The sequence below is a fragment of the Tetrao urogallus genome (genome assembly GCF_951394365.1).
Source record: "Tetrao urogallus genome assembly, chromosome: 25".
Taxonomy (NCBI): Eukaryota; Metazoa; Chordata; class Aves; order Galliformes; family Phasianidae; genus Tetrao; species Tetrao urogallus.
The window spans coordinates 2,075,907-2,146,260 of record NC_136838.1 but is presented as its reverse complement, the minus strand read 5'-3'; the positions used below and the strand labels follow the sequence as shown (position 1 = coordinate 2,146,260).

The 70,354-nt window shown below is 48.4% G+C and overlaps 3 protein-coding genes across 3 annotated transcripts in view; 2 read left to right on the top strand and 1 right to left on the bottom strand.

Annotated features, from left to right (window-relative positions):
- ACER1 (alkaline ceramidase 1) overlaps positions 1-5,047 on the top strand; it is a gene marked incomplete at both ends in the record, with an annotated part of 8,406 nt that extends 3,359 nt beyond the window's left edge. Inside the window, 5 exons of the mRNA XM_079546935.1 lie at positions 1,686-1,800; positions 2,117-2,255; positions 3,481-3,618; positions 3,978-4,115; positions 4,879-5,047. Coding sequence (XP_079403061.1) covers positions 1,686-1,800; positions 2,117-2,255; positions 3,481-3,618; positions 3,978-4,115; positions 4,879-5,047 — 699 coding nt within the window. The remainder of the gene's footprint in view (positions 1-1,685; positions 1,801-2,116; positions 2,256-3,480; positions 3,619-3,977; positions 4,116-4,878) is intronic.
- Positions 5,048-18,474: 13,427 nt separating this feature from the next.
- MLLT1 (MLLT1 super elongation complex subunit) lies at positions 18,475-44,048 on the top strand (the record flags this gene model as incomplete). Its single annotated transcript, XM_079546748.1, has 12 exons — positions 18,475-18,486; positions 21,311-21,491; positions 24,268-24,350; positions 32,428-32,571; positions 33,967-34,092; positions 36,222-36,767; positions 39,848-39,935; positions 40,348-40,459; positions 41,430-41,529; positions 41,719-41,790; positions 43,382-43,453; positions 43,920-44,048. The coding sequence occupies 12 exons, from the start codon at positions 18,475-18,477 to the stop codon at positions 44,046-44,048; spliced, it is 1,665 nt and encodes a 554-aa protein (XP_079402874.1).
- A 5,723-nt stretch (positions 44,049-49,771) lies between these two features.
- ACSBG2 (acyl-CoA synthetase bubblegum family member 2) lies at positions 49,772-61,479 on the bottom strand (the record flags this gene model as incomplete). The annotated part of the gene is made up of 15 exons (XM_079546631.1): positions 61,411-61,479; positions 60,946-61,075; positions 58,424-58,503; positions 57,853-58,094; positions 56,766-56,854; positions 56,127-56,247; positions 55,603-55,683; positions 55,005-55,154; positions 54,653-54,829; positions 53,811-53,992; positions 53,302-53,535; positions 52,399-52,616; positions 51,421-51,560; positions 50,269-50,515; positions 49,772-49,887 (listed from the first exon to the last, which is right to left on the bottom strand). The coding sequence occupies exons 1-15, from the start codon at positions 61,439-61,441 to the stop codon at positions 49,772-49,774; spliced, it is 2,238 nt and encodes a 745-aa protein (XP_079402757.1). The 5' UTR covers positions 61,442-61,479.
- Between the last annotated feature and the right edge of the window lie 8,875 nt (positions 61,480-70,354).

Here is a 70,354-nt window from a genome sequence, read left to right as displayed (position 1 = left end):
CGGTTCTCCTGATCATCCCTCCCTGCTGATATCTGATCTTGCACTTCTCAGGCTGAATTAATGAAGTGATAATGTTGCTATCATGTAATTAATGGTGCTGTTGCAATGCCCACTGCAGCAGGGATCCGGACCTCCCTGTGTGCAATCTCAGACTCCGGCGTTTCCTCACTTGGACACACATGCTGGCACTTGCATACTGCTGTGTCTTCTGCAAGCATTTGCTCTCCTTGTGATCCCTGCCTGTTTTCCAAAACCCTCTTGAACCATTTCACAGGAAAAGAAATGCTTACAACGCAGTTGGTTACTTCAACACATAGTTTGGTTTCGTGATCATTTCCAAACTGTCTGACCTCAAGCGTGCATTGGAACCAGCACTTCCCTTCTCATTTTGGAACAGAGACAGGCCTGGATTTGGCTGTAAGCACACACAGAGAACCTATACATTTGCCCTAAGAATTGCTGTTTGTAGGCACATGGACTTGTTTCATGAAAACCACAGTGAAATTCAAGATTGATCTCTGTTTGTCGAAGGGAATTGAGGCCTTACATTAAACGTGAAGGGTTCTTCCCTCTGCAAGGTGAGGGGATGTGCTTCAGGTCTATGACAACATCCCTGGGATTTGCAGCCCTCTTCCCCTAAACTCACATCCCTCTGTGCCATTGCAGTGTACCTGGTGCTCAGCGGGGATGCAGAGGGATGAGCCTGCAGCTTTGGGGTGACACTCCAGGCTGGGCTCTGGGACAGTGTCTGGCTGGAATATGAAAGGAGAATTGTCAGGGCGAGATAAAAGCTGTGCTGGTGGCTGGCCAAATAACAGCATGGCAGATGGCTGTGCTTGGCTCTTCCAAACCCACTGCACTGCCTGGCAGGTGGAACATTCCACCAGATCCTAACCTTTCGTGCGCAAGAGAGATTTTCCTTAGGGACACTGAGCTTCCTGGTGATACTCCATTTATTGTGTTTGCACACCAGGTGACAATGCCTCACTTGCAGAGGTGAGGGCTGCTTCAAACTCTCTTCCTCCCTTGCTGCAGGGTGGAAAGGGCCCAATCCAGCAGTCAGGTGCAGGCTCAGAGCACTCCCTGCTCCTTCTCAGCTCCTGTGTTCTGCCCATCAGCATCTGCTGCTTCTTGAAATGCTGGCACTGTCACCAGGATGAATCCCCATGCATTTTCCTCCACCCCAGCTGCACCAAAGCCTGGCAATGCAGCAACTGTGCAGAGCTGGAAAACAGGGATGAATTATTTTGCTATGCATTCATTCACAAAGCATGTTCAGATAACTTTTATGACTTCATTTAATTACTGGCATCCAGCCTACCTCCCTCCCTAGGGCAGGTGGCTTTGCATGTGACACCACAGGATGCCACCTCAGTCCAGCCCCACCTATGGGTGTCCTGCAGGTCCTGCTGCTGTCCATTGCACCTGGTTCACAGAAGCATACCCTGAGCTTGCTGTCCTCACAGAGAGCATAGCCCTGCTGCTATCACATAAGAGCCATCCTTCCAGCCCCAGCCTCACACCTCAAGAAACGCCTCTGCCCTTCTCCAGTGCCAAGGGCATTGCCTCCACACAGTGCTTTTCTCCAGAGATCAGTATGCTCTCCACATGGGGACATACTGAGACATAAGGTAAGATGGGACCTCCCCAAGATCATGCAGCAAACTGTGTCTCTTGTTTTGCAGGTCAGCAATGTATGCTTCTTCATCCTTTCGGCTGCCCTGCTCCACCTGAACCGGCAGTACTGCCAGCAGCGCACCGTGCCCATGTACTTCATCTCTGGCCTTCTCCTCTGCGTAGGTGGGTGCCAATTTCTTGAGATCAGGCTGCAGAGCATTCATTCACGCTACCTTTAGCTTTGGAGATGGGTTTGTAGTGGCCAAAGCAAGGAGCAAGCTGGGGTGAGGAACTGGACAGACATATACGTGTGAAGCTGCAGCTCGTGGCTCCTGCTGGCTCTGGGTACAGAGCTTCATGCCCTGTAAAGCCATGGGTCTGCCATTCCTGCCCTTCAGGAATGGTGTTTCTCTAAGAAATGTCTTAAGTACTTCCCAGTCCAGATAGGCTTCTCCTGAGACAGAGCTGCACTGATACAAGCTGTCCTCACTCCCTGCAGGTATCTTCTCCATGTACTTCCACATGACCCTGAGTTACGTGGGACAACTCTTGGATGAGCTCTCCATCCTCTGGACGCTGGCTGTGGCATATTCGTTTTGGTACCCAAGGGCTCACTTCCCCAGGTGCATCAAAAGCAGGTATGGCTCAGTGGCAAATGAGTTTCCAGGCTGCAAGGGATGGGAAATTGCTGTTGATATGTGACCCTAAAAGCCAGCTCTCAGCATTTTGCTCTTTGGCCAGACCCTACACTACTCACTTCTGGATCCTTACAGAGGGGCACAAAGCCCCTGGAAAGGGCTGTTCAGAGCTCCTGTTGCCTGGAGCTACCTGCCCTCACAAAGCTGTACAGGAAGCTTTGTACAAAGGATCGCAAAAAGAAGAGATTTGGGCAAGTTTATTTTCTAGGTGTGATTGGATGGGGACAGCTGTGTTAGGAACATGGGGACTGCTCCAGTTTGTGCACATCTTTGAAGGGACTGGAAGTCCTCCAGCCTTTAAGGGAAGCAGAGAACCATCTGGGGCAGTGCAGGACTTGGGCACTTCACACATACTAGGAAATTACATGTTCCTGAGCACTGACATTGAATTACCCATGCTGTCAAACTCTGGTAGCATCCCCTGCCATTATCAAAGGGGATGAGGTTTTCCATAGGCCAAAAAAGTCCAAGATAACATCCCGTGTTGCAAAGGGTGTTTGCAGAAGGGCTGGATGCAGAAGGGCTGGGTTGCAGCAGGATGGATGGAGAGATTGAGATCAGCAACAGGAGCTCAGCAGAGTTTTGTTAAGAGGATGCTCCCGTCCTGGCAGGCTTGCTGAGCCCTCCGATACAGCCCTTAACAGAGCTCGCTCCCATCCCGCTCCTCCCATGCCACGGAGGAGGTCACCGGGAGTTCACTGTGGAGACGTGGCTGGGGGAGGCAGCGAGAGGGGAAGGGACTTGGGAAGGGATTTGCATGTGAAAGGCCTCTCCGAGCCCTATTGTTGCTCAGTCAGCCCGAATCCGCGCTGCTGAAGGCCCTGCCCCCGCTGCTGGGACAGCAGCTCTGCAGCCCTTCCCTCTGCACATCTCCATGCCCGGCTCTGGCATCGCCGTGGCGGTGCACGAGTCATCCTCGGCTCTGTCCTGGACCGACCAGGGGATTTAGCAAAGCAATTTCTCGGGCAGTTCTTGAGAAACATAAAATATATCCCGGCTTTCCTGCCAGGACTTCTGCAGAGCCTGAGGACAGTTATATGCAAACAGGTTGGAGGTGCTGGAGGGTGGCTTCCTTTCTCAGGCAACAGCCAGCACCATCCTTTACCTGCTGCACTGCGAACCCTGGAAGCACTGATACTCACTCGCAATTCTGTCGTCCCCTTAGGAAGCAATTCTACTGGTTGGGTGGTGTCACCACCGTGATCACCACCTTGATGTCCTTCATCAAACCATCCATCAATGCCTATGCGCTCAACTGCATCGCCTTCCACCTGCTGTACCTGACCTGGCGCGAGCTGAAAAAGTAAGGAGGAGGTTGAGAAGTTCATCTCTGCCATCTCTGCAGCTCTTTCTCCTTTGTGCGGGATTTGGGAACCAGTGTGGGGTTGAGGGGAACCCACTGGGATCCGGGGAGAAAGACGAAGGTGTGTTAGCATCTTGTAGCATCACTCTCACCCACTGAAGGTCAGAAATTCCTTTTGCAGAGCCACACTTTTCCAGTTCTTGTGGTCTGATGAATATTCTTGAGCAGAAACCCACCAGGTTTTGCCCTGTTGCATTAGCACATGCAAACAGGAACCTGCTGGCCCTTTTTCAAACTCACATTCCTTCCATCCTTCCAACACAGTTCCCATCTCCCTCTCTCCTCACTGTATTTTCCAGGTGCAATGACCAACGTGTTCATCGGATGGCCAAAGCCATGGTGGTGTGGTGGGTGCTGGCCATCACCAGCTGGTTAAGTGACAGGTGGCTTTGCTGGCTCTGCCAGGCGATCAACTTCCCTTATTTCCACAGCTTCTGGTAAGTCTCCAGCGGAGAGGGAGGAAGCCTGGCTTAAATGTTTCAGAGCTGAAGGGCCACAGAGGAGGAGGAGGGAGGGCAGGAGGGATGTGGTACTCAAACAGGGAGCAGCTGCATCTGTGCCTCCCCCTCTCCCACTTTGCTCTGTCACTGTTGGTGCTGCTCCTCATCCTGGCCCCAGCCCAAGGACTCGTCCTAATCGCTGCTTAATATCCCTTACCTCCTCCACACCAACAAATGTGAAATTGTTCTAAAACCACTCCAGGTAAGCCACTTCCTTTCAAGGCACTACATCTGCTTCCAGGAAGCCATACAAAGTGCAATGCCCTTTATTTTAACAACCAAATTGAAAGACGGTGATTTGCTTTAGGAAGACATTTCAGTCCCTCGCCAAACATTGTTGTAAGTGCCATACAATGTGCGCTTTCAGATTCATCCTCCCAAGTAACTGGGATGACCAATTCAGATACCCAGACCTTCTGTGCTATGCCAGGCAAAGTGAACTGGGTGGTTTGGAGTTTAAGTCTCCTGTGTCACCCCAACTGCCCCAAACCCAGCTCTCAGAGCTCTTCTGGGATTTCTCTGTAGGCACAAACCCTGCAGGACCCATAGATCTTGTGTACATTGCAGGGTTGTAACATCTGACATTTGCCTGCCATTGCCATGCCCTCAGTGTGACAACTTCAACCACACGCAGTCACAAGGTGCAGGAGGGCTGTTAGTGTTACTCCTCTCCCACACATCTGTTTTGCTTCCTTGACAGGCACGTGCTGATAGCTGTGTCCCTCCTCTACTGCTTCCCACTGGTCATGTACTTTGACGTCACCTACGAGATGCCAGCATTCAAGCCAAAACTGGGATATTGGCCCAGTGACTCCTGGCCCATCGTGGTGCCTTACATTGCCTTGGAGGAGCCTCACAAGCAGTGCTAGAGCCAGCTGCGTCCTTCGGGCATGGGGTGTGATGCACACATGTGCATCTGCACGGGGAGCACCTCAGCTGTGTGCCTGCTCCCTGGACAAGGGCGATGTGGCTGGCGGATGGGGCAGGGAGCAGCTGAGGCCCCGTGGTGCTGGGCGTGAAGGAGGGTGGGAGCCCACAGACTTAGGAGACTGCCCAGGCCAACGCTGGGGAGATGAAGGTCTCCTCCTCCAGCTGATGCTCACTGAGAAGGGGACAGTGCTACTTCTGTGTCCTCTGCATTACTCAGGCTGTGGCACCTTTCGCTGACAAGGGCACAGCTGGAAAGACAGAAGCCAAGCTGGTGACAGATGGGTTTGTTGGGGCTGCTCTAATTATTATTATTAATTTTATTTATTTATGTATATGATCTTGCTCAGGAGAATTGTGCATTAAAGCTATGGACACTTACTTGCTCTTTTCTTTCCCCTGAGTGCACTGTATCCCCCATTATCTGTCAGCCACCCAGGGTGGCCAAAGTTCTTTATGGCCTGGGGAGAGAAATCCTCCTAGCTGACAGCCCAAGAGAAGTTCTGTTCTACCTCTTCTCAGTCCCTGTGGCCCTTATCCCTCTCCAGTTCTGTTGGTTCCCAGTGTGTAACTTGTAGAGTCACCTGGAGCACTGAAAGTGCCGGCTGATGGCAGAGCTGGAACATGAGATAAACATGTCAGAATCTTTGCAAGGACAAAGCAGGAGATGTGAAGCTCCAGAGAACGGCACTGCTGTGAGAGATGCTCTCCAGGTTCTCTCCATAGCACAACAGTGAAGAAGCTGCTTCTGCTGTGGATGTGCTCTGAGCCCTGCTGCATCACAGTGACGTGGAACCTGGGGCCTGGCACAGCCACTGGTAGGACAAGAGGTAATGGCCTTAAACTGCACCAGGGGAGGTTGGGGTTGTCTATTAGGAGCAATTTGTTCCGAGAAAAAGTGGTCAGACATTGGAACAGGCAGCCCAGGGAAGTGGTTGGGTCACTGTCCCTGGAGGTGTTTGAGAGCTGTGGACAGGTGGCAGGAAGGATATGGTTAGTGGGCATGGTGGGATGGTTGGGGTTGGATTGGGTGATCTTGGAGGTCTTTTCCAACCTGAGTGATTCTATGATTCTCTGGGGGCACCAAGAGCAGAGCAGCTGGAGTTGGTTCCCTGAAGTACAGCCTCAGCAAGGTGATGTCCCTCCAGGGAACCACAGGGGTTTGGGGACACTGTCAGTAAAGCAAACAGCAGAAGCCCTTTGGGGCTCATCCTGAGCAAGAAGTCAGCACACAGCTCCACCACCGTCGTGTTGTGGGTCCTCTGCAATGGTCCCCGGAGCCACTAGATGGCAAGTTTGGCTCATGAACCCTGGGCAATATTTCACCTGCATCACGTCTGGGCTGAACCCCCAAGCCTGGTCCATGTCCCCCAGCACTGCACAAGGCCAGCTCCGTGCCAGCACAGCCACCATGCACAGCACAAGATGGGGACACCAGTGGCTTTTGTCTCTCTTCACCCATCTCTTCCATCCTCTTTGTCTCTCCGCATGCCATCACTCCTGCCTCTCCCCGTCACCTCGTTTCGCTCCCCCTCCTCATTTCTCTCCCCCTCTCCCCCACCCCTATCCCCAGCCCATCACATTCTTCTGCAGCCTATTAATAACTTCTGGGCAATTGCACCGGGTCCCTGCTGGGCCCGGCCCCTCGCCCGCCGCTGCCCCGCGCAGCCACTGAGCGCGACGGCAGCAAGTTCAAAAGTGCAGAGGGGCTTTCACAGCCCCGCTCCCCGTCAGGGGGTGGAGGAGGCTGCTGGCAAAGAAAGGCCGCGTTGCCAGGGAGCCTGGCACAGGAAAAGGGGGTCACCGTCACCTCCGAGGGGACCGAGGGAGATGGACGCGAGCCAGCAGCCTTTTGGGATGGGGATGCTAGGAGCCACGCAGGGACGGAGGCTGTGATATGGAAGAGGGCGAATGGACCGCCGCGGGTCTGAGAGATGATGAGGAGAAATCCCACAGCAAAATCCCCCGTGCTCTATGGTAATAAGGGAGGTGTCCCAGGCGCCTGGAGAACAATGTTGCTGCAGTTGAGTGACTGTAACAGGCCCTGATGACAGCCGGGGCCGCGTTAAAAATGCCTATTCAAGCAGATCAAGACATTGAGAGGCCTCGTGGGGATCTGAAACCCTCAGGGATTTCTGGATGAAGCCAGAAGCTGAATCCCCAGCCCTGGGAACCTGAGGGGGGGGGGAGTGAGAGGGAGGGGGGAAAGAGAGAGAAAAGAAAAGAAACCCACAAAGCAGCTTTAAAAGGAGTGCAGTGCCTGAGGCAGGGCCCCCTGTGCCGAGCGGGGCCGCAGTCTGAGAGCCAAGCAGCCCTGATACTGGGATGTGACTGCGGTGCTGCACCCCAAAGCTGTGCAGGGTTCCCCAAAGCACCTCCAAAAGGTCCCCAGGCTGCTGAGGACATCCCATCCCTCCCACCAGGGAGCCACGTGTCCCGCAGGCAGGGTGCAGCCAGCGCAGAGCACCTCATCAAAACGAGTTGCTGCGTTTCTGCTGCGAGCAAAACAGGGACCAGGAGGAACAAGCAGCACAATGCAGGGGTGCAAAGGTAACAGCAGTCCTTCCTCTGCCCCCAGAACCCTGGGAAGCTCTGCAGTTCCCCTGCAAAGAGACCTTTGCCATGTGTGTGCCATGCTGGGTGCATGCAGCCGAGGCACTCAGCAGAGTAATGCTGGAATTTGGCAGGACAGGAAGAGCTACAAGCCCACACACTCAGGATCTGAGTTAGGAATGGTCAAAATTAAACCCTTCCTTCCCTTATTTTTGCCAGATGAGCCTTAACCCGGATAATTTTACTGATTTGGTTTGCCATGTGGCTGCCTAAACCACAAGAAAAGAAGCAAGAGAGAGAGCAGGAATGAGGAAGAGAACAGAGAGGCTGCTGCTTTCAACTGATGCCAGATTAAGAGACGTTGTGAAACAACAGCATCAGCCAAGTCTATTTGGTGCAATTGCAACGCAAATGAACTAGTAATGTTGATAAGGCACCAGTCCTGCAGGATAAACAATTAACTTTTACCTGTTTTGCTGCACCAAATTGCCTCCTGCTGTTATAGATTTACACTGCAGGATGTGGCCAGCAAGCTGGAAACTTCTCAGGGCAGAGGGATTTATCCATAAAGGACAGTGCACATTCATGGACCTGCATAAGTAATGCAAAAGTAATTAATGATAACCTCTGAACAATGCCAGGGGAAGAAACTGCTTCAGTGGAGCTGTTTGCAAAAGACCTTTATTTGTATCTGTCTCAAAGAGAAAGGAAGATGGTGGTTTTGATACACAGAAAGTATGTAATAGGGGCTGGGAATTTAGTGATGCCTGGTCATCTTTGTGATTTAAAAACCCTGTTCTGGAGCTGTGTTAAAACAATGCTAATTTAGGTTAAACTTTTCTCAGTTTTAGTCTTCAAAGTCAGCAGTCAAAAGTTGGAAAGCATGAATGCAAAGAGCTGAGAAACTCGGGAAGGAAAGAGAGAGGCTCCAGGAAATATTACCTCTAAATTCTTGTCCTTACAACTCTAAGCACTGCTTCTGAGGTTTGACTCAGGATTTCCAGCTCAGAGGTTGGCAGCTCTGTTACATCCCCATCAGAACTGCTAGCAAAAAAAGTTATTTCTTTTCTTTCCCTGTTTTACTTACATCCTTGCTATCCACTTTTTATACAAGACAACATTAACTGTTGAGCCATAATCAAATGCCAGGATCTCCACATATTAAAGGTTGTTCTGGACAGATAAAAGGGATCAGATCCTGCTTAGCTGAAAGTCCTGGTTCAGTGAATACAGTCTTGCAGCAGTCACAGTCCTGAGGTGCCCTGCCTGTGTCTCTCTGTGTTATTTCACACGGTGGCTGCACACATTATCAGGGCCAGATTTGACCAGTGAACATAGGGGAGTTGTGGCTAAAAGCTGCACTTCAATAACATGAAGCACGGCTGTTATGTGGCCAAATAAACCAGTTGGCAAAAATGATTTTAAAAGATCAAATAATGTTTTCAGCTGTTTCTATAAAGCCTCGTGCTTTGCTTCCACTTAGCAACACATTTTCACTGCTGTTTTCAGAAGAAACACAAGCAGTTCACATTTCTCTGATAAAGTGGTTCACGTAACTTCAATTCTGTAGTAATGACTGCTATAAAAATACCTGAGATGAAAGGATTCGCTTTTCCCTGCCTTCACACTGAAGCTCGTGGTCTCACTTAGTTCTGTCCTTCATGTTTTCCCATTCACTTTCCATGAGCATTCAGTCCTTGGGTCCCAATTCATGAGCTGCGTTGATTTAGACAGACATTCCACGAGAGACCAGGTGTCTCATTTCACTGAAATGCATAAGCATATGTTTAATTTTAAGCACATGAATATTTCCATTGCTATCAATGGCACTCGCTTACACTTAAGGATTCATTTTGTTGAGCAGCAGCCAGAAATAGTGCCGTGTAATGCCAATAAAGTGCAAACTGCAATATTTCTCTAAGTGCTTTCTGGGACCGTTCTAAAAATTAATCGATGAAGAACTGCAACCTGCAAACACAAAAACTGATATATGTGGGATTTTATTGTTTACTGCCAAGCAGTAACATCCACCAGAGCACTGCCAAGTGAAATTAAAACCAAATCTGTGAAATGGAGCAAAAACGGCAACAAGTTAAATTTGTTCTTCATCGCCATTCATCCTATCTGACTTAAAGATTTAGTAGTGCAACACTGAAAAACATGAACCATCTTGACAGAAAGACATACACAGAGATTAAAGGCAGGGCTTGACCCCGTCTGTACCATCCCTAATGCACACTGACTCTATTCAGTCCAACCTGGAGTGGGTACTTGAAAGAGAGAACAGGATCTGCTCTATGACACTCGGCACAGAGAAGTGCCTTCAACAGGGGTAACTTTTAATGATCAAACCTGATGAAGTGTCATTAAAAACACAACTCTGCTCTCCCTTACCTTCCACAAGACTTTATCAACTGCTCTCTTATGAGGAACTGATGAAAATGTCCAGGCAGCAAGCATCCTAGCTACTTCTATTTGTTTCCATCACATTATGCACCACAAGTCCCAAAACGCTGCCATTGCCAGTGACCCACGCAGACCTGGGACCCCATTCCCCTATGATGGGATCATAATATAAACAGCTATATATCTGTATGCAAATGATTGCTGTTTTCAAGCTGTTCATCAGTGACCTTCTAGCACTGCCCATACGGTACAGTAATATGTTTTCCACATATGTCAGATGTTTTGTGACACATTTCACGCATGTATTTAAAATAGATTTCATAGCATACAAAAATCCGCAGGCAATGGGAGAAAACAGCCTGCATCTGCAATGTTTACATAATGCATTGCAAAATTGCATGAAATGTGTCAAATTGATTGTATTCTTCATTAATCCAAAATATTGGTGGCATATAAAATGCATGTAATGAATAAACTCATGGGCACGTATTACAATGCCCAGCTCTGATGCCTGAGTAACAAAGGGACAGAATTTCTAACAGCTCTGCCTCCACTGTCTAACTGCGGAGAGTCTTCAGTTCACACTGCGTTGGCTGAAACAGTATTTGTTGCATCTGTGTGTTGTTTTAGATCCCATCCTGACTCCCTTGAAACTATGCTGGCTGGGCCACAGTGGAACAAAGTCAATCTCCAAGGCATTACAGGAGTGCCAAGATATGACTTTGCAGCAATCAGGTGCACTATTGTCTCACAGGTAGTGATATCAGCGATAACGATTAAGTTTCAGTGATAGAAATTTCAGCATGGTACTGCCAGCCAAATTCCCTGAGTCACAGGCGAGTTTGCATAGCCTGCAATGCAGTGTGGGGGGATTATCTCACCTGCTATCATACCTGAGCTAGCTAGATTAGAGCTGGTTTGCATAGACTAACATATGTGGCAACCCCACCTCCGTTTGCTGTGTAGACAGGTGGAAGCCACAGAGAAGCTGGTTTCATGTAAACCCAGCAAAACAGCCTGGTTGTGGTGGCAACTGTCACTATAACAGCTGACTAAGGAGCCACAAAAACCAGAAATTCACATTAATTTGAGCGTCACAGGTTCTGAAATGCTGCTCTGGGATGTCTCACAACCTGCTCTTATTACGGTAAGGATCAAACTATAGGCTGGGTACCTGCTTTTGTTGGAAAGGACCAGTTGCTCTGTAAACCAGCAGGCTGGGTGATTAGGGCTGGAAACAGCAGAAACACCAGTCCTCAAGAGGAAAAGGCACCACACTGTGAGCTCGGGATACTCAGAAACGAGGCATGCATAAGTGTGTGGCCACAGGATTGTTGCATGTTAGGCCTGGGAAACTCGAGACACTGGGAATGCCTTGGCTATGGAGAGGCTGTATTTCAGACAGTATATTTATCTGAAATAATAACTCCTGCTCCTTTTTTGGACACTCTTTTCAATCCAGGAAATGATTCAGAACAGGCTTTTTGATGCCGGTCAGATTCTGCTGCTGATCTCATCCTGCCATGTCCTTTTTTTCAAGCTATTTCCCCCCTCATCTTGTATTATTTAGTGCTCTAAAGGCTATCCTGTCCAGGGTCACAGTTCCCTGCCAGAAGGTGGCCTCTCTCTGAGCACACAGATGAGCATCCCTCAACGACTTTGGCATCAACCAAAACAAGGCACAGGCAAAGCAGACACAAATGTCAGCACTGAATCTCCCTCCCCCGTTGAACCACATTTGCTCCTTAAGGTGCTTAGACTCATATTCTCCAGCCTGAGCTTCTGCCAGCAGCTCGTATTCAGTGCTGGACGAATCCATGCTCTTCATGGCAGGTCAGCCAGCTGGTGAGATTGGCATGACACAGCCTCTTACATCATTTGGCCAACCCTGACCTCTGTCTGCAGAGTGCTAACGAAAGGTATCGTCATCTGACAGAACGAATTGATAGGTGTCAGCTCAGCCTGCAGCGGGCCAGTAGCTACATTATAATGCCAACCTCACCTTTGGTGCTAATGAGGCCCCTTCATTAACAGCCTTGAGCAGAAGGGTCAGGGACTGAATAGAGACAGACTCCTTTCTCACCCAGAAAGCTGGTTCTCCTCATTCGGAATTGAAGCACGTTGGCGGGGCGGTTTGAGGATGCTTGTGCTGCCCATGTTGCATCTGCAAAGGACATGACGTATTGTGACTATTCATCTGGCTCCTTTCACCAGCACTAGCGACACAGAAAGCATCAAATAAATTCTCATTGTGTTCCTGCTTACTGAGAAAATTTTCCCTCTTCCTTCTGTTTCGGAGGGTTATTGCCCATTAAAAGACTTCTGCATTTTTCAGAACCTATAGTAAGCTATAATTTAGATTTTCCTCAGGCACAAAAGAACTTAGTTAAGCTCAATTGTATTACAGTGGTTTTGGTGGCTTTTTTTCCTTCTACTAAGTCCTTCATTAATAAGGGAACTAAAGAATTTCCAAGCTGCCTGTAATTTTTTCCCCAGATGCAGCTAGTTGTGGAAAGGAACATCTTTCTGGCAATCAGAGGTTTTGGCCATTAACAATCTGGACTCTTGCTGCACTATCCTGGTGTTAAATGCATGTCCTGAATACCAAATCCTCTCCTGAATTCAGATTCAGGACTTCTTCTGAGGCTGTAAGTAAGGAGATAGCACCATTGCTGGTGAACCCACGGTAAATGCCAGCCCTTACTACCTCAAATATCATCAGTTTGATTGTAGTTATACACATCTCAGAAACTCCACAGAGTATTTGGCTCATCAAACATTGCTACATGAAATTAGACAAGGACCACTGTGATCACTGTGCAGCTGGTAAGTTACTTACAGAGGTCCAGAGGAAAACTTAAGGGTCTTTCCACTCAGTAATATTGCATGCGGATACGAATCAAAGTGTGAGTTTTCTCAGAGAAACTCTGCTCAAATGCAAGCTCAGTGTCTTCAAGTCCATAGAACCATTGCAACATCACCATTTTTTTCTAAGCTGTTTGACTCTAGGTGCTGGGGACGGCCTTCTTTGTTAGCTGGCAGCTCTCCAAGCCACTCAAAGTACAGATTGACCGCAGAACTTGTGGTCTTGGGTTCAGAGTAGAAAAAGGGAAGATGTAACTAAAATAGTAATGAGAAAATAATGGTGAACGGCAATAAACAGCGAAGCAAGCTTGTTTCTCCAAGAATAGGAAGGGCAAGACTGTCACAGAAGTGGTTGGCTGCTGTGTTTGCAGTAACACAAACATAATACACACGTACATATCAATCGATCATAGGGCTTTATGGCAGAGGTGTGAGCCAGCCAACACAAAGAGTGCTGCTAAGCCCACAGGAAACTACTCTCATTGCAGAATGAGAGATGTTGCTTGGATCCTGGCCAGTCAGCAGTCTGGGTGTCTCCTGTGTTTACCTGGCCAAGGGAGGGACAGGTGCAATACAAAGTATTTTTTCTACTTCTTTTTCCAGCATCCCCAGCTCTCATGGGACAGAACCACTCCTTGGCACAGCGAGGGCCAAGCAGGATGAAACACACACCTCTGAGCACAAGACTAGGATCTCAGAAGCAACGCTTTTGCAATAAAAAGCCCAAACAGAAATGAGGGAGAGCTGTCATTGTCCATTTGCATATTTGAATATGCAAATCAGATCTGTTTCTTATCCATTGGCACTGGCCCTACTGTAGATGGCAGCAACACAGCAGATCTCTGCCAGACTACAGTGCCACAAAGAAAGTAGCTAATTGGATTTGCAGACACTTATTGCAAAGCCCAGAAGTTGCTGGAATAGATATAAAGAAACAGGAGCTCAGCCCACGGCTGCCTTGGGTGCGAAGGCACTCAGCTGACAGCTCGTTAGCTTGAGATGTCCCTGCAAAATGAGAAGTTTGGAGGAAGCCTGCATGGCTGCTGGCTACACCTTCCCCAGCACTACCAGACATCTAAAATCCCAACGCCCTCCTACAGAGCCTGGCAAATCTTCTACCTCTGGCTGCTTTGTAACTGCCCAATTCCTTCAGTGTAGTTCAGTTTTGTGGCCAGGCACTGCACAGCCTATCAGAGTGGAAGCTGAGTTTTCTCATACCTAACTCAGAAGTGGCCAAATTCATGCTCGAATCCCATCCTCGGCCACAGAGCACCTTGCAAGCTGGAGCAGTGAGTCGAGATGTCAGCATAGATGGGGAATTGCAGTGTCCTGAGCTTGAGTGGGAGGGCAGTCTGCATCCTGCACTGGAAGTGCGCAGCAACAACAAGCTGGGAAAAATAAAGGCACACAAATATATCAATTAAAATGTAGCAATTGAAATAAAAATCAAATTCTAATGAAGTTTCACAGACTGTAACTATGTGGCAGGAAAAGTTCAGGGGTTTGCATCTCTTAAACAACATCTCCTACATTAGGACCATTCAACAGAGGGAGCGTGGGATCAAATTCTCCTCTGTGGGAAGATGGAGGATTGTCCCTGTTCATTGCAGGGAGGTGGACTAGATGAGCTGTAAGGGTCCCTTCCTTCCAACTCAAACGATTCTGTGATTTCCAGGAAAGGTTTAGACCTGGGGGCTTGTAACCAGCAAAGGCTGAGAATGAATGGCACCACGAGTTGGAAAATAAAAGATTGAACCCTCACAGTCATGAGCACGGGAATAACGTCCACAATTAAAGATATGAATGGGAATTCACAAGAAAGAGGCCCAGTCTGAACGGGGAAGAAAAGAGACTGTCCGAGGAGATGTCCTTTGGGCCTGCATCAGACAGAACACAGAAAATTAGCAGCGGGCACTTAAAAGCAAGAATCAAACGGAGCTCTTTTGTTTTGTCGCTGTGAACTGAAGCGATGAAGCATTTTGCTTTACTAATATCTCCTATCAAAGCTGATGAGGTGAAGTGGCTCTTTGGAATGATTTGGGAGCCCATTAATCCCCGCCTGTGGCTACGGGTGAGCAGCACGCACCGCGCTGCGGGCTCACACGCATTTTTCCGCTCTCCCACAACGACGGGCAAACGATCCCAATCAGGAACCCGCACCAAGCAAACGCCTGCCTGGCTTCGAAGAGGAAAACTTCCTCAGAAGCAGTCACCAATTTGGAGGTTAATGTAAAGCCCGGAACGACGAGGGAAATAACTCGTCGTTTGGAGGTGTAAACAAAACCCACTTTTCAGATGCAAAGGCTACGCTGGGTGTCAGCAGCGGTGCTCGCGGTGCCCGCGGCCGGGACGCTGAGCCGCAGGCTCGCACCCAGCTGATCACCGCTGTTCTCCGAAGGAATCCCTCGCGTTATTTGCATTGCAAATGCCCCGCGCTGCAGACGGAACACGGGATATTGTTCGCCGCCGACGGGCGCTGCGCGGGCACCGCTCCCCAATACCCGCCCCGCGGTCTCCATCGCGGTGCTGTGCGCGCCGGGAAGGGCGGGAGGGGAAACGGGGAGGGGGGGGGGAATGAAGGTGTGTGAGGGGAAAGGGACAGAGCGGGGGAAGGAGGGAGGCTGAGGGGGGGTGGAGGTGGGAGAGAGGGGCGCTGAGGGAAAGAGGAGGTGTGTGAGGAGAAATGGGGGAGGAAGAGGGGAGAGGCTGAGGGAAAATGGGGGAGAAAGGAGAAGGTGTGCGAGGGGAAAATGGGGGAGAGATAGGGGAGAGGCTGAGGGAAAAGGAGGCGCTGAGGGAAAAATGGAAGAGACTGAGGGGAAATAGAGAAACTGAGGGGAAAACGGGGGAGAAAGGAGAGGGACAGGGAAAATGAGAGAAATTGAGGGGAAGATGGAGGATTCTGAGGGAAAATAGGGGAAAGAGAGTAAGGTGTGTGAGGGGAAAATGGGGAAAGGGAGGCGCTGAGGGAAAGTGAGAGAAACGGGGAAGTGGGGGAGAAAGGAGAGGGATGTGGAAGGAAAATGGGAGGTGTTGAGGGAAAATAAGAGAAATGGAAGGGGAAATTGGGAGAAAGAGAAGGATAAGGTGTGTGAGGGGAAAATGGGGGAGAGAGGGGGACACTGAGGGAAAATGAGAGAAACTGAGGGGAAAATGATGGAGAAAGATGTGCGAGAGGAGAATGGGGGAGGATGCTGAGGAGAAAATGAGAGGAATGGGGGAAACTGAGGGAAAATGGAGAGAAAGAGAAGGATAAGGTGCAAGGGGAAAATAAAGGAGAAAGAGAAATGTTGAGGGAAAATAGGAGATACTGAGGGAAAATTAGAAACTGAGAGGAAAATGGGGGAGAAAGAGGAGGAGTGTGAGAGGAAAATGGGGAGGATGTCGAGGTGGAAATGAGAGAAGATGGGGGGAAAAGGAGAAGGATAAGGTGTGTGAGGGGAAATGAGGGAGAAAGGGAGGGGAAAATGGGGGATGCTGAAGGAAAATAGGGAAAGGGAAATGGGAGATGCAGGAGAAATAGAGAAACTGGGGAAAATGAGAGGAAGAAGGAGAAGTTGTGTGAGGGGAAAATGGAGAAAGAAAGAGAAGGTGGGGGGGAAATGAGGGAGGAAAATGAGGGGCATTGAGGGAAAATGGGGGAGAACAAGGGCAAAAAAGATGAAAGAAACCAAGGAGAAATTGAGGGAGAAAGAGGTGAAGTGCAGGTGTGTGATGGGAAAATGAGAGAGAAAGGGAAGGTGGGGGGAATGCAGGGGGGACACTGAGGGGAAATGAGTTGAGAAGGGGAATGTGAGAGAAAGGGGAGGAAATAAGGGATATTGAGGTGAAATGAAAGAAACTGAGAGGAAGCCAAAGAAAATGGGGGGATAACCAGGAAAATCAATGGTGTATGAGGAGAAGGAGAGCCTGAGAGAAAAATAAGGGATGCTGGGGGAAACTGAGAGAAACCTGAATGAAAGTGAGGGAGAAGGGGTGGAAAATAAGGGACACTGAAGGAAAATTGGGGTATTGAGGGGAGAAGTGGAAGAACAAGGGGAAACGAGGGAGAAGGCAGAAAAATTGAGAATACTGGGGGGGCAAAGGGGGGAATGCAGAAGATCAAGGGAAAATTGGGGATAAAGAGGGAAAATGAGGGAAAACCAGAGAAAAGAAGGGTGAGGGAAAATTGGGAACAATGAGGGTATACAGGGGAGAAAAAGGGGAAGAAAATGGAGGGGGAAATAAGAAAGAGGATAAGTGAAGGTTTGCGAAAGGAAAATGAAAGGAAATGAGGGCCAGCAAGACAAGAAAAAGGGAAACTGAGATAAAAGGGAGGAAAACGAGACAGGGTTAAATTAGGGAGATTGGGGGAAAGGTGAGGGAGATGTGGCAATTGAGAAGAAATGAGAGAAAAACAAGAGGGAGCAAGGGAAATGAGCAAGAAAGAGGGAAATGAAGGCACACGAGGGGAAAAATGGAGACGGAGGAAAATCAAGAGAAAAGGGGAGATAGAAGGTTGTATGGGAGTATGAAGGGTGACAAAGAGGGAAACTGAAGAGCAGTGAGGAAAAAATGATGGAGACTGAGGGAGAACATGGGAGTGTGAAGGTGCCGCTGGGAAAAATAATGGAGATGGAGGAAAAAAGAGGGAGATTGAAGGAGCACAGTGCCGCTTCCTCCCAGCCACGGCTTAGCCCTGCCCAACCATTCTGAACAGCGGCATCCGCTGTACTGGGAACTGTGGTTTCCCTTGTTCTCAGCTCATTTGTGTGTGAAATTAACAAACGGGTGAAATTCGCAGGCACCGATGGCGGCGGGAAAGCGTAGGCCGAGGGAGAGAAAGGGGCAGCGCGCAATGAAACCCAAACTCTGGTCTCGGTGCCAAGCTACGCGATACTGGGTGACTGCGAGGGGCTTCAACGGGGCGCGGGGCCGACCACGCCGCAACACCGGAGCGCGCTTCAGCGCAGCACCGCGCCCACTGCTAAGAGGGGGAGGGGAGGGAAGGGGGCACGGGAGGCGGTGAAGCCCCGCCCACTTCTCGTCCCGCCCACCACTCCCCGCTTGACCCACTGGAGGCTCCGCCCCTTCCCCCGCCCACTCGGCGTACCGCCCGCCTTCCGTTGGACAGAACAGCCGCCCGTTATGCGGAGGCGGGGAATACCGGCGGAGCTAAGGCGGAAGCCCCGCCTCCCGGCATGAAGCGGAGCTGCTGTTGGTGGAGAGCGTGTGCCTCTCTGGTGGCGTCGGTTTCCGGTTCCGTGGGGCGGGCGTCGGGGGGTGGCGGGGCGGCTGCCTGTGAGTGACACACAATGAGGCGAGCGGCGGCGGCGGGGCCGTGAGGGGCCGCGACCGTGCAGGCGGCGGCGGCGGCCGTAGGCGGCGGCAGTCGGGGAGGGGGGTGGGGGGAAACGGAGCGGAGAGCGGCTTCGCTTGTAAGGCGGGGGAGAAAGTGGGGGCGGAAAAAGAGGACCCCCCCCCCCCGTCGACCGTCCAGAAGAACCGCCGCGGCGGCAGCGAGCGAGCGAGCGAGTGAGCGGGGCCCGCGGCGCTGCACTCAGCCATGGACAATCAGGTGAGGGGAGCGGGACCCCACGCCGCCCTTAGTGCCGCCACCCCGCATGACCCCCCCTCCCCCAATAGAATAGGGGGGCGGGGCCCCTTTAATGAGGAGAGACTGAGATCCCCCCTCCCCTGGCTGGGGTAGCTCCCCCATTTCCCTTCCATCTTCTTTTGTGGGTGGGGGGGGCCGAGCTCTCGCCCCTTCCTGGGCGGCCGCGCCGCAGCCTCGCCCTCGGCGGGGGGTGGCAGCCGCGCTTCCCGCACATTCCTGCCCGGGCTCATTGGGGGGGTGGTGCCGGCCCTGCTCCCCCCCACCCTTTCCCAATGCCGTGAAGGCATTTGGGAGGGGGGTTCCCGCCGCCCCAGTAGCTCTGCAGGGCCTCAGCGGGAGGAGCGGGGGCTGGAAGTTCACCTGGGCGCCCTGCAAAGGCCTTTTGTGTGCGAGGCTGCAGGCAGGTCGGCCCGGCCCGAGGTAGGGCCCGCTATACTGCGAATAATAACCCCGAGGAGGCCGGATGGAGCCTGGTCATGGCTTTCAGGCAATTAGCGCATCAAACAAATAGCAGAGCGCGCTACAGAGCGTTTATTAAGTGGAAAAGCAGACTCCTTTTGTATTATTACAAATCGTTTAATGGGATCCTGGTTTCCCTTTGTCGAGAGACATGCTTGGGGGGAAAAGAAAAAAGAAAAGATATGCGCTGTTTTTAGCAGAGAGACTTCGGGTGTTTGTTATGGGAGGTGTTATTTTCAAATGTGTTTCAACTTCTGGCTTAATTCAGAAGGGTTGTTAATTGGACCGATATGTGAGGAGTATCGCGAGTACAACTTTCACTCTCTGCTAAGCAGTTCTTTCATGTTTAATTTTGTTCTCTTCCACATAGTCCCATCTGTTTCTCAGCTAAAATTTCTCAGCCGTTTCAGCTAGGAAAGCAAATAGTGTGGAGTGACAGCCATTTGCACTGCGCTGGAGGGGGGTAGGAACTGGCAGCAGTCACAGAATTTAAAGGGGAATTACAGATTCGATAAGGTGAAGCTGCAAAACAGAGTAGATCATTTGATGCCCGAACAGCGCGACGTGCCCCAGGTATAGGGCGTGCCTGTGGGCACCTTCCCCAGTGGGCCAGGGCTTTAGGCCACCTCTCCATATAGTGCTCATCCACGAGGGGAAAGATCACCGTGGTTTGAGTGAAGCACCTTGCCTTCATCTCGTTCCTTAACGTGACATAGGGGAGCAGACAGCCACGCAACATCATTTTAGCGCGGGAGTGAGATGGAGCCAGCGTAGATAAGCCCTAAAGCACAAAAGAGGAAAATGGCTTGCCAGGAGAGCTTGCAGAGGACAGCAATCTGAAGGAATGTGTTAGTAAAGCAGGTGAAGCAATTAATTACATGAGTTTGCCTCTGAGTCTTTGGATTGATGGCAGCCGAAGCTGTTTTACTGTGAGGATAATTGCCTGAAAGACTGTGTTAAGGTTTATAGTTGAAATTAGAACTGAACTGTGATTTGGGAGATGGAGCTTTGATGCCCGGTGCTCTGTAGGCTTCCCGTGTGATCTTTTTACAAAGGAACAGAAAACACTGAGATGAAGTGACTGAAAGGCTTTTTCAGAAAGTATTAACGATGCTCTGAAAATTACTTTCTGATAAAATGTCAGGTTAGTTGGACATACAAAATGGTCTTTGAGCATTTATCATGGTTGTGTTTTCTGCTGCAGTTCCTCGATAGGAAAACGTGGGTAATACTTTTGCCGAGCGTTTGTCTGGAGCTCGGGAAGCTTTTCCTTTTTGCTGCTCAGCATTTGACATCGTGCCCTCAGGTTGGGTCTGTGTTTTGCTTGTAATGACAAATTTGGTTACCTTTCCTCATTGAGAGCTGGCAATGCATTTATTTTCAAGTCTTAGGTGAAGAATGGCATAAGGACTGAAAAGCAGCCCGCTTATTTTTCATAAACTTCCAGTTGTTGAATATGGTAGTGGTTAATTTGAGATGGCTGTGCTGCTGGTTTGGTTTGGATAACATACACGTAAAATTAGCCTAATAAGCAGTCAGGTACCATGGGTGTGATTCCATCTCTAGCAATCGTGCCCTAAGATGTGCTTCCTTTAACTTGTGTCTGAATCACATTGGCTTTTCCCTATTATATCTTCTTAATTCATTGCTTTCTTCTGACCACGAGGTCTGAAAGAAGATGTGGATCTTTGCAATGTCTAAATCTGTTTTTTAGGACGTTTAAGGAGATTTTTAATTTTTATTTATTTTTTTACTTTGTGATACTGAATGCATCTCTGTTATTCTATGATTAGAATTCAGGACTACACATCAGAATCAGGTCATTTTAGCATTGGGTATTGTGCAGGCATGGTACATGTTGACTTTGAAAGTCAGTTAATACAATTATTTAAAAGAACCCAAGATCATAGCTGTGTTCCAATGAATTACAGAGTCTTGAAAATACCATCAGGCACCAATTTGTGATCTGATTTTTCCCATTACGGCTTTGTTAGTGCTGTGAACATCAATTTCTATCTCTGACTTTCTAGAAATAAACGCAGTTCTGCAGTGAGGACTTTGCTGACACTGTAGTTGATAAGTGAGGCAGATAAACCTACCCCTCCTCTAAAGCCCTTTTCTCTGCAATGCTAATATTAGAAAAATAGGTACAAAGAGATGCTTGGAGCTATTTTTATAAAACCTTTTCTGGTTGATAACTGTAGTTGTCAGAACGAGACTAATCTCCCTGTGGAGGCTGTTGTGCAGTTGTTATCCAGCATCTTCAGTCTGGGCGCTCAGCATTGATGTGTGGTTTGCTTACGTTCTGACCTCTGTCCTCAAACAGTGCACGGTTCAAGTCAAATTGGAGCTGGGGCACCGAGCCCAGCTGCGGAAGAAGCCCACAACTGAGGGGTTCACCCATGACTGGATGGTGTTTGTGCGCGGCCCGGAGCAGTGTGACATCCAGCACTTCGTGGAGAAGGTGGTCTTCAGGCTGCATGAGAGCTTCCCGAAACCCAAGCGAGGTGAGTCGCGTTTTGAAGATGGGATTTCAGGTCTTCTGTGTGAAATAGCACTGTGCAGTTTAGACTGTCCTGTACTGTCATATTGCTGTAAAATCTCCTCTTGAAGAGGAACAAAGTATGTCTTCCTCGCACTTGAGTCTTCACCTTAACCATCTTTATTTGAGGAAGGTGAGGGAGAAAGAATGAGACCTTTCTTCTGATGGAAGGTTTGGAGGTGAGGTGCTTTCTCCTCCCAAGCAGCAGTATGTGACAGCAGAAGGTGATCCGTGTTACCAAATGGGAAAGGCGGGTTTGGTTTGTTAATATCAGCCAACAAAAGCTGGAAGTGTGTGATGGGTGAGAGGCCCTCAGATAGGGGACTGGTGTATGTGCTGCAGCAGGGAGACTTCTGTGCTGGTCCCTGGGTTTGTTCAGCCCAGAGCAGAGAGGGGAGGGGAAGCACTGATCTCTGTGACAGCAACAGGGCATGAGGGAACGGCATGGAGCTGTGTTGGGTGGGAGGGGGTTCCAGTGGGGGTTAGGGAAAGGTTCTGCACCAGAGGATGATGGGGATGGAACAGGCTGCCCAGGGGCAGTGGGCATGGCCCCAAGCTGCCAGAGCCTGGGTGGTGGTTGTGCAGCACTGCGTCAGTCATAGAGGATGGATTTGGGTTGGTCCTGTGTGGAGCCAGGGGTTGGATTTACCTGTGGATCCTTTCCAGCTCAGGATACTCAGTAATGTATTTTCTGTAAGCGCTGGTGCAGTCTGCAAGGTTGGGAAGCTGCACGACGGAATACCACTACAAAAATTGCAGTGCTGTTTTCTGCTGGATCATTTCTTTGCTCTGAGTGTGCAGCAACATGAACCTTATTGTCGTGGGGCAGCTGGAATGTGTGGTGGAGGAGCAGGAATTGCCCTTCTTGGCAGCAGCAGGGCCTTAGATCTATTTGAGATTGTGTAACTGCATGCTGTTATTATGTAGTGTTACCAGGAGTGCTGACTGCTTAGCAGTACTGCTATAAATTACTTTGTAATGCACATTCTCTCAGATACTTTTTTTGGAAGACTGCTGGTCATGCAGGATGTGTTGGGGCTGCCCCCTGCACCATTTATTTGTGAGAGTCCACAACAGAAAGCAACTGTGAGGTTTTCAGCTCCCAGGGATGTGAATTTAGTGTGGATGTTAATAATATCTCCTTCAAACTGACGTAGTAAAACTGATGTATGATAAGGCAGTGCAATACTGAGCTGGGAGCTAATTTGTAGAACAGAAATTACAATCTGCTGTGCTACAGTTCTTGTCATCCAGTGTAATTACATTATTACAAACAACTGTACTGGGATGGCACATTGTCTTTGCTCAGTGGGTTGCCGTGTCATCTACCTTTAAAGAGAGTTTTTCTCTTCTCTTAGGGTTTAAGTGCTTTCTTAAGCTTGCTTATGTAGATTGGAGAGGTTTCTTCTGGTGGCTCTCCCTTACTTGAAGCAAAATCTGGTGGTGAGGGTGGGCTTGTGCTAGGGGCAGATTGCTGCTGTGTCAGGTTTAATTTCTTAGGATAGGGTGGAAAAGGAACGAAGGCTGCTTGGCAAATGGTCTTAAGATTCCTGACTCCATGCTGACGCTGTGTTTGGATTTTGTGCTTTTTTTCCACGAGTGGTAGGGCTCCTATGCAGAAATTCAAGTGGTTCTAGGTTGAGTATTTTTAGATAGGTTCTATTTTCCCTGCCGTTGAATTTTCAGTACTGCTTACTGGCACCTTTATGATGGTTCTTAGAGCTGGGAATAAAGTATCTGTGCTACAAGAAAATTGCTGTGCTTTTTAGGCTTGAGGTACTGCTTCCTAATCATACTACTTGCAGTTCTTTAGAGAAAGTCAGAAGACTCACACCAAACTCCCCTAATTACTTTATTGACTTGATTTACATGTATTGTAGTGCATGAATTGTGTGCAAGTGCATCCGGTTCCTGAGAGGGAGAATTTCTGTGTCGGTCTCATGTTTCTGCTGGCAGTTGCTATGTATAGCTGTGCCGTGGCCAAGTGATCCTAGAAGCCTTTAAGCTGCCTCTCACTAAGCACAAATACAGCAGTAGGTGATAGGGAGGATTTAGTGACATGAAAACACAACAGGTAGTGGAACGAGGAGCAGGAAGCACCTAGATTAATTTCTTAAAGTGATTAACTTCTGCCATCTGTGTTCCTGCAGCAGGTAGCAGCAAACTGTTTCACCTCCCTCCGTTTCCACACATATGAAATTACACAGCAGTGTTTGTGTGCCCTTCAGGTTTGTTACAGGGCTTGGATGAGGCAGCTCCAAGTCTGGCTGTTACATAATTACGAAGATGAAGCATTGCAGGAGAGCACTCCAAAGGGAAGAACCAGCAACCCTGGTTGCACGTTATCCTGTCTTGAGGAATAAATGTTGGCATCCAAGTAAATTTTCCTTTCTGTGCTGTTCACCTTTTGAAGCATTGCACTTTTTTCACAGTGGCTCTGATGGAGCAGCACAGGGATGTAATTGTATCACGGCAAAGAGGAGGGGGGAGAGCCTTACTGAGTCTCTGGCACAGTGTGTTTTATATTTCCTTTCTATGGGGGGAGCTAATCACAGATTTTCATGCTCTTCACTGAGCCCGTGGGCAGCATCTCATTGCGGTGGTGTTTTTTCCTCCACAAAGATCACTGTTTTAACGAAGCCATCGGTTGTCAGAGCCACGTTTCTCATCTTTTAACTTGTTTTTGGCTCAGATGAAGAGGCATTGTATTCCAAGTTAACGTTTCTGTATTCTCTTTTCAGTGTGCAAGGAGCCCCCGTACAAAGTGGAGGAGTCTGGCTACGCAGGCTTCATTATGCCCATTGAAGTGTACTTCAGAAATAAGGTAGAATCTGATTTCTGGTCTTGTAATTGTTTTGAGCTGTGCCAGAGACTGAAACTGCCTGACAGAAAGACTCTAAATTATGTGACTGTTTTATGTGTGTGTTTTTTATTACTCTAATAAATAGAATTTAACTGGGAGTTGGAACCTCCTGCCAGACTTCAAAAGAAAGCTTTTGGCAGAAATGGGATTGTATAGAAAGGTGATATCAGGACAGCGTGATGGCCCTGGAGATTCTGCACAGATATTGTGGCACCTGTGGCAGCCTTCTCTCCCATGGATAACATTAAACCCATTTAAAATATGTTTTGCAAATGTGTAAGTAAATCAGTGTAAAACACTGACTCTTAAACGTTTGGAATTGCTGTGTTGGCTGGCAGTATATTTCAAAATTAATTAATTTTTTGCAGGGTTTATTTTAATAGCTGCATAAGTATAAAATTTACGTGGGCTTGAGTCAAAGACTTGCATTTGTGGAACAGGTATTTAAAGCTGTGTTAAAAATGCTGTCATTTTGATCCAGTGCTCTTCCAAAAAAGAAAACACAAAACGGTTTAAATCTTAAGATGTACTGCCAACAAATGAGTGTTAAAATTTGGGATTTATTACTTGCTTTAAGTCTTACCACAGAGGTCACGTGCTACATGACTTGAAGAAGGTTATGAAAACAGAGATTTGGACACTTGCATTTGTATTAACTCAGTTTCAGTTGAATTGTTTTGTTAAGCAGGGATACAGAATCTTTCTGGTTTTGATTACTACTTCAAAAAAAGAAAAGGGGGGGGGGGGGGGGGAAGGGAAGTTCTGCTTATTATTCCTGGGAGGGAACTTTGATAAGTGAAACGTTAAAGCTTGAAGGTACCTCAGTAATGTGTGCTGTCCCCCCCACCCCTTCAGCGCTAAGCACATGACCCCAGGTTGGCTGTGCAGAGGGCCATTTGTTATGACCTAATTCTGTTGAGCTTCAGCATCTTTTCCACTGCACCTCCCACAAACGTGGCTGTTTTTCCCTTCTTACCCTAACTGAGCACACTGTTCTCCTGGTGGTATCATTTTTGAATCATCAGCAGTTTAGGGCTGGTTTTTTTTTTTACTTGCCACATTGATTTGCCTTACTTTCAGTGTGATTTAGTAATATGCCAAATAATGAGACTGAGGAACTGGGACAAGAATTCTTTGCTTACAGCTTGGTTTTGGGTGGGTGGGGTAGGCCTCAAGGATGGGGCAGTGCAAAGGATAGGGGATGAAAGCTGATGGTAGAACAGCTCTATTGCTAAGCACTGAAAACTGACTTGAATGCTCAAAACCAAAAAGCAAACAAAAAAGAACACCAAAAAACGCCCTCACCTGGAAAGCTTAGAAGCAGTTTGATTTCTGTTGGCGTCTCTGAGGTTTTGGTTGGCAATCAGGAAACTCTTTGCCTCTCTGTGTTTGACTTTGCCTCACTTCAGGTTCAAAATCTGCCTTTACATTCCTGACCAAAACATCTGAGCTTCCCTGTGCTAGTTGCTGTACCCATTGCATTGTAATCCCTGTTACCCATTGCTATGGGTGAGATATTTTGTTCTGCCTTTTTCTCTTCCTTTCTTCACCCAGTCTGTTCTCATGCCTGTCTCCTGTGGCTTTCTTTCACTTCTCAGATCCTCCTCTCTCATTTCTGCCTCTCCTGTATCTCCTTGTAGCTGCCTTTGTTTGCATTGTCTCCATCTGTATGCTTTCTTTCTCTCCATTCCTTACATGTTCCTCACAGAACACAGGGCTGGCAGCTTATTTGAGCATAGCTTGGTTTTGCACCCACCAGGATCATCACTTCTCATTGCTCCTGTTAACACATCACCTCATAGTTGTTCTTTGTAGCATCAGGGACGTGATGGCTTTTATACATAAGGGTAAGAGCAGCATCTGTCCTTGATGGAAACAATGGAAGTAGCATTTAATTTGGGAGAAGGTGATTGGGCTTTTGGCAGTTCAGTCTTCGGAAGCACGAGAAATAAGTAGAAAAACTGTTAGTTGTGAAATGCTCATCAAAAACACAGCAAAGGTGCGTGTGTTGTGGAGAAGTTCTTGTTCACTGTAAGTTGTTTCATTGACTGATGGAGGGGTTCTGTCAGCAGTGTTTGAGGAAGAACGTGGGAGCTGCAGTCTTGCAGTGCTTTATTTGAGCAGAGACCTGTTTCCAGGCTCAGCTGCGAGCTTGAGACGTGTGAGCTATGCTGAAGTCATTTTAAATTTGCTTTTATTGCTTAGCTGTGATTTTTCCATCTTTATGTTGTATTTTCTGCCCATTTGGAGGCCAAGTTTGGCCTGTATGGGTGCTGGAAAATTCAGAAGCTGCCCACTGAGGAGATTCGGGCTTGTTGGGTGTTCAGTGCTGAGACTGCCCAAATATGAAGAGTTCTGTGGTTATTTCCAAGGAAATGTAAGAGGTGAAAGACAGAAATGCAAAGGCTGGGATGCAGTAGAAGTTAAAACATGTGGGTAAGAAGAGAAGGATGAATGGTGAAGGCTTAGAACGCAGTCTGATTTTCTCCTTCGTTGAAGAATGTGACATTCAAGCACCAAACAAATAAGTATTTATACTGAACGACCATATGTTCACTCTGATCTCTGTAAACCTGTTGACACTGGCAGGGATCAGCTGTTATGTGGGGAGCACATATTGTTCTGAATTGATGGCAGCACTTTGCAGCGTTTGGGACTCATCCTTGAGTCAGTCTCTGCACGGGGGTATTATGGATTAATTTGGGGATGGGATAAAAGGGGAGTTTTGGAGCTGGCTGCCCGGGATGAGCGGGGTGGCTCTTTGTGGCCATATGCTCCCTACATTCTAGCACTTTTTGTTGATTGAAGTGTATCCTCTCCGTTGAAACAAGAGCTGTAAAGGCTTTGGGATTTGTTTATCGATGCATGTTTTGGCTTTGTAAAGGTGAGAGGGAAAAGGATTTGAAGCAGGAGTGGAGTAATCTTGGAAGGCTGATCTCTGCCATGGTTGGCTGGAACTTTTTTCCCCAGTTGAAGCCTCCTTTCTTAGCAGTTTCCTTTCTGCGTTCTAATTTGTTACTGGGATGATAAATAGTGGCTGTCAGAGCCAGCGTGCTCTTTGCTTTGGCTGATGAAAATGGGCCTGCTCACTGCTAAGGAGCTGGTTTACGAAGAATGGCTTCAGTGTGTTTTTAATGAATCTCATCAGGGATTTTTCTAGGCATGGCTGCATGAAGCTGCCCACCAGCTCCTCCGGGCGGAGACCTTTCTGTGCCTGCCCGGAGTTCTTTGGAGCTCAGTGGTGCTCTTGGTCCCACTGGGGCTTTTGATTCCTCCCCATCAGACAGAGAAGTGCCAACAGAGCATTAAGAAATCCTCAGGAGCCAGCTCTTGTCCTGCATAAACACAGTTATGCCTTTGCCTTGTTGGCATGCACTTGTCCTGTGCTGTCATACAGCTCTTCATGAGGAGTTCTCTCAGTCGTGTCCTCCGAATCACAGAATATGCATATTTTGAATATTGCTATAAACATGAAGGGCTCGTGTTGGCTTCTGGAGAGCCCAGGAGCCGATGCTGGGAGCTCTGCAGTCCCACTCGGTGCTGCTGGCAGCTGAAGCCCCGCAGCTGAACCTGAACAATAAATGTCAGGAGCTCAGCAGGTTAAATAATAAAGCTTCTGGAAATGCTGTTGACTAATGATACTGGATCATCTGGGAACTTTGGGACTGAAACTGTTAGTGTGTTATTTCTAGTTTTAAGTCCTTTGTGTTCCTTCCTGTAACGAGGGCTGCTGCAAGTGGCTTCTGGTGCTTGAATCAATACAAACTGGATACAACAAATGTGGGCTGTTTTTCTAATAATCTTCCCCTCCCCGTTTCAGCAGTGATTCTTCTTTCTTGGCATCTTTGTCTCCAGATCCGTGTCTTGCAGTGGCACACACTTTAATCTGGAGGCTGTAGTAGTGCAGGTATGACTTCAGCTTCAGTTACATTTTTGATCCTAATGAAATAGGTCAGTTCTGTGCCTTCACGTTATTCTAATGTAAGGCAGGCTGTCCTAATGCAGCGTGGACGTGGTGTTGTATTAAGACAGTGCCTCCCAATTTCATTATAAGAGATAAAAGGCTCCCAGTATTTACAGAGCGCAGTACACGTGATGTAGGTTTTTCTGTTAGTGAAAAGGGAGGGATGTGAAGAAGGCATGGGAATCAGTTTGAACCTTCCAGTGAGGTTCAAAATGAAAACGTACGTTTTGCCCCTTTCTGCAGTAGTTATAGAAGTGTTACATAAATGCATGCACTAATGATCCTGTCTTTCAAGTTGGAACTCAGTGAGGACGCTGTGTGTGGGTACGTGTGGCAGGAGGGGTGAAACCGAAGAGCAGCTGAGCTAAGGATGAGCTGTGTTAGCTGGAGAAGTGCTCCTAAGGAAGGTCTGTGTTGATGCAGGGCATTTGTTTTACCCAGCAGATGGCTGTGTTCCTGGGCCATTTTGGTTCCAGGGTCTGTGCAGGTGTGAGAAAGCTGCGTTTCACCTCTTGCTGTTTGCTTGCTGTTCTGAAAGTTGTGCAGGGAGTAAAACTGGATGTTGTCTGTGCTGTAAGTGCAAGCATTTGTTGCTCACATTTTTGAGGTCTGTTCTGTATGACCTGACTACCAAACCCGCAGTGCTGCATGTGCTGCTGAGCAGTGAATCTTTTTTTGCTTGTTTCTGTCCTAAATCCATACACGTTATCCATAGCTGTCCTTCCCTCTGCCCTGGCTGGAAGACCTGTGCTGTGTCTGTGTCTGATGGAGAGGTGGCAGGCAGTGCCTGGCAAGGGAGCGTTGTCGAGCAGCAGCCAGCATCGTGTTGTGGGTTTGTGAGAGATGATGGAATGCTTCTTTTTGGGCAGAGACCGTTTTCTTCACATTCAAAGAAAGCAAAAGACTTTGAACAGAAGCTGCTGCAAAATGCTGTTCAGCTATTTTACTAAATCCTGTAGAGTCTCAGCAAAGATCAGGGCGCCGTGTGAGCAGGGTGTAACATAAGGCTGCTTGCTTTAGAAGTGTATATTGCCCTATTCACTGCAAGTCTGCAGCAGGATGGCATTACCAACCAGGTCCAGCTGAATGGCCCCCGTTGGGCTGGATGTGTGGCAGAAGTGCTGCTGGATGTTATGGTTATTGAATAACCATTGAGGCTGCTTCCTTGGTGTGCTAGATTTCGGTAGATAATTTTGTTTTATGGCTTTCTAAAAGTGATTTATGAACTGTATGCGCACGCTACCAGCGAAATCCTTTCGATTTGTGTTCGGTGGCAAAGGGCACACCCTGCCTGCAAAACAGGAGGAGGAAATTTTAACAAAAGACTTTGAAAAATTCCTGCTCTTACCAACAGTGCCAGAAGAACTTTAACCCATTGCTTCAGAACTCGAAAGGAAAACAAAGCGACTCCTCCGGTCAGAACTGCAGCAGCTGTCAGTGCAGGCAGGAAGCTGGAAGTAGTGAAAATAAAGCCTAACAGGCTCAGGTTTGGGGGTCGGTGGTGGGGCAGGCGGTGCTCACAGTTTGGCACTGGCTGGGCCCTAATGCGATGGCACACCTGTCTGCTTTGCCTCTCCCAGCTGAGGTGTAAGGGTAGACGTGAACTGGATGTAAGGCTTATGGTTTTTCTCAGAGGGAAGGAAAATGCCCACAGAAAGCCTCTCTCTTTGGTTTTGCTCAGCAGCAGCAAGGCTCAAATATGGGAAGGTGGAATCCTCTCGGAGCAAAGCTTGGCTCTGCTCTATGGGTGCTACTCAGTCAGTCAGGAGTAGATAAGTGGTGCTGCTGTGTGAAAACTGCCTGGAGAATGTGTGAATCCCAACATCTTATTCGGAAAGATTCCAGTGTGGCTTTCTGTTAGAGGATATGTAGGTCCAGATCAATGGGCTTTCTTCTTTCTTTCTTCCCCCCCCACCTCCTGCTCTTAATGGTTGTTTAGAAGGGAGAACCTTTTAGGGAAGACCGGATGGGTTAAGCTTTGGAGTGCTGTGAGCTGTAATCATTAGCAGCCAGTGAAGGCAGTAAAGGGTGTTTATTTGCAGCTTTTAGCTTTGAGACTTTTGTACTCCTCCTTTTAGGAGTGCTGTAAGCTCAACCATTCACTTGGATGAGGTCTTCTGATGTCCTGAGCTGATACAAAGGATATTTTAATGGCGGTGGCGTTTGTCTGGGATTTGGTTCCCAGATGGGTCATCAGCTGAGAGCTGGAGAAAGAAGTGTTTAAAAGCTGTCTGAATTTTAGAAAAAAATAAGGGGAAAACAAACCAAACAGCTCATCACAGAGATCTGGTAAATATTTGGGAGGTTCTGTGGGAGCCTGTATGAAAAAAAAAAAAAAGAAACGAAGTACCTGAGACAAAAGGGAAGTGAATCTTCCCTTTTTTTCTCCTGCTCTGAAAGCAAAGGGGCAAAATGACAAAGCAGAGCTCTGTGTGCCATAAGGGCCTTTGACCAAAGCCTGCTTCTGCTAATGCATCCGAGATCAATTGATTCCATGTTGTAAAGCAGGAAAAGCGTTTTAGAAACAATTCCTAGGCCACATTTGGATTACTGTTCATCCTTCATTTAAGTTTATTAGACTTTGAGGGACCCTTTACAGCTGCTGTTTTAACTCCAGCATAGGCACACACACGCCGAGCTCGCTAATTATTTGGTTAATGAGGACAGGTTTTGTAGCAAAGAAGAAAAGGACGAGGGGGGTTTTCTTCCCATTCCTATGTTGTAGCAGACACTGAATGCTTTCAGGTGGCACTGGGTTCCTCAGGACCTTCCCAGGAGATGTTCTGCAGACCCTCATGTTGGTAGCATGCTCTTATTTGTTAATTTGAGACTCTTTTATTGCGTGTGGCTGCTTAGATGTCTGCCTTCCCCTGTCTGGGGAGACCTTAACTCCCAGGTGGGCTTACAGTGCTGACTTTGATGTAAACCAGGTGTGGTAACGGCACTTTTCATTATTAGGAGAATCGTTTGTACAAGCAGTGGCTTATTTAGGGATGCTGGCATCCCGTAAGCAAGCAGCAGGAATCAGTGTGGTCTGAAGCTGTTTGTTGCTTCAACCTATTTTCAGCAAATCTAATGGCTCGGGCTGGAAGCCTGCGGCATCTGTTCCCATCCAACAATGCAGCTACACCAGGAAATCGAGCTGCTGGATATGAATTGTGGAAAAGACTGCTGTGCAGCTGCTTGATGTTGCGCATTGAATGGGGCATATGGGATGCATTCATGTAAATACTGAATGTACTGTAGCAGGAGAGTCGATTTTGCCACCGTGGAGTTTTCATCTTGAAATGCAGAATGCAGGGTAAGGCCAGGAAATGGCATATCGACGTTCTGCAGTGCAGAAACAGCACGAAGTGTTTGCCACTGGGGGAGTGGGAGCGAAGGGATTTCCAGTTCGTGTGCGGCCAGCGCACAGCTTGTGCTTCTGCAGCAGGTGGAGCAGAACCAGCGAGGCACAGAGGATCCCCACAGAGGATCCCCAGCGTGCACACAGCTCGGGATTGCTTCAGTGGAAGTGCTCTTGGAAAGTTCAAAAGGCCCGGATAGCTCCCATTCAACCCCTGCTGTATGCACAGTGAGTGGGGTTTTACCACATGAGTCATCCCTTTGCCATTGTGTTTCATCTTTCCTCCGTAGCCGTGGAGATCCTGCAAGTTCAGAAGTTCTAAATAAAGGGTTATGGGTTTTTTCATGCTGATAGTTGTAGTTCAATTGCTTCCTGGAGGAGCTGCATTTGATTAAAAGCAGAGCAGCAGATAAAAGTTGTGAAGCTGCTTTCCTAGAATGACTTAATGCCTTCAAACAGCACGTTGCAGTCGCTGTCCTTCTCTGTGAGTTTCTTTTGCAGTAGAAGCAGTGCCCGAGCTTCTGGTGGAAGGTATGTGAGCTCAAGCTGGAGGTGCAAGCTGTTTATTTTCCAGCCTTGGAAAGTGCTCTGATCTCATGATGCAAAACGATGAATGCAGCACTTATTCGGTGGTTTATTTGGGATTCTCTGGAGTGACTGTCTGCATCCTCTGACTCAGGGTGCTTGCCAAACGTCTTCCTTTTTCCCAAAGTCTGTCTTGTTTTTAGGAGGAGCCGAAAAAGGTTTGTTTCACATACGACCTGTTTTTAAACTTGGAGGGAAATCCACCAGTGAACCACCTGCGTTGTGAGAAACTGACTTTCAACAACCCCACCAAGGAATTCAGACGCAAACTTATTAAGGCTGGAGGGGTAAGTGCCAGAGGGATCAGAGAGCTGAGGAGGTGCTGCTCGGATGTGTGGGGATTTAGTTTTGTTCCGAGGTTTCTTTCTCCTTGCGTGCAGCCCAGTAAGCTGCAGCTCTCTATGTTTGTTGAAAGGACCCTGCCAGCTTTCACTGCTGGTGATGTGAGCGCAGCGCTAGGAGCAAAACTAAGCCGTTGCTTTTGTGATTAGTGGTGCTTTATTTTCAATTAAAATGTGGCTGTTAACATCAAAGCAATGAGACCCCCTCTGGAAATGCAGATCTGTGGATGCTGCGTGCTGTCTGGTGGGCAGTCAGGGTTATCTGTGACCTTCAGTGTCACGAGATGCATCTGGATAGAAGAGCTCAAGGAACAGAGAGGCTTCCAGTGTATTTTTACTCCTCTTGGCCACGGGGAAGCTTAATAGATAGCATTTCTTGGTCAGTGAATGTCCTCTAAAGCTGGGTTTGGCTGCTTGTGACTTAGCTAATAAAAAATTAATGGAAAATACTGGAACTTAGAGGAAAAATGGGTGTGGGAAGGAGGGGAAAAAAAAAAAAAGCTGTACTCTTGAAGGCACAATAAGGATGTGAGTTCCAACATACAGTTGTTGGATAAACTGTTACTTCTGGGAAATTAATATGCAGTGATAGACTGAAGAAATTATCCTGAAATAGGCAAATGAGTACAAGCCAGCCATGCAGTACACAAAGTTTTAAAACACAGACATTGTCATGGCTGTCCTGAGACACCCCCATATTTAATAATGTATAATTCTGGTTTCTTTAAGGACTTTATTCAGGATGGTCCCCGTGGCTGGCCAAGTTTTCTTTGGAAAAGCATCTTTCCAGCCTGAAGAATAAAATGTGTATATATAAGTTTCAATAATAAATCTCAGGGGTAGTAAGTACTCCAAGCTATCTGTCCTGGTCTTCCCCATAGAGGAACAGAGAGGAGATAAGGAGGGATGCTGTTTCATGCAGGTCAGCATTTGGTCTTAAGGTCCTGTCAAGGGAAGTGCCCAAAGTCTGCTGGTGTCTGTTTGTTCTCTAATGAGGGAAGTTTTGCTCCTTCCTTCCAGATTTCCCTCGATCCCTGTTTGCAAAGTAAGAGCGTTTGCTGCAGAATACACAGTTTCTGCCTTTATGCTCAGAATATAGGGGTTTCCTTTAGGAAAAGTGTTGATATTGCATGCTGTCTTTTATTCATGGTATTTCAAGAGTTGCCTTGAGACTGAGCATCTGGAACTGTCCAGACAACCCCTGCAGTCTCTAAGGTAGAAAAAATAAGCGTATAAAAGATGAGCAGCATTGTGCTCACTGGGCAGGTGACTGGCTATAATCACGTGTTAATGGTCTGCTCAGCTTCACTCAGCCCTGTTTATCCTCTTCTTCACTACCAGGTGATGGTAATGCCAGAGGGAGCAGAAACTGTTTCAAGGCCCAGTCCCGATTATCCCATGTTGCCCACAATACCGCTCTCTGCCTTCTCCGATCCCAAGAAGACCAAACCATCCCATGGGTCAAAGGTCAGTGAAACCTGCTTTTGTTGCCTTGAGCTGAAGAGTTCTTTCACAACAAGCTAACAAGAGTTGTTCAGTAGCTGCTTCTACTGATTCTGCCTCTGAAAAGCTTTCCCTTGTGCTCTGAAGTTCAGTCCTGGGGTGATCTATATTGTTCCCATTTCACTGCAGCTTTTTCATAGTAGGAGCTCGTCCTGGTTTCCCTGGGACAGGGGTGATTTTCTCCATAGTGCCTGGTATGATGCTGTTTTCCCAGTAATTAAAAGGAGGTGGAGTCGTCGATGACAGAGGCTGTCACCCTGTGTAAGCCTGAAATAAGAACGTCCATCAAAGAGTTCAGAACTTCTTTTCTTAGTATTATTTAATACCAGAGTAACGCAGCGAAGACAGCTTTGGAAATCTGTACATAAATGTGTCACTCAGTTCCAAACCAGTTAATGGACTGGAACTTACAGTGTCAGCTGCATCAGTCCTTTATTTGCCCTCTGAACTGAAGGAAACCTTTTTATGATTTGGTAGGTTTATCTAAAGAGAAATTTAGGGGGAAAAAAAAAAACAAAATACATAATTCAATTGGTCAGAGAGGCCTTGGTGAGCTGTGTCTTCCTACTGAAGTGCAGTAGCAGATTGAGTTGTACTGAATGTTTTCTGGTTGTTTAGAGTTGTCCTTAATGCTGAAGATGAGCTGTGTGGCTCTTCTGCTTTCAGTTCTGTAGGTCTGGGGCTTTCAGTCTCACAGCAGGCTGATCAGACGCTCAGCTCTTCCTCTGTCATTAGAACTGCTTGGCATCGTGGTGTAAAAAGCATCAAGTATGTTTGGCCCAGCTGGTGATTTCAGGATTCTGTGTTTGCCTCAGCAGTTTGTAGCTCCTGAGAGGTTCAGGAGAAGCTTAAGCTTTCTTTGTCACTTGTGTAATAAGGCTGCTTTTGTGTAATTCTATGCAGGGGTGTGAATCCACGGGCAGTGTGCTCTGAAGCTGATTACATAGCCTTTATCAGGCCCAAATGTTAGCAGCAATGTGTTTTTTGGTGTAATACCACCCTGATGCCCGCTTTCTTCAAGGCTGTGAGCACTCCTGGTGCTTTGAGCACGCCTTCTGACATGCTGAAGCAGAATAAAGATGACTTACCTGGTAGTGCCTGATTTAGTTTTGGTCAGGAATTACCCATTAGAAAATGGAGAAGACAAAAGAGAAGTGAAGGGCTCTGATGCTGTGAATGTTTTACAGGCTGGTCCCGATTCTGTGACTAATGGGGTGGGGGGACCCACGGACCCACAGCCTAGGGAAGGGGGCAGGAGGAAAAGGGGAAAGGGCAGGGAGATGGGAGATGGGCCCAAAACAGCAGCAACGATCTGAGGAGGAAAGAGAATTTACTAAATAAGATGTCAGGATGCAGGTTGACACAATATAATGCAATATAGTAAGTACTGAGGCTAATAAATAGAATGAGAGCATCCAGAACCAAAGGCCTTACTGTAATGCTGAAGGCAGACAGGAGGGAGGAGCACACGACTGCAGAGATGAGCAGAAAGGGAAAAAGGAGATGGCTTGTGAGTGCAGTTTTATCTTTCCCTCTGGACAGAAAACGGAAGCAGAAGAGTGCAGAGTTCTCTGGGCTGTGTAGTCGTTCTCTTTGGAGACAGGTATGCCCAGAACTACCAACAATCCTGGAGCTGGAGCATCAACTCGTTAACTCCCAGTGCTCTACGTGATGTTATGATGTGGAATATCAATAACAAAAACCGTAAAACCTTGACAGGCAGAAGCTCTGGTGAGAATTGCCAGTAGCTACAGCCTGTGAGTCTGCTCCTCCAGGCTGCCCTCTGAGGTGCCCTCAGATGTTAACCCTGCACATTAACTCTGTGTCGTCCTTCTAAAGGCCGTGGGGAGGAGCAAGTGGTGGTGAAATGTTTCGCCCTGTGCTGAGGCCGATGTTTGTCTGCTGTCATTTTTTGCCCAAAAACTTGAGGGAAGCCTGAATGTCTGCCCAGATGTTTATGAGTACATTTGCAATCAGTGGGTGTATGTCTACATGAAACAAAGGCTTTAGTGTGATACACGAGAATGAAATTCTGCACAGAATAAAAAACCAATGTCATACTAAGCTTGCATATTTCTGTTGCTAAATCTTAGGATGCCAACAAGGAAAGCAGCAAGGCATCCAAGCCACACAAAGTAACCAAGGAGCACAGAGAGAGGCCAAGGAAAGACTCTGAGAGCAAAAACTCCTCCAAAGACCTTGAAAGAGAGCAAAACAAACCTTTGAAGGACTCCTCCAGAAAACCAACAGAGAACAAACTGCCTAAGGAGGAGAAGGCGCCTCCGAAAGCTGCTTTCAAGGAACCAAAACTGGCTGTGAAGGAGACCAAACTGGAGAACACCTCTCCAAAGGGTGGGCCGCAGCCAGAGCTGAAGTCTTCCAGCAAGAGGCCTTCCAACGTGGAGTCACCAAAGCCCAGTGCCAAAAAACAAAAGAAGAGCAGCTCCAAAGGGGTAAAGAACATCCTGGGGACGTCTCCCAGAACCTCGTCTTCCTCGTATCCAGAGAAGAAACAAACCAAGGAGAAGATGAATGCCAAAGTGGAAAAGGTAAAATCTGAAAGCGAGGCCAAGGAGATCAAAAAGCCGGTGGAAATGGAGGAGTCGAATTCGGAGGATGAGAATTCTTTCAAGTCAGAGGTGAGTGCAGATCGGTGCCTTACGGTAATGTAATGTTCTTGAATCTGATCCGAGTCCATCAATGGGGCAAATAATTTCACTTCTGCTTTCTTCTTTTCAGAAACAGCCTAAAAAATGTAAAGAACTCTTCCTGCCGTAGCCTGTAAGCAGTGTTATTGGCTAACGCTCAAATTACAACCACGTGCCATTAAATCTAAATAACTTGTGTTGTAAAACAAACCAAATTATGTTATTCTACTACTATTTTAAAAAGCTGTCTAAATATTTTTTTCCTCTTTACAACAAAGAACATTCCTCACCCTCTGTCTTCAGAAAATTGTTTTCCCAAAGAAGGCAAAAAATAGGAGGGGAAAGACACGACCCAGGTCCAGACAGACTGCTTCTCTTGTGTGCTTTTTATTTACTATAAAGAGGCTGTATATCTTCTAATGGGATTCCTGGGTTTGTATCGCATGGGTTTTTGGACTGCTTGCTTCTTTGAGAAAGGTTGGTTTGACTCGAGTGAATCTGCTGGGGATGATTTGCATTGTGGTTTAATCAGCGCTGTGGGGCTGTGAGCACGGATGTGTTTATTTGAGAAAGGGTTTTCACAGAAAATTTCCAGTCGAGGAGTTTGTTAGGGAAGTGCTAATTAAAGATAATCTGCAAAGATTTTTCCAGATCAAAGTGTGAATTTAGGGGATTAGAGAGAAACTGCTTCTCTCCGTTTAGAGCTTTGCAACCAGAGCGCAGCAGTGTGTGCTGAGCCCCTCGTCTGTGCACAAGGTGCATGGCGCTCTGTGCAAGGTTCAGTTCTCTGCCGACCTCTGAGCCCTGGAAGTTTTGTACTTGGTTATTTCTCAGGTCTCCTCCCTTGGGGCTCAGCCCACAGCTGTGAGCTGGTAGTGGTGGTAAGGCTCTGTGAAACCACGGCCCCTGTTTGTGTCTGCTGCAGCCCTGCCCTGTGCTCACCATGCTGCGCATGCCTCCGTCCTCCCCTGCACCAGCTCTGCTGTCTGTTGGATGCTTTGCAGAGCCCTTGGAGTGTGAGCCCAGGAGGAGAGGAATGCTGAGGGAGTTGGAGGGCAAAGCGTGGCAGCTGCCAGTCGGACCAGCTTGGGTTTCTGTGGAACGTGAAGCATGGGGATCTGACTGCATAATGCATTGGCACCGGCAGCAGAGAAAGCTGCAGGAGTTCTTTTTCCATCCTGGGGGGCTCTTTTTGCTCCCAAGGCTGCAGTTTGCTGCTCCGTGGTTTGTGCTGGTACAGCTGTTTGTGGATCTGTGTGGTAAGCCACATCACTAAAGTGAGTGAGCAGCTGGAGGTGGACCGGGGCCCGGAAACTCTTAAATCAGCTTTGCTGCTGAAGCCAACACATTGTGCAACGTGCTCTGGGGCTGCAGCTCCTCACTGCTCTGAGCTGACATCCTCGCAGGCTGCTGCTGAAAGGAACGGCCTTGCTCTCATTTGTGCTGCTGGCATGCGAGCTCGTGTGACTGCAGAGGGCTGGAGGAGTTCCTCCTTCCATTTCAGCCCCGCTGAAAGTTGGTTGTGCCTTTCTGTGTATTTGATTTTTTTTTTCCATCGAGACCAGTTCCCTGATGTGGCCTCGTGCTTGGCTGCCTAAATGCTGATGCTGACAAAAGGGAGAGGCTGAGACGTGGGAGCAGGATTGCTTCTTCCCTTTGTTGGTGGGAGCTCCGTGCCGTCGTGGTGAGCTGGATGGGCTGGGTGCCTTGGATGGCTGCAGCAGCCCAGGGGGGTAAAGCAGGAGGAGGAAGGGGCTGCCCAGTCCCTGCCTGTTGCTTCTCCAGTCCTGATGGGTCATTGCAGGGGAACATCTGCCAGGTTAGCAGGAATGAAGGTGATGGGATGGAATCTGAGGGCAGGACACGAGCACTGTGTTCTCCGATCTTAAAAATAGCGCTCTTCACTTTGTGGTAATTTTACTCAGCAAATAAGGCTGCCATGTGCCACTATGTCAGAAACTGGCATTAAATCTTTCTGCTTTGCTGCCAGACAGTTGACAAGGGTGATGCCCATTTTTATGTCCCCCATCCACTCCTTTTCCTTTCTTAAAGCTGAGCAAATGCAGCTCGAATCTTTGGGTAAAAAACTGTAGGGAAGGACACTGAGTGCTGAGATGGAAATCCTTCTGCTGCTTGGACTTCTTAGTGTCTGAAGCTGCTGATGTGCCTCTGCCTGCTGATGGATCATTCTGAGAGCATGAACGTGCGCTGTGACAAAGCTCATCCACCAGCGAGGATGTGAGGGTTTCTGTGGCAGGATTTGGTAGCAGAAATGATAGCTGGGTTCCCAAGAACGAAATGGAAACGTTAAATTTCCAGGGAGTTACTCCTAAAAAAGCCCCAAACCAGCGGGGTGGCACTGCAGGAAGTCAAGAATCTTTATCCTCGATTGCAGAGAGGCAAAAACCCTCCGGTTATTGCTGCAGTCACTGCTGCTGGGGAGGAAATGGTTATTTGCCTCCACTGCCACCTCGTGGCCCTGACACTGCAGCACCCGAAGGCTCTGCTGCTCCTGGTCTTGTTTAGAAACTTGGTGTAGCATTAAACCTTTGTTCCTGGATGCTGTCAGTAGTGCTGGTGCTTCGAGCTCTTTATTCACACGCGGTGCAGTGTGGTGGGGCATCAGTGCTGCCTGCTGGGCCAGTTTCACAGGAGTTAGCTGATCTGTGCTGTCAGAACGAACTGGCAGCAATGCAGTGCATCACTCAGGTCAACACAGAAACGACCGTTTGGAGGACATGGTGACACACTGGAATAACTTTTAAATCTTGGACTGTGTGGGTTGGGTCCCTTTCTGTGCTCAGTGGGTTAAAATCTGTGCAAATCCTGGGGGAAAACTGGCGCTGTGATGGGGGGGCGTCCATCTGCCACCTTCTGCCACCCCTCTGAGGTGAGCAGCACGGAGGGTTTTGTCAGGAGCTGTTGGTGCCACAGATGTTGTTTTTGTGTACCTTGCACTTTGTGTGTGCTCTGTAATTTCAGTGATGTACGACGCTGTGTTTGTGCTCTGTGATTCTCCAGATTAGAAGGATTAAGATTCTTTTTCTTTTTTCCTTTTATGGGGGGTTAAGTCTGTCCAGTCCAGTCCTTCCAACTCCAGCTCCAGCTCCGACTCCAGCTCCGACTCCGACTTTGAGCCATCTCAGAACCACAGTCAAGGTGTGTTGCCAGAACTGAAGTGCGTTACAGTCGTCCTTGCGTAAAGCTGAAAGGCTTTTGAAAATTAGACCTGCTCCCCAGCATCGTACAGCAGGTTCACGTGGTTTCTTCTATGGAAGTGTGTGTTGAAGCTGTGATGCTTCAGCGGAAGGCAGTAAGGTCATAGTGTAAATACAAACGAGCATGTTCCTTGTTTGGGCAGTTATTAACCCATCAGGACTGGGCTCTTTCCCCCACCGACTTTGCTTTCTGCCTCAGTGGGTGTTGCAAAATTGAAACAGCAGTGTTGTCTCCTCGAGAAACCTCGCTTGACGTTAATGATAATGAATCCAATCCGTGTCAGAGTTTGGCTGCAGTTCTGCTGTGTGTCTCACAGACAGGTGCTGCAGCTCTCTCTCCCCTCTGCTCGCAGGGCCGCTGCGCTCCATGGTGGAGGATCTGCAGTCGGAGGAGTCCGATGATGACGACAGCTCCTCAGGGGAAGAGGCAGCAGTCAAAGCAAACCCCGTCAGCCGGGATTCCAGGTGGTACCGAATCACGATGGGTGTCTGCTGTCCCTTTGCCCTCTGTGATTGGTATTTTTGCTCAGAAGAATCGAAGCCATAGGGTTCTGTGTGATGGGAGAGTGAGGGAAAGAGGCAACGCAGGTGTGGCGGTGAAAGCAGCGGGGTGAGAACAGCAGTGGGTAAGGAGAGATGAGTGGAGCTCAAAGAGGAAGCTGCTGCGAGGTGCTGTGTGGAACTCGCAGGTGTGAGTGACTGAGCTCCTCAAAATAGTCACCTAATTGCCATCCTCAGATCTGTGCTGCACAGAATGGTGCGTGACAGCTTTCATCTGCAGAGATTAGAGGAGTGTTGTGGGTGCTGTCAGCGTGTGCCGCTCACATTTGTGCTGCTGCTTCAGAACTGAGAGGTCTTCATCTCCACTGATGGTGCAGGCTGACAGTTGGTTGCTTGGCTCCCACGGGACTTGTTTAACAGCTGCTTCCTGCTTTAGTCAGTGAAAATAGTTGAATTTTGTCCTTCTGCCCTCAGGAAGAGCTGCTGTAGCCAAAACCTGGAGTCTTAGGCTGAATATTTGAAGCCACGTGCTTGGACAAGATAGCAGCTGCAGATTGCAAGTGGTGTTTGTGTTCCACAACAACCAAAAAATCCTTTGTATTTTGCCATTATCAGCTAAATTATTATCAGGAAAGGAGATTTCTTCTAAAGCACAATTTTTATACTGTTGAGGGGATGAGCAGTGGCTTTACAAACTCATCAAAAGTAGGATGCAGCTGTTGGGCAGGAGAAGAACGGGATTAAAGAGGAAATCTCAAAGGTCATAGCAGAAACACTAAGGTGATGTGTTGTTTTTACCCTTCATCTGGGCAGTGTAGGGTTCAGTGATGAGGAACAGAATTAGTGGGAATTAGTTTCCCTTAGCTGTCACCCAAACCACGTGGACTTCCTGAAGCTTCCTGTTGATGCTAATTCTGTGCTGCTTGTTTTTCAGACTGAGCCTCAGCGACAGTGACAGCGACAACAGTGCAGACTCCTGCCTGCCCAGTCGAGAGCCTCCCTCCGCTCAGAAGCTGCCCCCAGCAAACAATAAGGTACGGCAGCTGCGTGCCCACACAGCACTGCTTCCTGCTCTGTGTTCAGGGCCTGGTGTGAGCTGTGGGTAGCAGCAGTGCTCCTCTGTTCCGCTGTGAGGTAATTCCAGTGCTGCGCACGCAGGCTGTTGAAGCAGCACGTTATCTGAACTCACGTTTGTCCCTGCTGTTGATTTGTGTTGCCCTCAGGCATCTGGAAGAAAAAGCCCGGAGTCTTGTAACAAACCAGAGAAGATCCTGAAGAAGGGAACCTACGACAAGGTGTGTGTGAGGATTTGCACATCGTGCTGTGTAGAAAACAGCTGGAGGTGGCCAAGCTGGTTCAGATTGCTCTGTGCTGGCAGGTTAACAGCTCGAGTGTAATGATAAACAGATGTTGAAAGGACAGACGTGGGAGAGGGACACCATAGGAACTGTGTGCATTAGACTGGGACACCCCCGTGTCTTTGCCATGTGCAAGATGTTAAAATGGTTTTATTTGCCCTTTGTGTGACCCACTGGTGTGGCTGCTGCTGCAGTAGTGAGCACCTATTCATTACAAGGCAGTTTTCATCCGCCTTTCATCTTACAAACTAAAGATTGGATTTTCTTTGGAGCTCTGCTTTGCTGTTTTAGTTGAATTCTTTATTTGCTGAGTGAAACTCCCTTCTTTCTTCCCTCCAGGGAAAGTCAAGCAGTGTGTATGCGTGCTGCTTTTAAGCAAATACTCAAATCTCGAGTTGTCCAGGACGTTCTCCCCACGGTGGTTTATTTTTGTCCCATAAATCAAGCAGGAGCTTTAATGCTTTTCTTGAGTCTAATCATGGAGATCCTTAAACTAATCAGTCTGTAGCTCTTCCCCTTTTTTAACACGCTTCCAGCAGGAGAATAGATCACAGGATAAATGTTTGATGTTGGTTTAAGTGTGGTATTGGAGGTGCTAATCTCCTGCTGGCTGCACAGCCTTTACCGCTGATACTGTTAATGTAGCTGAGATAGCTTATCTGAGCAGAGCTCTGTAGGTAATGGTGTCTTTTATTAGACTACTTAATGCAGATAGAAGGGGACACCCTCGAGACCCATCGAAGGGAGAGGGCCTGAAATATCATCAGCTTTTACAGCTGCCAGTGTTTTTGTGAAGATATTAACCCTCCCAGAAAGCGAAGCATTCCGTTCAGCTGCAGCGTTCTGGGAGAAATGCTTTTCTGTGCATAGCTGTGTTGGGGGGAAGCCATGTCTCACAGCTTTTTTGTTTTCCTCCTGCCTTGGTACAATTACTTACATGGGTTCAATTTTGCTGATACAGACACGAGCAACTCTGAGAGTGCTTTAGAAATTAAGAACCCATCCCCTGTGAGCAGCAGGGGCTGCAGTGTTGAGATTAAAAATGAAAAAACAAAACCAGCCGAACAGCCCCTTATATAAGAGCAGCAAAAATGATGCTGAGCTCATAAACCATCCTGGGCTCCCCATTGTGTTGCACACAGGCTAACGGGGAGCACAGCACTGCAGCTGAACACTGCTCATCTCTGTGTTGGTGCAGCTTTCCTCAGCAGTGAGTTACTGGCGTGCCCTGCTGATGGAGAGCTGCACTGAGCTTCACCACGATGCATTTCACTGCGTTGAGCTGCTCTGAGCTCAGAGGTTCTGAACAGAGTTTATTTTTAACGAAGCAGCCAAGCTGGTGGTGTTCAGACATCTGCATTGGTGTGAGGTCTGTGGTCTCCCAGCACTTGATAGAGGAGGCAGCACAAAGTGTAGGGTGAAACGGGTTAGGAGGGCGTCTGAAAGAGCCTGGAGCTGCTCCGATCGCTTTGGCAGTCGCACAAACATGCCACGTGTGTCACTATTTCTGTTCCTGCCTCCTTTACAGGCCTACACTGATGAATTAGTGGAGCTTCACAGGCGACTCATGGCACTACGAGAGCGCAATGTGCTGCAGCAGGTAGAGATCATTGGTCAGCTTTCTGTTCTCTGGTAAACTCCGTGTCCAAGGGTCTCAGGCAGACCCCTGTGATGCTTGGCCATTCGCTGCCTCTCCTTCTTGAGATGGTCTGGTTCACTTTAAATGCAGATCTGTAGAAAAAAAAAATCAGATGTGCATGCGTTGCTTTTGTTGAAAAAGGCACAGAAGTGTGGTTTGTGCATCTCCCTGTCGTTCTGGTAGCTGTCCCAAAGCTGGGCTGTCTGATGGCAGAGGAAACGTGCCCAGGTCGCTTCCCAGACTGAGTTAGAGCAGGAGGAGCTGCTTTGCTTTTCTGGGAGATTTTCTGGTTGTGAGAGGCACGTGACTCTGAGGCTTTTCTAAAGGGATACAGAAAGGAGAGGAGGGTTGCTTTGTATCTGCCAGTCCTTCTGGGGTGCTTAATCTTTACGTGCTCTATCGATATTGTTGCTCATCTCCGTTACAGATTGTGAACCTCATTGAGGAAACGGGGCATTTTAACGTTACCAACACAACCTTTGACTTTGATCTCTTCTCCCTGGATGAAACAACTGTTCGTAAGCTGCAGAGCTACCTGGAAGCAGTAGCAACATGACCTCGGCCTTGGAAGCAGGCTGCTTTTGAAACCAGAAATCCCCTTTATTGGTACCAGGAAACGAACCCATGGAACTAGGCCTTCTTATTCTCTCGATTCACCCGAAGCACTGCCTTAGAGAACAGCCATGCTCTATGAATGCACAGCCAGCTGCACTTTCTTGTAGGCTTCAAACAGGCACCCATATTGCTGAGTCTGTCCTCCCCAGCTTCCTAAGTCCGCTTGGGCGCAGGTCCTGAGCAGAGCAGAAGAACGGCTGCGCCCGACCGCAGCGCGGCCCTTCTGGTTTTACTTCAAGAAACTGTTTGAAGGACGTTTGCAGGCACCTCTGAGACCTGAAGAAGCGCGGGCGATGTTTTCCTCCCCAAGTCTTTGGGACCAGCCTGCAGAGAGCTCCGGTCAGTCCGGTTTCCTTCAGCTCCGTGGAGAAGCATCCGTGCCGTGTTGGCTTTTACAAAGCTCGCCGAGAGGCTGCTGGTGACAGAGGAGCTCTGGGAGCCTCGTTGGTCCGCCGTGGAGGAAAGCAGACAGATGCTGGTTTGGCTCGCTCTGTGAGTTGCGTTGCAGTTGGGCACGGAGTGCTGCTGCCGTTCGGTGGCTGCAGGGCTGTGCTCTGTTCCGGCTGCCTGCAGGGTGGTTTGTGCTCCCTAAGAGGCCCTCTCCAATCTGCTGTGTCCCATTGGGGTCTGGAGACGTCTTTGTTTGTTGACCTGAGCTCCTAAACAAAGTCTCACTCCTTTCAGTCTGCTTTAACTGTAATAGGACTACAAAACTGTAAGCTGTATATTTTATATATATATTATATATATGTATGTACTGTATGTATAAGAAGGGCCTAGTTGGGTCTTATGATTTTAAGGGTGTGTTTTTCTGTTGTTTTTTAATGGCTATGGCAGGGGAAGGGCGCTTAATAAGATTGACTTGTTTGTTAAAATGCCTCTTGTGGACAATTTTTAGTGTATGAAAGCTGAACAGCAATCTTCAAAGCGTTTTGTGCTCTGGAAGGGACTCACCTGTTGTCTTTTTCATTTGTCAGTGTTGAATAACTTTGCCAAAATACGTGATTGGTTTTGTTCTATGTTCTCAAAGAGGAATCTCCTACAGTGGCCCCTATAGTAGTGGCTGTACTTTGGGAAAACCAAAACAAGGGAGAATTTTATCTCGGGACGCACCTGGAAAACACTGATGTAACACCGAGTGAGACCAGGTTCCTTTCCTCCTCCCTCCTCCCCCTCACAGCCGTGCAAGAAGTGGCCGTGAACACTAACCCAGAACCATTTGTGTATTTCTAGTTAAACTAGACCTCCAGGTGTCGTCTGTGTGCCGTGTGGGTATGGGGAAAGCCCTGTAGCTCTTATCAAAGCTGTGTTACACTCCTGTTCCCTACATTCAGTATTTTTGGGGGAAGAATTGCTCCTTTTTTTCCAGTCAGCGTTGTAAGCTTTTGCCAAATGCTGGGTGGGCTGCTGGCAGTGAGGAGAGCAGCTCCTGAGGAGCGTCTGCTCTGTGCAGAGCCGTGCGGGGGCTGCGTGGCTCCAGGGTTTGCTGTCCCTTCTCAGTGATGAAATTGCAGTCCCTTGTTTTGGGTTCCCCCTTTCTTTATCATGGAAATGTTGCAACTAATCAACTGAAGTGGCAATATGATGATAAGCTTGTTTGAGTTGGGTCATGTTGACCCGATTCCCATTAATTTTGTCTTTGTACCATCTTTCATGTGTCTCGTGCGTGTGTATATACCTATATATATAAAAAGAAAAATAATCCAGCTCATGCCAGGTGCGTTCCCTATCACAGCAGTGATCTCAGCTGCTTTCTTTCCCGATGGACGATGCCAAGCCTGGATAGAAACCCTGTGTGCACAGTGAGAAGGTGGAGGACAGCAGGAAGAGGAGCTCAGCTGCTGATGGGATGTGCTGCGCTGGAGATGGCAGATGTGGCTCACGAGCGTCCATGGCTTTGCTCTGGGTGTGGTGGGTATTTGGAGCTGCTCCGGTCCCCGTCGGCTCTGTGGCACACAGGAAGCTGCCCCAACCCTCACGCAGGGTGGGTTTGTGACCCTGCCGTCCCCAAAGCAGCGGAGCGGTGGTGACGGGCAGCCCAAGCCACAGTGCTGATGTTCTCCCAAGGCCTTTGCCTGCTCTCCCCACGAGGTCTCCTCCTCCTGCAGCTGTTCCAGCCGCGCTCTCCGTCCTGGCAGCAGTTTCTCCTGGCGCTGTCAGGATCTGAGTCGCCGTCCTGCCCCCATCACACACGGATCTGTCGTCACTGCTGCTGCCCGTGGGGCCGAGCGCTGCGATGGCGTTCCTGAGCCTGGCTGGAAGCACGCGGGGCTTTTGCCCACAGCTGTGGCATCGTCCTGCCCTGGAACCGACTTTATTTGTGAAGTCTGACGAGCGTCGATGGGAATTTTGTTCGGTTTTTATAAGAAGTATTTTACACATGGATTTTTTTAGACTCTTTATAATCTCCTTGAAAACCCAAAATAGGATTGTTCCCCCAGCAATAGTTCTCCTCCATTGTGTGCACATGCTGATTTGTTACTAAAAGGTTTCTTGCAAGTACTTAGTTGTTCTACAGAGTTGTTGTTTTTTGGGGTATGTGGTAGCGTTGGGGACCGCAGGAGGAACGACTCTGCAAACAAAGGATGGTCGAATTCGGGCCTCATCTGGTGTCCCCTCCTAGTTGCATATGGACGAGTTCCCTGTGTAGATTCTCTATAGGCTGGCTGAATGCTGTTCTGGACATGCCGTGTACAGGTATTTGTGGATAACGTGTTTGTTCTTGTGTCACTCTTGAGAGCATGGATGGATTATTGTTCAATAGGAAGGAGGTGGCGGTGCTGCTGTCAGCATTGCTTCAGGTCTTCGAGGATGTGTAGTAGCATTTGCATTGTTTAAAAAAGGAAAAATATATATATATCCAAAATTGACTTCTAGCCATAACGGTTTTTCCATGGAAAGTGGACAGAACTCGGTTACTTTCGTGTCCTTCACCTCGACCCTGAAGGCACGGATCAGTGCTGGTCGGTCTGAAGGCTGTCAGAGTTGCTTTGAATGGCGCTGGAGGTTAAGATCAGGACGCAGCTTTTCCTTTGTCCTTGACCTTCATATTAAAGGGCAAAAGAAGGGTCAGGAGAATTTTCCTGTTGTCTCGGTCTGGCATGTATTAAGCCTTGAGGCTTTGATTACTGACATTTACTACTAAGAAAGAAAGAAAACAAAAGGCAGTAAGGCTGGCTGGCTCCCGGAGCGCTGGCTGAGGAGTCGCGGACGCGTTGGTGACAAGACTGGCTGCGCTGCGGTCAGGCTGGATACGTGGAAGTGCAATGGCTGCCACCAGTTCTCAGTGCTGTGTGCTGCGCCAGCATCAGAACTGGCAGAGAAATGGATGCAACCGTCCAGGAGCGGTTTGTCGGATCTCGGTGGTGTTTGATGGTGGGAGGTTCAGACTCAAGATGAGCTCGGCCCATCTGCTCTGCCCGCGTGGCACCTCCAGAGCGCTGGAGCGCGGTTGGAGCTCCTCTGTCCCACCCCAGGTTCACCTCAATGCTACAGCCATCCCACGTGGTGCTTCTGAAAGATGAGAACTGCTCGGCGTTGCCGTCATGGGGGCACGAAATAGCCATCGAAAATGGAAGAGATGAGTTTGCACTCCTAAAGAAAAATGTAAGTACTTCAACTAGGTAATTTTTAATTGTATTTCTGCCTAGAGGTATTAAATACCTTCTCACTTGAGGATTTTCAGAGTTGTGTTGGGAAATGAATTCTGCTCTCAGCTGTAAGAAGTTCAGCTGGCCCAAGACTAACTTCAAGATGACAAAAATAATCATGTTTGTAATACGTTACAGGATTGTTTGTCCTGAATTTTAAACCTTTTTGTTAAATTTGTGGAACTACGGAGGAATTTTCTAGAAAAAGTGAAATAAAGTAAGATGGAAAAGTACGACTTCCAGGGTTTTCTGTTCATTGCATTGCTTCTGCACAGCCGCATCCGTGGTCACCTCCCTGTGTTGAGTCAAAGCACTGCAGCTGTGGCCTCAACCTCAGACCCAGCCCTGTGCTTTTTGCAGCTCCTGAGCTGCCTGCACAGCTCCCAGGTGCTGCTGCTCCTGCTGGGGGCTGAGGGTCCAACTGAGCCCGGGGGGGCAGAGCCTTCCTCCCCTGGAGGCTGCGAGCAGAGGCTGTTACAGAGCTTAATTCCTGTGCCGGGTGCTCAGGGCTGGGAGCACGTCTGCACCCTTGGTGCTTAGTGAGAACAGTTCCCATGCAGTGGTGATACGGAAGGGTTGGTTTGGACCTTTGTACCTCAGAGCTGAGCACTGTTGTACAAAAATTACCAAAGCATGAAGACACAAAGCACAGGGCATTTATTAGGCATTGCTCTGAAAGCTGAGACATTTCCAACTCACACAGCTGAGAAATGGTTGCACAAGAAGAGCAGCTGTTCCCATGGTGCAGAACCACACTCCATGCAGGCGCTGTGGGCACCTCACTGAGCTGTTTGCTGTGGTGCTGAGCCCAAATTAAATACAATTAAATACAATCTTTAACCCCCCCCCGAGGTTCCTGGTTCTGAGGACTGCAAACGCTCCCTGACCCCTGCAGGATTTGACGTGAAGCAGAACTGCAGGCACAGAACCAACAACGTGCAGGCAAGGGTTTGCTGGAGCTTTGCATTATTTAAAGGGGTCGTTGCTTTTTCCCTGTCTGCCGCTTCCACTCAAAGCACCCAACAGCTCTAGGTGCTCCTGTTTTGTCCAGGGAAAAACAAGAGTCAGGACCAGCACACAACTTCTTCCGCTCTCTTTTCAGATCAAACTTTTCTAGTTTGAAAAAAAAGCCATTTTACAAACAGTCCTTCATTTGCTGAGGGGATTTGAAGGCCCTCCAGGCAGGGACAGACAGGAACGAGCCTCACAGAGCCACCGAGGAGCTCAGGAGCTGCTGTTCCCTGTGCTGTCTCCTCTAAACTTCTCTGTACATCAGCCAACAGCCCCACAGCTCCAGAGTGCCACCTAAACAACGTTTCTATGATTGTAAGACTGCAGGCAGAGGTTACACATGTGTACACAAAGCCTTTTAAAACAATCTAGTCCATGTATGCTACTTAAACAATATAATTTATGGTTTCCTTGTGACTCAGGAAGCTGAAACAGACTCCAAGTATTGCACAAACCCACCCGGTGAACTCCAGGTTCCACACAGACTTGCCAGGGTGTGCAGTCCCACAGCATTGGCCTCACTTAACAGATGATGGGTTGTGGATAAAGCCATACAAAATAATTCCCATGTCATCAGCATGCAATTGAACATGCATTGAGGAAAACAAAACAGACTGCTCTAAAAGGAGCTCTGCCTTCCCTACACAGCAGGAAAAGGGCAGATCCTGGTTGTTTTACATTCAGCTTGGGAAAAGAAAACTTTGGTAAAGACACACCATACACTGTGAATTGACACGGTAAATGCATTGCCCTTATAAAAAAAAAAAAAAAGGAAAAATACAAATCAGGGACACACAGCAACCTCTCTGCACGTGGACAGACACAGGAAAACGGGGTGTGAGCACCCTGCAGTCATAGGGCCCATAGATGTACGGCTAAGCACCTCAGGAAGGCTGCGTGGTTGCTGAGTGTCATTTATTTCTGCAGAACCCTCTGAATCCGTTGCAGGGAGCCCAGGCTGACAGAACACTGTGCACCAGGGGAAGTTTCCTACCGCGCCCCCTCACTGCCGCAGTGCGTTCTCCGACGCCGTCGGTGTGTTTGCATCCACATAGAACTCATCAATCAGCTCTTTGTATTTCTGTGCCACTGCCGGTCTCTTCAGTTTCATCGTTGGGCCTGTGAAGAACGCACAGCACGGGGATCTAACAGTGCCAGCACTACAGACAGCATCATTTTGGGACACAAATCAATGTCAGAGCTGAAGGAAGCCTGGAGGATCCACAGCGCCGACTTCTAAATGCTGTTTGTGATTAACGACACCTCCGCTGCCCCCGAACACAACCAGCACAACCCCCTGCAGCAGACAGCACAGCACCGAGGGCCGCTCAGCTCGGTGCTGTCAGGCAGAGCTGGAAGTCCAGGAAAACCCAACCTGCCCTCCCAAAGGCTGACACAGCACAGCCACAGCCACAGGGCTGCATGTTCCAGGCTCTGTTTGTGCTGCCTGTCCAACACCCACAGGTGGGACCCACCTCCCCGTTCCCCCCCACCACTCACCCAGCTCTCCACCACCGACAGAAAAGTCCTTCTCCAGAATGACCCACTTCTGGATTTTCTGGGCATTCGAGACAGCTCTCTTGTTGACTTCTGAAACTGCTGCCTGGATGGCTGCATAGACGGCCTTGTCTTTGCTGCTTATGATTTCAGAGGCTTTAGTAGCCTTGCTGCCCAGTTTTTGACAATATTCAACAGCTTCTGCAGTGAGCTCATCTCCCGGCTCCCCACTTTCCATATTTACAGTGCACTGCAACACAAGTGAGGAGGTCACTTGATGTTGTTGAAAACCCCTCCAGCCCAAAAAGCCTTATGCCCCCAGGAAGCTGCTGTGTCCCTCCCCCACCTCAGCACCGACTGTCAGTTGGCCACTTTTTATATGCTTCATACAAACTGCTGCTTGTTAAAACACCTTCATGCCTCCACAAATTCAACAGCTACGTCCAACACCCAGAAGCAAGCAGAGCTCAGAACTCATGCTCCAAATCCTTACTTGCCATACAGTCTTAAGCAAGACACCATCTTCCCCTCTTCTCTGGGCCAGAGCTTTACTTGCCCACATCCCACAGCAGCACTGCATCCTGCTGGAAGTCAGCACTGCCCCTCACCCCAACAGCAGCACCAGAGCCTGGCTCAGCATCTCCTGCACAAGGGCAAGAAAGCTGGCAGCTAAAGCCTCACTAATGAGCAATTAACACTGTCCTGGAAAAACACTGGCCTACCAGGTCCCTCCAGCCATAGACAGAGGCAGCAGTAGAGTCCACCCCCATGGCACTGTGGAGTTTAAAGCCACTGTCTTTAAAAATAAATGGCTGACATCTCATTACTGTCTGAACTGCCCTGGGAGATCCTGAAATTTAGGTAAGGAAAGCAAGTTTCTTTTTTCAGCTTGTCTTAGTACTGTTTCTGCTCTCTGAGGTGGTACAGAGATAAAGTTGCCCTGAACAGTGGAACGTTGTTGGCTGATCGGATGGCAAGTGTTCATTTTCCTCTACAGTACAAGCAGTGTTTGCAACTCAGCTACAAACCATGCACTGCATCACCCCTGGGCTCCAGCAGCTGTAGAATATTAAAAAGTTCACCTCACTGTATTACAATAATCTGCGTCCTTTCAGCCCATCCCATTTTCCACTCAGCAGGCACAATCAATCCCACCTTGAGCGTCAGAAGCATGGCAAGGAATTTTGCTTTGTCTCCAACCAACATGGCGTTGCTAACGATGGGACAGGCCTCTTTTACAGCATCCTCAATTGGAACAGGAGGAACATTCTCACCTCCTGCCGTGATGATGAGCTCTGGAAAACAATCAGATCTTGATTATTGCTTATGGCTTCCTTTTTCCTTCCTTCACAACCTGAAATGACTTCATAGCACCTCTGTGGCAACACGGACCCAATCAGGAGCGTGTCCCAACATCTGGAGAAGGCAGCAAACCAGAAAGACTCCAGCCAGGCTACAAGAGCTGGGACTGAGGTGTGCAAATGAGCAGCCATGCAGGAGCTGCTCGAATGCTCCATGGGTGTTTGCAGCTTGGGATCACGGGCTGTGCAGTACGACCACCTCAGCACATGACCACAGTCACCCCAGGCTGCAGGGAATCCAACCAACTTGTTCAGAAACTGAAGCCAAAAATTTACTGAGGCAGAGCAGAGCTGAGCCCCTTTCCTATTGTCTTTCACAGATTGCTGAAAGCACAACCATTTATCTCTTGTTCATGATTAGAGCCTTTCATGAAATTAGATTTGTTTGGTGTTGGCCAAGAGCTGTTGTTGCTGCAAGCCATTTTCACAACAGCATTAAGCCTTGATTTCTCTTACAGGTTAACCAGCAAAGCCATGTGGAACTGGAGGGAGCCGGCAGGGCGCACAAGGCAGCAAAGCTGCTGAAGAAATCAGGATTTCTGCCTTACTCTGCTGACACACGCTGGTTTCAGAGGTCATCCTTCTCCCTTCCCAAGCTGCATCACGTGTTTGCTGGCAGCAAACCCTGCAGCCATATTCAGATTAAAATCTTCACAAGGAGAAGTATCTCAATATTCTGTGCAATCCACAGCCAAAATCTACCAGGCCTTGATGCTTCCGACCCCAGCACTGCGTGACCCCAAGACAGAAGAGTGACAAGGTGCAGCATTACCTTTAATTCTGCCAGTGATGTAAATGAATCCATCTTTATCACACTTGCCAAGATCTCCTGAATGCAGCCAGCCATCTTCATCAATTGCCTCTTTGGTTTTCTCCTCCATGTTCAAATAGCCCATAAAGATGTGCCTTCCTGCAAAGCAGATCTCCCCAATGCCGTCTGCATCTGGTTTATGGATCAGAGTCCGACAGCCTGCCATTTCCTTCCCACAGCTTCAACAAAGAGAACACAAACACAAACCCAAGGCTTTTTTCATCATTACTATTTTTATATCCAGTAGCTGAACAGCAGAGCGAAACGATAGCAGCACCCACTCACCCTGAAGTGTCTGAACCAAGCCAGGCAGCCTTTTATTACAACTACTCCAATGGGGAACTTAAAGATTTAAAAGGCATCTGCTTATGCAAAGGGACGTACAGAAAGCTGTTACTGCAGAGATCAGTGCTCACACACCTGGTGCTTCCACCCACTGCCCTCAGACACCTGAGCTTTGAGTTAGGAGACTTATGATCATGGTGGCAAACTTCTACCAGCAGTGGTGTTACCCTGCAGCCCAAACCCCCGGGGACTGAAGGAGCCATTCAAAGCTGCAGAAGAGTCTGACTGTATTTATCCATTTGACATTAAGGTGAACTGTGGGTTGAAGTCACTAATTTGCTCCTCCCACAAATCCTGTGCTTTCCACTCAGTTCCCATGGAACCCAGGCCAACTCTAAGTAATGCTGCCTTTGCCCTCGGCAGATCTCTTCATCTGCATAACTGGCTCCCCAGAGATGTTCCACTGGCTGCGAGCGTGGGGCTGAGCTGCAGCGGCCGAGACAAAGAAGCCAGGCACAGGAGAAACCTTAAAGGATCTCTGCTCCTCCCAGCAGAGCTGTGCTTACAGCAGTTATTTACCTGGTAAGCCTGAACGCTTGAGCTATAGAGATCGTGTGAGGCCCTGAGCTCTCACTCATGCCATACAGCTCAAACACGGGGATGTTCAGACTTAAGAAAAACTCCAGAGTCTCTCTGCTAATGGGAGCAGCTCCTGTGAAGCACTTGGTGCACCGATCCAGGCCGATGGCCTTCCGAACCTTCTTGTACACCAAGTGCCTGGCCAGGCGGAAGTTCACCGGGACCTCAGAATACCTGTGGAAGGGAAATTACGACAGGATCTCAGGTTAGAAAGTAAAACTTCTCCTCACCCTCCTTTCATCCATCTCCTAATTTGCCTTCTTCAGTAAAAACCAACAACAGAAATCACTCCCGCCTCCAACCACTGCTGCCCACCCTCTCGACCAACCATTACATCTGGTTTTTAATTGAAGCCCACGAGTCTGGCCTGCTCCACGCAATGTAATTCCTCCCTGGGAGCTAAAGTTCTCTTAATATTCATAACCCCCCCTAAGTTAGCTTGTAATTACCCATTCATCCATTTCAGGTTTGTCTGCAGCCCGACCCCCTTGGCCCACGATGCCACTTTTCTTCGCAGCGTCGATGATTTTGCACCGACTGATTTCATTTTTTCCTCTATTTTTTCCCAGACACGAGGAACTCCTAAGAAGGCAGTCGGCCTCACCTCACGCAGGGTGTCTACCAGGGTGCCCTGAGAGGAAGAGAATTGAACACAGCTTTCACAGGTGCTTTAGTACAGATTCAGGTCAGTGCTGCTCACCTGCCAAGGCCCAAACTGCCATCAGCTCTTGAGGAACCATTTTCAGATGAAGTGCCACTGCTGCCGAGTGCAAACAGAGCAGCACTGAACAACACCAGTTTTCTTCTTGTCACGTTCCACCAAAGAGCCTCAGAAGCATTCCTATTCTGTGCTGGTTTTGACAAGACAGCAAGGCTCAACACTCTTGATCCCATGCTGACACAGCGTAGGGACAAAATTCTCTTCCCAGGGCACAGATGTAAAGGTGGGGGCATTTTGCAATATGGACAGAGCAAATCCAGCAAACACGGAGCTCAACCAAAACGTCAGGGCACGGAAGCGGTGCCAGATGAGATATTGAGGAGCTCCCAGTTGTGAAGCCCTTGGTCAGCTCATCCTGGCATGTCATACAGACCCAAAAGGCAAAGGTCAGGCTGCCCACGCTCTTCAAACCAACAGACCCTTAAACAGGAGCACTCTGTCCCTACACAAACAAACATCTCGTGATTCTGAAAGCTTTGTTAAGCCACCCTGGTTTGTATTCAAGCGCCCCCTCCCAGCTACACACGCAGGTTGAGGAGCACAAGTTCTTTTGTCATCTAATATTTTTACCTTTAAAGCATCTGGCTGAGCGAAGAAAACCTGTCCTCCAAATGTTATCGATAGCCAAATATCCAGAATCTGTGCAGCAACATGACTGAGGGGCAGATAGCTGACCACCAGCTCTTGCTTTTCAGTAGCTTCCAACAGCATTAAGGAATGGCCAGCTGCTATCGGTGTCCACGTAAGCTGCAACAAGAACACAACCCAGCATGAAGCAGCAGCTCAGCAGGCACAACACACAACATGCAGCTCACAAACGACAGCTGTGAATTGCTGTGACTCTTCAGCTGACCTCTGCCAGCCCTCAGCACCCACCCAGGGCCACAGCTCTCAGAATGGATGTCCATACAGAGATACTTACGTTGTCGTGACTGAGCATTACTCCCTTTGGCTGCCCGGTTGTCCCTGAAGTATAAATTAAGGTACAGCACTGGTTAGGCTTCTGTGAGTCAATGATTTCACGGAGCTGGGAATCTGGAACATCTTCACCAAGGTCCAAGAACTCCCTCCACTGTACACAGAAGTGAAGAACTTCATCACTTTATATATAGGCTATGATTCACAAACAAAATTAAGCCCAAGATGAAGAGTAAGAAACTGTGTTCAATCCTGCAGCAGAATCTCAGCCCCACGATGTTTCCTGGCTGCCACAGGAGGTGTGGAAAGAAACAGAAAAGGAGACAGATCTACCTTGAAGCTTCCCAGTTCTGCAGCAGCCCTGGGAGCGCTAAGTAGGAGTAAAGCTGGGACCCAGAGCCATCTAGCAGAGCTCAGTGTGTTGCACCTTTCCCTTACAACGTGGATTATCAAGGTTTGAACAACAGTAGACATCTACCACATCATCCAGGCAAGTGCTGAACCCAGTGCACACTTGCCATGAGAGTGGAAGGTGATGGTTGCTCCCAAGCCACCACTAAGCACAGCCAATATTTACAATCCAGTAAGATGCCAGTACTTACAGAATACAGATTTGGTCTCTTCTCTTTTATCTCTTCTCCATACTGGATGATAGCTTTCATGTGAGGTAGTTTATGCTCAATCTGTAGAAAAGGGAGATTCATGAGAATGAGCAAACCCTGCTTGTTCCTTTCAATCCCAAGCAAACCACCACTCAGTGTGGCTACTTCCATTTGAAGTAAAGCTTAGAGAATTTCATCTGTGGTATTGAAAAAGAAGAGGGAAGCCTCAGTAAACACAGTAATCATCAGGACTGAGATGTTCCAGTCAATATAGGGGATCCCCAATTGTTTATTCTAGACTATCATACTTGAAGCTCAAGGCTTTGCCATGCTGCAGAACCACCATCATCTTACAGTAAGATTTAGCACCAGTGATCACTCATCCGGATCAAACAGGGAACACATCAAGTTGGCTTAATCAGTTCACATCTGCTTCCAGATCCGGCACATCCCACAGGCAGATTTACCCTCCCACACCCACCAGCAGGACACACAGCCTCCTCTCATCCAACGACTCCACTTACTTGTAAGATTTTCTGCAGCTGTGTGTGGTTTTCCACAACCAGAATGTTGGCACTACAGTTCTCTGCTACATAATGACAGGCTTCAGGAGAGTTGGTTGTGTAGATCCCGACAGCGAGTCCACTGCAGTAGGAAAGGGGGAAAAAATGGAAAAAAAGAAAAGAGAAAATGACAGTGCTGGGGGATAAGCAGAGCTGTTGGCAAATAATCAGATTATTTTAAACTTGAGCAGAGGAATGCTCTCAGGAAGAACGTCCCACAAGGCAACAAGAAAAAGCAGAAAGCTTAGTTCTAAGAACAGAGGCTTTGTTCTGTGTGTGGGTAACGTCAGAACTGACCGAAGTGTCTCACACAGAAGGGTGCTGTGGTGCTCTGACCTTTCCCACCACCACATTTTTAATCCAAATGTAACCAAGTGTGATTCTGGATTAACCCACTGTTCATCTCATTTTAAAAAAGAAGCACCTTGCTAAAATACGATTTTTCAGTCTCATTAATTCGTAATGAAGTAAAGAGAGTTTAGGTTGTAGCTACCCTCATTAAGTTCAAATATAAGCAGAGCTTGCTTTGCTTTAAATCAGAAGCAGGATTAATATCTAAAGGCTGAAACAAAACGCAGTGAGAGCCAAAACTCATCTTACCCTGCAAAGATGGCTCCAACGTCAGCAATGAACCACTCTGGGGAATTAAATCCCAAGATGCACACTCCATGGAAACGCTCCAGTCCCAGCTTGAAACAAAAGATGAGATTACAGCAATCTTGTTTTCCTTCTAAAAACACTTCATTCACAGATCTTTGCTGTGAGCACAGCATCAGGCTAAAAGCTCCTACTATTATGTGCAGGAATTCACACACACTTCCCAAGACTTAGCATGGAACCAATCAAAGTTTCATATCATCACACTGTCCAACTACATCAGTAGGTGGGAGGGGAGAAATTAAAGGAAAAAGGGGTTTCCTGGATTTGCTCAGGTCTGCATTCATTGATTAGCTCACTGACACACACAGGGCTACAGAACTACAGGCTGTCAGCTCCATTGGGCTTGGAAGGTAAGAGGTTGAAGTTAAACAACTGCTGCTGAGACATTTAGTCATTTAGTACAGGTTAGAGAAGTCAGATGTGAGTAATGACCAGAAGAAGCTCTGCTGGCAATTGGAGACACTTAGCTAGGAAATTCCAGCTGCTGAAGTTCAGGTCTTTAAATCTGCTTCAGCCATTCCTTGGTTTTGCACCAGGGTGGAAGTGCATGCGCTGGAAGATACCACAGCACGGGTGGAAAGAAAAAAATTGGCTGTAACTTCAGGAAATAAGACTTTCTAAAGATAAGACAGGGAGAACATGTAACACTGCTTTCTCTCTTGGAATGCCTTAATATCCAACAGCACAAGCAAACGGCTCAGAACATTTCAGCTGGACTCACAGGCAGCTTCCCTCATGCTTTCTCCTGGAAAGGTGACAATGCAAGAGACTGGTGAGGGGCTCTGCCCAGGTCTGGCACATGCCTCAAGTCCCTCTCTCTCAATATAACATGGAAACAATTTGTATGCATGTACAAAACCCCTGCAGCAATCACCAAGGTGTTCATGGCACGTTCAAATATCTTCCTGTCACCTGAAGTCTCATCAGCTTTCAGAGAATTTGCAGCTCAAGACACTGCTGACTGCAGCTGCTTCAGCAGCCACACCGGCTGGACACACACATGGAGTAGAATTCAACAAAAGCTCACCTTCAGAAAGCTTTTGGCTGCTTTCCAGCACTTGTCATAGTACATCTTGTACGTCAGCTTTACCCACTGGCCATTCTTCTTGAATGCAAGAGCATGATAATCACTGTATTTGCTAACAGCTTCTTGGAACAGGTCATGAACAGTCTTCGGTGTCCTGCTGCCTACGCCCTCCTCATCCATCCTCAGTTTCACTTCTCCATCTCGTTCTGTTGTCCACATGCTGGAGGCAGGAGGTAAAGGGGCTGGAGATAAAGATCAACGTCTCGTATTTAGAAACTCCCTGCTGCCATAACAGAAATATAAACAGGAGCAAATGCCAACAGTCCCCCCTTTTTTTTTTAATTATTACTAACTAAAAAGAAGGACTGGAATACATGAATACCTGGTAGGTTTGCATTAGTCAGTGACATTAGCCATCTTACTCCTTGGAGCACAGACATAAGCCTATGCTTAGAGGTTTCTGGACAGAGCATCCTACACTTCTACCACTTCTTATGGCTTTGCAAATCACTCCCTCATTTAAACAATAATTTTATGCACACAACAGTAAATAAAAGCACTTTCCACTTACATGTTAAGCCAATCTTGTTCACCTGAGATCTCTCTGTCTTAGCATCTTCAGCTGGCTCCATGCTGCAGACCTCAACAGCTCTGCAAGGCAAAAGCAATCAGTGCTGGACAAGCACAGAAGAGGCTGAAGAATGCCTGAGGCATGATTGCTCCATCACTTAACTGCATTAATCCTCATGTGCCAAACAAAGATCAGTGGTTCCTGATATTCTGTACTTGGCTTTATTAATTTCACTAGCTCAGGCTGCATGGATATAGGAAAACAAAACAGGCCCACCTAAGCAAGTGTGCCATCTTTGCCTGCCCTGCTTTTGTGTGCTGCTCTATTTGGAAGATACGCTGCAGAAGAACACAAGAACACAGCATCCAGAAAGCCTGATAATTTACCAGCACCTGAACGCTCTGTGTGCCTGAAACAGCAGTGAGGAGGGTGAGGACAAAAACAGGCGTGCAGAGCTGGTGCATGATACAGGTAGGAGAAAAGCAAGTCGAAGCGAGGGCAGCAGCCCCCGAGGCCTTCCTGCTGTGCAGTGCAGAACCACCCAGTGACCCTTTGGAAAACCCAGAGATTTCCTGCAGAAGGTAAGGCCAGCTCAGAGCAGGAAATTGATTTAGCAGGAAATCCTGTTCTTAGGTACTCCTACTAAAGTTCATCCATCAGGCTCCAGCAGATGTTTGTGAAGTAACTGAAAAGGCACTCAGATGTGCCTCTACTTCAGCCGTGCTCCTCAAGAAGTTTGCACTGTAGTTCCATATGAAAGCGGCCCTTTTTACGTTCAGTCTTGCAAGATTTGGTAAAAGCCTCCTGTCTGCATTGGTAGAACAGTGTTCTTACTCTGATCTTTTCCAAAACTGACTTTCATAAAGCTTTAAGCGATGAGAACGTGGAACAACTAAGTCACAAATCCCACTTCAGGTGACAAATTGGAAGGCAGTCCCCATGAGATTTGGTATTGGAGTCTCTGTGTTCTGCACCCAAAACAACACCTCCCACCTCCAAACTACAGGCAGGTGATATTTGTTCCCTACCCTGCACAGACCCCACTTGTACCACCTCAGCACCAAGGCCCAAGCTTTGCTCCACCCAAGATTACATCCCAGAGAAACTACAGTTCCACCTTGCCTTGCCAAGCAGCCTTCCTGAGGGACCTCTGCTCAAGGGTGTCATGACAGAGTTTGCTCCTTCAAACCATCACTCTTCCCCACTGCAACACTGAGCATGGGTTTCCTGCAAGCACTCAGTGATGTTCCAGAAGGGTCCCCCCATGACATCACAGACAGGGCTCACCAAGCTCTTCTGTCTGTAGGCACAGCAAAAACACAGCTCACTAACCGTCACTAACCAGGAAGCACTCAGTCCCATGTAAGCCCTTCAGCCTAACCCCAGCAGGCTGCCAGCCAAGCCTCACGTTTGCTTCTCTTTCTGCTGGATCAAAGCAGAGATAAATCAGCCACAAAGCCCCACGTGATCTCAGTCTAAGCAGTAAATTGCTTCCCTCCAGTTTATGTTTTGTTTGAATTTCTAAGGGATATTAAACAATTATGGCTTTGGACATACGATATGATTTAAGGCACAGAGCTTTGACAGCTACTCCTATGCACTGTCCAAAAGCAGAACCACTTCTACCTGATCTGCAGGGTAGAAACCAGAGAAACATCCATCAGTTTCCTTTATTTCTCCCGAAGGGATCACAAGATCTTCCTCAGTACACATTTCTTCATCAGCACTGAGAACAGTTTGCAGCACAGATTACCCCCTGTTGCAGAAGGTCTGCATCATTTCTGCACCTGCTTTCGCGGGCAAAGCATGGAAGTGACTCAGTTATACGAGAAGAAAAACCCCGCAGCCACTTCCCTTACAGTGAATCAAAAGCCATCTTTCCCTCCTCCACAATATATGTAATTTTTACACAGCCCCTCCCAAAATAGGTAAAGAGAGCCTCGGAAGCCTGCTAGCTCTACCCCATTACACTTGATTAGCAATTAATTATTAATCTGCTCTTCAGCATGAGCTACATAGATTAACAGAGGGACTACCAGGCTGCCTAGCTTGGTAAAAATCAGCACAGGTGCTGCACACAAGCTGTGCCTAAAGAGGCTCACCTCTGGTTTACAATACAGCAATGCTTCACAAGTGCACACAGTGCTTGCTAAGAATTTCATCAGCGTCCTCCCAGTTAGATAGAATTAACAGTTATCTGAGTTCCTCTGTAAGAAGTTCATCTTTCTGAAGCTGCAGAACATTCTACCATTTCTATGCCTTGGGTCTCTATCAAACACACACTACCCCAAATAGTCTGCACTCTGTAGCTACACACAGTAAAAATAATTCTGTTCCTTCTTTGCAGGGGATGAGAGCACAGATTCAACTTCTGGATTTTGTAAGTAGCAAGAAATGTTTGAAATTGACTCTAAAACTCAGAATGTCCCGATTAATCCAAGTCTGTTTGAACACAAGCTATGTGCTGTGCACACAGGTAATGACAGGAAAAAAAAAACAGTAAGATCTCAAATTAGACAAACCTAGCTGAGGAGCTGATGGTGATATCATCCAGCGACACCTCACTGCTCCCTTGAGCATCCACACTGAGATAAGCCATGGGGACCGGATCTGCAAGTGTCGAACGCGCCTCTGCCTCACACAGCATCGTCCCTGTAAAAGCAGGTTTTAAATTAGGATTTAGGAATCGAACAGTACAGTGAAATCAGCTTCAATTGATGGGACCTTCTGACCACGACAAACCCAAAGCTGATGTGATCCGAGATTGCTATGTCTGCATTAAATATGGTAAATTCTATCACCAGACAAAGTGCTCTGCACATCAAGCCCGCTGCATTCGGCAAGCCTGATGAGAATTAGATTACACACCCACTCTCACACTTAAGATCACAGCTTACAAAAAGCACAGCGAGGTTAACCTTTACATTCGGCACTCTCCTACCCTAAATGTTAAGGCTCAGCTCTCAGCCCTCCCCACGTTCACCCACCGCAGTGCTCCGGCTCGGCCTTACAACGCATCGTCTGCTCCTTTGTGCAGCCTCTCCTCCCGCAGCCTCTCTGAACCAGCACCGATGCAAAATACCCTTTATTTTTAAACTAGCGCCCATGAGGCAGATCTGGAGCATCTTATGTCATGTGCTCCCTGCCTTGCAATTGGAAGCAGCCCGTCACCCCACACCGCCGCCTAATGAGGAAGCTCTGGCCCCACGCCTGCTTGCCGTGCTCAGCTCTCGGGGCGTGGGAGGTTCGGGGTTCCTCTGTGCACGCCTGGGGCAGCTGGGGGGGCTCAGCCCCCTGCATTTCTGCTCCCTGGGGATTTAAAACCTCATCTCGTAAGAATCGGTGCTTGGCAGCTGCTGTGTTTTCAGCACTGCCTTCAGTCCTTTGTCATTAAGGGGTTTCATCATCTAAACGAAGGATTTTCTTATACTGAAAGCAACGCTGCCTTTATTTAGAGGTTTACAGTCACTGAAAGCTTTTGATGCTCACAACCTGACAGGCTGAGCTTTAATTGCTTCTGTGAATTTGTAACTGATTCAAAAGTGAATCTGATCCTTCATCCTTATAAAAAGTGGGTTTTAGCATGCTGCGTTAATGATTTCTCCATTAGGGCAACAGAAAGCAGGCAATGCGAGGAGCACGTCTGCCGGAACGATGACAGATACCAGCAAGAGGAAAGAGACGTTTCTCTAATGAATCAGATGTGGCCTGGAGGTCTGGAGGAAGAAATGACTGTGCAGCATCCTGCTTCTGCCAGCAGTGGAGAAAGGCACGGCCAGCTGCAATTCAAGCATGCAGACCTGCTCTCTCGGCTAGAAGTACACCCCCCTTCCAACTCCTCGTCTGCACAAGGGCACAATGCTACGAACTACAATGCCCAATTAAAAAAACTGCAATTCATGAGCAGCAGAGAGAGGGGCGTCTCCAAAATCCCATCTCAGAAGCATTGGACTAAGTGGCAAACGCTGCCCAGTACCCCACTCTAGACTGAAACACCACAGTGGTTTATTCTGTTCTTTGTATAAGGCAGCTGGGAGAAACCCAGGCGTTACCTCTGCAGAGTAGCCCAGTACTTGCAGAACGGTGGAGCACAGGTAAAGCTGCCTGCCCAGCCTGGAGGAACTCAAACCCAGGTCTATAAGAGCACGCCAGCTTCTGCATGGCACAGTGCCTGCCCTGGGAGCCACCAACAGCCCTCCTGCAGTGCCTCACTGTGTTACCTGCTGAGAGCCACAGACCCTGCGGGCAACCAGGGCAACGTGAGATTGCACAGCCTGGAAGCCCAGGGAGAAGCACCACTACTCCAGGTGGGCCTGGGATCGCCCAGGAGAATCAAGGTGTTAATGCCACGTGGCCCTCAGCATCTAGAGAAGAACAGCACAAGCAGCAGAGTTTTTGGAGTACCCAAATATACTTGTATCATGAAACATCAGCACACAAGCAGACGGCCAAAGTGCAACCTAGCTGTGTGACTTCCCTTGTGAACGCAGGGCTGAGGGAGCCCAAGCCAGCCATGCATTTCATACAGCAAATGTATGAAACGTGTACTCTCCTCACCAGCTCTGTCAAGCAATCTAGCTATGGCCCTATACTTTGTGTTGCTTTGCCACAACCACAGCTGTGCTGCACAAAACACCCAGTGACGCATACACTTCATTCCCACAGCAGCTTGATGGGTGGGGGAACAGGATCAGGAATGAGCACACACAGTTTGCGGGGGAATTAACCCTCTGCAACGTGCCACAGCTGTTAGAAACACGAACGCACACCCAGAGAAAAGCCTGGTGAGAGAAAGCTCCCTTTTAATTACATCTGTGTGAAAGCAGAAGTCGTTTAACTACAAACTGCCCCCTGCTTTGAGCGCTGTATCCTGGAGACCTGCGAGTTTATGAACTATTTCATGGAAACAGCTCTGCTTCCAGAACAAAATAACAGTGCGGCTGTGTGCACACACGACAGGCAGAGCTACAGAGCTGGAGGTTTCATTGATGATAGGATCTCAATATGCCCTCACTCAAAACACGTGTAAAGCTTCAAAAACACCCACCCAAATTAAGGTTACGTTCATCAGTCATCCCAACGCTCACTACCACAAGCCTGCTCTGCTCCCTGCTGTTTTCTTTTCCTTTTCCTCACATGCTCAGCACTCCTGAGCCTGCCCAGTCCTTACTGTGACTGTCACCTCACCGGGTATCCAGAACAGAATTCCACCAAAAGCAAAAGCTGGACTTCTAGTTCTCTGCAGATTTACAAAGTGAGGAAACAGATCCTTCGCAACCCACTTTTCTTAAACATCACCTGTACAGCGATAGCAGCTTTCTGAGCACTGTAACCGCTCCCTGGGACGGCCCTACTGAGCACAGCGAGCCCAAGGCACCAAACCCAGCCTGGAGACGGCTGAGCCCACAGCAAGCGGGGCGCACGAGATGTGACAGCAGCTCCGAGCCTCGGGTCAACAAAGGCACCCACAGAGCGGCTCCGGGCGCAGCGCCTCTCTGCAGGCGACGCAGAGCAGGGCTGTGTATCTGAGTTACGTGGCTGTTCTCTCTGCCACGTAAACCATCACGGCCGGCCGCTCTGCTCCGCGCAGCTCGGGCTGAACCCCGCCGCGCCTCACGGGCTGCCGCCCATGTCTAAAGGACCGCGTCTAAAGCCCGGTCCTAAAGGACCGCTGGCTTCATCGCGGGGCAACGCGCATCTGTCTGCAGAAGGGAAATTCCCTCACACGCGCTCAGAAAGCACGGAAATACACTTTTGGAGACGCACTGCCAGCTTCTATCGAACCCAGGGCGGATTTTCTCTCTGTTTTTCCCTCAGACTCGGAGCCGACCGGCACCAAACGCCACATCCCCGCACGGCATTAAGGCGTGGGCAGCAGCTCAGTCCCGCACCCGCAGTCCTTCAGCCGGGATTTTCTCTCGTTCCCGTCCAGCCTGCAGTCAGCTCTCACTTCCCACCCCGCTCACCGACACTTCAGCTCCATTTAAAAGCACCTCGTTCCTAAACGAAGGCTTTAAGGAGCGCAGCCCTTCACAACCCGATCCCCGCACACTCGTGATTTTCATGCAGCCGAAGCTTTTTCCACGCGGCAGCCCTTCAGCGGCGCCCACCGCCCCACCCGCTCGCTTCCCTCAGCCCCGCCGCGCACGCGCGCACGCGCCGTTACCTCAGGAGCGGGCGGGCGCGCGCAACCCCCAGCGCGACGCGGGAACAGCGGCCGCGCGCCGCCACGCGGGGTCCCTTTAGCGCGCGCGGGAGAAGGGGGCGGGGCCTCCGCTGCCGCGCGCTGCTCGAAAGACCGCGTGGCCACGCCCACCTCCCCGGCTGAGGTCACCCGCGGTTATTGACCTCGCGCTGCAGCGACACGCGGGGACGACGAGGGAGCGACACGCCGAGCGCACGCGGCCCATTCCCGGCTGCAGGGGAGGGGTGAGTCGGCCCCGAACAGAAGCAGAGAGCAAGGGAACGAGATGGAAACGGCCGCACGTCTATTTCCTATCCGTGCTAGGAGGGCTTTGCCCCAGCAAGCAGAGGAAGTGGTGAGATGATTGCTCACAGGACACGGGCTCGTGGGCAGCGCTGCAGCTCAGAGCACCGAGCACCAACCGACAGCACCGAGCAGCCTGGCTGCAGCAGCCTGTGCTTCCCTGTGTGCCCCCTTTGCTTCTTTTATTTGTATAAAAGCGGTCAAATAGGTCTTCTGTTCTCAGTTGGGAAGTTGCACAACAGCCAAGATAGTGTTTATCCTGATGGCCAAACAGCTGCATCCTCAGATGAGTTATTGCTGCTACTCTGCCAGCACAGACCAAGAATTCCCCAGCCTTGTTTTTCCTGCATATTCCTCTCCCCAGCGCCTCCACTTCCCAGACACATTCCTCTCTCCCTTGTGGTGCGCAGGCACAGGCCAGGTTCTGCCAGCAGCTCAGGAACACAGCTGGAGCAGCAGCAGGTGCAGAGGAGAGGACAGCGCTGAGAACATCGCAGCTGCAGAACAGCCACAGCGCAGAGCTGGGGCTGCCAAACCGGCCCCAGGAACCTCACAAGGCGAGCTCTGCAGATTCACAAACCCAGGAGCTGTTGCTGTTATGGCTGCCTGCTATCATCTCATGCAGAATCTCCACCCTGCCCCGGCTACCTCACCTGCTCCTGAATAGCTCGTCCATTTCCATACAGTGAATTAACTCTGGAGAGCGAGGATACAAACAGCACTGAATAATAACAGGTTGGATTGGAAGGGACCTTAAAGCCAAGTCAGTTCCAAGCCCCCTGCCTGGGCTGGACACCTCCCAGCAGCTGAGGCTGCACAGGGCCCCATCTGTGGCCTTGGGCACCTCCAGGGATGGGGCGCCCACAGCTCTGGACAGCAGTGCTGGGACCTCACCACCCTCTGAGTAACAAATTTCATCCTCACATCTAACCTCAATCTCCCCTCTTTCAGTTTAAACCCATTCCCTCTTGTCCTGTCACTGTCTGCCCCTGTAAAAAAAAAAAAATAATAATTGGTCTTCTTCCTGCTTAGTACTTAAAGCTCCCTTTAAGTACTGGAAAACTGCAATCCAGAGCTGTGGATAGATGTGTGAAGTTAGCAGCCCACTAACCTTCTTACTTCAGACATGCCTTAATTGTTAATCAGTACCTGCTGTGCTGACAAAGAGCAGAGAATTCTTGGAGACCCAAAAAAAGATTCAGTGGCACAGCCCAAAGGTTAACTGATGTGGCAGAAGCAACCAGTTCTATTTTGGATAATGGCCTGAGCCAGCAAATGACCTGGGGCAAGCTGCACTTTTTTTTTTTTTCCCCTGTTTGTGGGTGAGGTTGCAACACTACAGAGGCAGATGTGGATGTGTCTGCAAAATTCAGAGTGAAGGGGACCACCAGCAAAGGAGCACATGAGAGCATAGCGTGTGATCCTGAGCTGCTCTGGCTGCCTGGAGGAGTTCAGCTTCCACCACCTCCTAACAACGGGCTGTTGCTATTGACAGGCCTAACCCTTTGCAAACAGAGATGGAGTGGCCAAGCTTGAAGTCCTGGGGTGGCAAATGCACCACAGTGACTGCACCCTTTGTCAAGGATCACATTCGTGGGCTCTACATTTATGAACAATTGACTCAAGTGGAGTCCCAGGGTTCTCACTTTCCGAGGCAACAAAAGCAGGTTGGCTCAAGCACCTCCAGGTAATAGGTAATATTACCTCCAGTTAATAGAAATGCTGTGCAGAAAAGCTCACATGGGCTGAGCTGCAGCTCTGACTGCTGGGCCAGCTGACACCAAAAGCTCTTTGCAAGCAACAGCTGTTCAGATCACCAGCTTGAGCCTGATCTCACTAAATTCTCATACCATCAAAATTACAGCCAGTGTGAATTATATGTACTGACACGTTGGGGCAGGGAGGGAGCATGAAATGCATGTCTTAGTCTTGCACTTGTATCTGCTGCCTGCACAGACACTTGCAGTCGCTGGGACTTGAAAGGATTTTATTTCAGTTTCTCATCTGATGCCAGTCAGCTCTGCAGAAGCCACGTGCTGCAGCACGACTCCTGCCAAGAGCAGCAGCCAAAGCAAAGCTGTGAATGTTACAGTAAAGGCCCAGAGAGGTAAGCGCAGAGCCTTGCTGCTTGCCTCTGTAAAGCACGCCTAACAATTGAAGCCAGTCGTCTAAATGATCAATCCGTATCAGGGCATTATTGCAGATTTTCCAAATTAACGAAGCTGCCAAACCCTTGTATGGAGTCCTACTTTTAGGTTGACACGGATCTGAAGAATGGTCACATCTGCTGTCCTGACCAAAAAGGATCCCAAAGCAGCAGGGATTTGCTGGGGGAGAACAGGAAAAGTTCTTGGTTACAGTCTGGCTATGGAACAAGCTCCAAGAAAACACCACCAGCCAAATCCAAGTATTCAAGAAACCCAAAGAAAGGGTTAAAAATCCACCACCACAGCACACCTTTCCCCTTTGAAGAAGCCTTTTCATTATTTTGTTGCTCTTAATAGTGACACAAGAAGAGACTGTGGGAGAGGGGGAGCTGGCTACAAGTTAAGCAGCCTCAAGTTGTGCTGATAGTGCAGGCTCAGCTGAGGTGCTGTGCAATGCCATCAAGGGCAGAGATGGGAGAGATGTAGGATAAGAGCCTTAATATGATCCAGGATAAATGCAGATTGGGCCCCTGTACTTCATGCTTGCGCATGCCAAATCACCTGACTCCTGTTACAAAACCATTTCCTGTGACTTACAAAATTCACTCCACGTTCTGGAAAAAAAAAAAAAAAAAGAAAAAAGATAACAAATTCCATTTGCAAATTCTTTCCTACCTTAAGCAAAGAATCAGCTCTTAATACATCTGTGGACACACAGAGAAAGTGGAAATAAGTTCCTGGTTTAGGTAACTCATTCCCCATATGGAACAACTCATTTCTGCCCACTTGTGTGACCCAAGGCAGTTTACACAATGCACCACTTTCATCACCCTTCCAGTTCATCCCTGGCATTGGATCTGTAAGCTATTCTGAGCTAGCAATCCTCCAATAAAGTTCACAAATTCCCAGCTCCAGAGTTACTGGTAGCAAGAAACTCAAGCCAAAGCATGGTTGCACCTCAGGTCAATGACCTGAAAGATAACAGAAGGGTGGGGGGCAGCCAATGCACCATTTCATCAATTTCTACATGAAGGAGAATGAATGCACTGAGAAAACAGCACAGGAAATAAGTGGTCACAAGGAAGGATGGGAGACAGAGGAGTTTGTTTACCACACAGGCATTTCTCAACTTGAGCAGCACGTCTTATCTTTCCCACCAAGGACTTGTCCCATCTTTCTGGTCACATGAAAGAGTCTATAGCAAATAGGTGTAGGTATCTCTGGAGTACAAAAGAAAAACAACTGGCTAAAATCCCTAATTAAGGTCTAGATTCATATCAGCTGCACAAATCAGTGTAGCCTTAGCAAAGCCACAGTCTGCAACAGGACACAGCAGTTGATAAGGTGACCTTTAGCTGACTCAGTAAAGCCAGTTTGCAATAACACGACCCCCCTACAGTTTGGCCCTCGTAAATAAAGTTGTAGGGAGCAGTATGTTTGTCCTGGCTGTCATAGGCACCTGTGTAAAACACAGTGCATTACAAAGACATTCATAACGAGTGAAGGGGATTAGGATTAGAATTTCTTGTCCATATAGTCATTTAGTTTGATGCCAGCTATCACTTCTCTTTAAGGAACTTATCTGTGTTCCCTGAACACTGAAGCTAAAAGCCACGCTAGGATGTTATTTTTACCCACAGGTGATTTCACTCTTTCAAAAGAATTTGATCCAAATTTGGATGCATACAGAAGTTGCACACAGAAGAGTGAAGTTGCTCCCAGCAGCTCAGAAAGAAAAACACAGCTGCGTCTCAGGAACTTCTGTAAAGCATTACATCTTCCTCGCTACTGTAGGATGGAAACAGCAGGCTTGCTTTCCTGATTACCAAGTCAGTTGTTGCAATGGTGTCACAAGGTTTACCAGGCGTGCCTTGCCCAAAGCAGAACAAAGTCACGTCCTAGCTGTCCTCAGGATTTAAACTGTGTTGTAACAAAAAAGAAAAAGAGGATGAGCATGTAATTACAGCAAAACACAGAACATGCAGCCTCACTTAATTACAGCAGTCCAGATATCAGCCTGTGTCCTTTAAGGCAAAGTAAGCAGTACATCTGCTGATAGTGAGCTGGCTATACTTGGACTGCAATGCAACACCTATGCCCTAATAATTCAATGTTAAACGTTAATAATCCATAGGGCTACTTATTTTTGTGTGTTTTTATGAGAAATCTCACTAGAAAAAAAAAAGCTCTGTCATAAATACCTTTAACTTATCCGTACAAACAACCCAAAAACTTTTCTCTTCAATAGTTCCAAACTTCCACACTTTGTCACAGTTCAGGAGGGAAGAAGTGACCTGAAGCACTGAAAGTATTCACAGAACAGGCAGATGGAAGGCAGCTGATCTGGATTTCAGAATAATTCAAACCCTACAGGTAGGTCATTCTACACCAAGTGAGAACATCTATTCAGTCTTTGTCCTTCCTACAGGATAGCCAGCAATGCCTACAAAGCTGCAGCAATGCATTCCAAGCATTTTTTGTTGAAGAAAACTACCCCTCAACAGCCAAATCCGATAGCTTAGAGAAGTCATTCTATAGCAGCTGCAATAGTTATCACCTCTTGTTGCCCCCACTTACCTTAGCTGCTGCAGTTTATGGCATAGGTCAGCCTCACTTTGCTGCCTCTATGGGCTACAAAGCCAAGCTTTGCATGGAGATGAACAAAGCAAAAAGCATGTGTACCTTTCTCCTGCACAGATGACAGATTTTGGCAGTAAGCTGGAGTGCAAAGATGAGACAGGTGCACCAAAGTTCACTACAGCTTGTCTGTCAAAGCCTTACAGACTCAGCTATACCTCACTTACATACAACCAAGGTTGTGTGCTGCTATCCTTCCAGCAGGCCATCAAGAGAAACCCAACCCAACACATCCTTCCTACATACGTGTGAGCAGAGGGAGCCACTCAAACCAGCAGATCACAGCTTTTTAAGACCCAGAAGGACAAGGAGCAAAGTGCTCATCCCAAGCTGCTACCTCACAGCTGGTGGCTGTCAGCCCTGCAAATATTTGCTAAGTCATTTCAGACAATTGAAATGTCTTACGTAATGTAAATAGCTTTCCTAAATTAGGGCACCCGATTTCACCTGATACTAATTTTGGTCATTTCTCATTTGCACTTCTTTTAATACTCACCACCAAGATGCATGAGAAGGTGCTGCAAATTTAGGGCAGTAATCTTACCAACTGCATATCTATATCTGGAAGGCATGTAATTTTATGCAAAGCACTCCAGTAGCTGGCTTGTTCTAAGGACTGATTTCACACAGCTGCAGACTGGGCAGCAGTCACACATACTG